Source organism: Chiloscyllium plagiosum, unplaced genomic scaffold (genome assembly GCF_037043375.1).
Source record: "Chiloscyllium plagiosum isolate Xiang-an unplaced genomic scaffold, Cpla_swu_hap1 HiC_scaffold_2, whole genome shotgun sequence".
NCBI lineage: Eukaryota > Metazoa > Chordata > Chondrichthyes > Orectolobiformes > Hemiscylliidae > Chiloscyllium > Chiloscyllium plagiosum.
Genome location: NW_028270140.1, coordinates 65,176,323 through 65,248,411, shown reverse-complemented (window position 1 = coordinate 65,248,411; position 72,089 = coordinate 65,176,323).

Below are 72,089 nucleotides of genomic sequence, written 5' to 3'. Positions count from 1 at the left end.
AGAGGGTGGGGGCGGAGAGGTCGGGAAGAAGATTGCAGGTCAAGAAGGCAGTGCTGAGTCCGAGGGTTGGGACTGAGATAAGGTGGGGGGAGTGGAAATGAGGAAGCTGGAGAAATCTGCATTCATCCCTTGTGGTTGGAGGGTTCCTAGGCTGAAGATGAGGCGCTCTTCCTCCAGGCGTCGTATTGCCATGGTCTGGTGATGGAGGAGGCCAAGGACCTGCATGTCCTTGGTGGAGTGGGAGGGGGAGTTGAAGTGTTCAGCCACGGGGCGGTTGGGTTGGTTGGTGCGGGTGTCCCAGAGGTGTTCTCTGAAATGTTCCGCAAGTAAGCGGCCTGTCTCCCCAATATAGAGGAGGCCACATCGAGTGCAGCGGATGCAGTAAATGATGTGTATGGAGGTGCAGGTAAATTTGTGACGGATATGGAAGGATCCCTTGGGGCCTTGGAGGGAAGTGAGGGGGGGGGGTGTGGGCGCAGGTTTTGCATTTCTTGCGGTTGCAGGGGAAGGTGCCGGGAGTGGAGGTTGGGTTGGTGGAGGGTGTAGACCTGACAGTGGCGTCGCGGAGGGAGTGGTCTTTCCGGAACGCTGATAGGGGAGGGGAGGGAAATATATCCTTGGTGGTGGGGTCTGTTTGGAGGTGGCGGAAATGACGAAGGATGATATGATGTGTCTGGAGGTTGGTGGGGTGGTAGGTGAGGACCAGTGGGGTTCTGTCCTGGTGGCGATTGGAGGAGTGGGGTTCAAGGGCAGAGGAGCGGAAAGTGGAGGAGATGCGGTGGAGAGCATCGTCAACCACCTCTGAGGGGAAATTATGGTCTTTGAAGAAGGAGGCCATCTGGGTTGTTCGGTTTTGGAATTGGTCCTCCTGGGAGCAGATACGGCGGAGGCGAAGGAATTGGGAATATGGGATGGCGTTTTTACAGGGGGCAGGGTGGGAGGAGGTGTAATCTAGGTAGCTGTGGGAGTCAGTCGGTTTATAGTAAATATCCGCGTTGAGTCTGTCGCCCGAGATAGAAATGGAGAGGTCTAGGAAGGGGAGGGGGGAGTCTGAGACGGTCCAGGTAAATTTGAGGTCAGGGTGAAAGGTGTTAGTAAAGTGGATGAACTGTTCAACCTCCTCGTGGGAGCCAAGGTAGCGCCGATACAGTCATCGATGTAATGGAGGAAAAGGTGGGGTGTGGTGCCAGTGTAGCTGCGGAAGAAAGACTGTTCCACATATCCGACGAAGAGGCAGGCATAGCTGGGGCCCACGCGGGTGCTCATGGCTACTCCTTTGGTTTGGAGGAAGTGGGAGGATTGGAAAGAGAAGTTGTTCAGAGTGAGGACCAGTTCAGTCAGTCGAAAGGAGCCAGGTGAGATTCTCCACCAGGTGTCCGCCAAGAAATGTGGTGCTCTTCACGATCTCCATGGGGGAGCTATCGATATCCAGCAGAGAGTGGTTGCTCCGTGCACTCCTGAAGTCAACAGCTATCTCTCTCGTCTTGTCCGCGTTCAGAGACAGGTTGTTGGCTCTGCACCAGTCTGTTAGCCGCTGCACCTCCTCTGTGTATGCTGATTCATTGTTTATGCTGATGAGACCCACTACAGTCATATCATCAGCGAATTTGATGATGTGATTCGATCATTGCATCGCTGTGTGTCAACAGGGTGAACAGGAGTGGACTGAGAATGCAGCCCTGGGGGGGCCTGTACTCAGTGTGATAACATTGGAGATGCTGTTCCCAATCCGAACTGATAGGGGTCTCCCAGTCAGGAAATCCAGAATCCAGTTACAAAGAGATGCCCAGGGAAAAGACCTTGTCTATTTATCCTATTCGTGCCCCTTAGGAGTTTATAAACCTCTAAGGGAAAATAGCCCCAGCCTATTCAGCCTCTCCCTATAGCTCAAACTGTCCAACCCTGGCAACATCCCTGTAAATCTTCTCTGAACTCTTTCAAGTTTCACAACATCCTTCTGATAGGAACGAGACCAGAATTGCACACAATATCCCAAAAGTGGCCTAACCAATATCCTGTATAGCCGCAACATTGACCTCCAAACTCAGTGCTCTGAACAATAAAGGAAAGCATACCAAACGCCTTCTTCATTATCCTATCTACCTGCGACTCTACTTTCATGGAACTATGAACTTTTTCTAATCATAGGCTGGCCAATTAGCAATGCCACTACTGTAGGCATAAGACTACTCTGTTATAATCTCTTCAAAAGGAATTTTTGCAGCCCGTGGCTGGCAGAGGAATGGCAAGAAATTTGCAAAAAGAACATATGACATTAAGAACCAGGAGCCATTCAGTCTCCATTCAACAATTTCATGGCTGATCTGCCCTAGATTTCAACTCCTCTTTCTTGACAGCTTATAGTAGCCTTGTGGTTATATCTCTGATTTTTGAAAAACATAAGCTACCTCCTCTTTAAATACCTTCAATGATCTAGCCTCCACAACTTTCTGGAGTAGAGGCATTCCAGAAATTCACTATTTCCTGCAAAAAGAAATTCATTCTCACCTAAGTTTTAAGAGTGTTGGTTCATTTTGTAAATTTGTCCCTTGTTTGGAATTCAAACGTATTTGAAGAATGATTGGGATTGGCATTCTCCATTTTAACTTTTCTCAGAAAAAATGGCAAGATTGAAAAAAAAAATCTGAATCTTGACCGAGAGATAAAAATACCAATTTTCCCTTTCAGACTTTAACCATAAATTCTGAATCTTGCCAATAAGTGGCTGATATCCTATTTCCATGCATTTGCTTTTAACTCATAATTAGATAAGTCATTTTTATGCATCTTACAATTCACCCCTGCTCTCCAAAGAAACAAGATGGCTTCAATTCTCGAATTGACAGTCAGAACATTAACCTGGAGGATGCAGTTCGCTGCTTATATCTCCAAATCTCCATTTTAATGTCCCTTTCACCAATGTGACCTTGAATAATTCTCTCCTTGATCCTTCATTCACTGAAGTTGGCATCAACAACCCATCAGCCTCACCACATTATCAAAGCTGATTTCATATCAACTCAGAATCTACTTCACTCCTTCAGAATTCACGCTGGAAATTCGGGATATTTTTGACTTGCATGTTCCTGTCAGTTCACTTTCACCACAGCAAGATACAGCTAGCTCATACATCAGCACAGGGTGCATCTTATGGGTTTTAGCTTCAGTTGTTAGCTTATTCTGTGCTTGCTTGAAGGTTGTCAGTCTGTGTTGACTGTGCAGGTTTTTAGGCAGGGGTCAATAAGTGTTAGTAGTGCTAGTAGAAGATGGGGTGGGTTGAGAGCCTTTGAGTGGAGATGTTCCATGCAGTATTGAGATGGTAGTCCATGAGCTCAGGTGATGTGTCTGTGCAGTGAAAGATTTAAAGTGAGTGTGAGGTAACAGAGAGAAAATGATGGGACTTACCCTTGAAGAGTGTAGACGATTGCCGAGTATTTTCTTGCTCTGCTGTGCATTCAGTCAGACTGTGGAGACAGCAATGATTATCTGTGTTCAGGCCAGTTGTGTTTGTGCCTTGGCCTTCCAATGGTGATTTGCTGGGTAGAGGATTATTCTCCTCTTGACCTTCATTCAGCAGGACTGCCGGATCTCTTTTTGGAAAGCAGATGCCCACTTCCATTTCTGAGACGTGATGCTTTTCTAAGAGGACACTGTGTGAGGTAGTTCTTGGTTTGCAGCACCTGAAGTGGTGTGCAGCTTTAACAATGGCACCAGCAGTTTGAATGCTGGAAGGGCTTGGCAACCACACTTTCCTGCTGTATAATTGTATGAGAAAAATGCGAATAGCATGATTGAATAATGAATGAGGTGAGACATATTGCTATGAATCATGACAGAACGCATGTCATGAAACTCCCCAAAAGTAATGCCAAACATAAAAAAATGTCAAACCTCAGCCCTTTGTGTTACAGATTAATTTGAGTCAATTCTTATGTGAAAATTCAGAGACCTTTACGAATTGTAAAATCTTTGCGAGATTTTTTGTCTGTTAAATAAATAATATTTACACTTTACATTGCTTACTTAATGAGAAAATGTATTGTTTTGCAGGGTAAGACTACTGAGTTTCAAATGGTTTCTCTGAAGCTATATATCATTAAGCCAATTTGCCTTGGGTCAGAGCTTCTATCCATCAATTTAATGACAAAAAGTAGACATTCGCTATCTGTTCTGCAATTTTCTGGTTTTGTCCATCACCTTTAGCCAAACAATAAAGGCTTTCAGTTCCATGCATTTTTATTTTCAATTGATTCTCCTTCTTCTGTATGGTGGAGAGCTGCTTTTCACAGGAATCTGAATGGCCAATAAGTAGTTGTAGGTAATTCAACTGTGAAGAAGCTTACAGTCAGCTTGGTCCTGTTCTCACCTAATGTCTGCAAACAAACCATTTCCAGCAGGGGTCACTGAACAGTAGCCTGTACCAGGAAGCCAGGTTCATTTTCTGAGATCATTGAACAGGATTATTGTATTCCAGTTGGTTGCAATCAACTGACTTAATCCAGACCAGCAACAAACTTGGAACTTATTAGTAGATGTAGTTTAGCACTACACTCAAAGCAAGTAGTGATTTGAGACATACTAGGGAACTGGAGAAGCTCAATACAAATTGGATAAGAGCACATTCTATCTTTGACATTATACTGGAGAATCATTGGTAACATTTTAATCTGATTCCTACAGATGATCGTTTGGGCATGTGTGAGAATAAGATTTATCTTTTTTTAAACGGGAAGCTTTTATTTCTTTCAGAGGGCCAGGAGTTTGTGGAATTTTCTTTCCCAAAAAGCAGTGGGGGTCAAGTCATAGAATCACAGAGATATCCAGCACAGAAACAAGCCCTTCGGTTCAACTAGTCCATGCCGACCAGATATCCTAACCCAATCTAGTCCTATTTGTCAGCACTTTGCCCATATCCCCCTAAATATCTTCCTACTCATATACCCAAAGATGCCTTTTAAATGTTATAATTGTACCAGCTTCCACCACTTCCTCTGGCAATTCGTTCCATACATGCACTACCCTCTACGTGAAAATGTTGCCCCTCAGCTCCTTTTTATATCTTTCCGCTCTCACCCTAAACCTATGCCCTCTAGTTCTGGACTCCCCCATCCCAGGTAAAATACCTTGTCTATCTACCCTATCCATGTCCCTCATGATTTTATAAACCTCTATGAGGTCACTCCTCAGCCTCCGACAATCCACAGAAAACAGCTAGCCTGCTCCACCGCTCCCTCTAGCTCAAATCCTTCAACCCTGGCAACATCCTTGTAAATCTTTTCTAAACCCTTTCAAGTTTCACAACATCCTTCTGATGGGAGGGAGACTAGAATTGCACACAATATTCCAAAAGTGGCCTTACTAATGTCTTGTATAGCTGCAACATGACCTCCCAACTCCTATACTCAATTCTCTGACTAAAAAAGGAAAGCATACCAAAGGCCTTCTTCACTATCTTATCTACCTTCGACTCTACTTTCAAGGAACTGTGAACCTTCACTTCAAGGTCTCTTTGGTCAGCAACATTCCCCAGGACCTTATCATTAACTGTACAAGTGCTGCCCTGATTTGTCTTTCCGAAATGCAGCACTTCACATTTATCTGAATTAAACTCCATCTGCCACTCCTCAGCCCATTGACCCATCTGATCAAGATCCCATTGTGCTCTGAGGTAACCTTTCTCGCTATCCTCGACTTTTGGTGTCATTTGCAAACTTACTAACTATACCTCCTATATTCACGTTCAAATCGTTTATATAAATGCCAAAAAGCAGTGGATCCAGCATTAGTGAAGTTATTCAAGTTAGAGTTAAATAGATTTTTTTGGACAAGGAAGTCAAAGATTTTAGGTAGTTTAGGTGGAGTTGAGGCCACCACCCAATCAGCCATACTCTGATTGAATGGCAGAGCTGATGTGAAGATCGCTATGGCCTCCTCCTGTTCCTAACTCCTATATTCCTCTGACAGGAATAATAAATAGCTAGAATTATTGGGAATGACTTCCTTTATGAGTTGCATTACATGGTCTAAAAATTTGAACTTTAACTTCAGATACAAACAAATTTCTGAAACAGAGTCTAACCTAAATGACTAATTTACTCAGTTTTTCATTCTTACCTGTAAATAAGCAAACATCTGTGGATGATAAATTACACATACTTTCAGACTGAGAACTCCCCCCATACAGATTAATCATTAATTATCTGATTAGAGGCATCGAGTCCTATAGCACAGAGATGGACCCTTTGGCTCAAACTAATTTGATTATGCCAATTATTCACTGACCTGTGTACTATATATGCAAAATATTTATTGATTTGGAGATGCCAGTGTTGGACTGGGGTGTACAAAGTTAAAAATCACACAACACCAGGTTATAGTCCAACAGGTTTAATTGGAAGCTGCCACAACCACTTGATGAAGGAGCAGCCCTCCAAAAGCTGGTACTTCCAAACAAACCTATTGATCTATAACCTGGGGTCGTGTGATTTTTGAAAACATTTCTTGGCTTATATTTGTAAAGAATGGCTGGTGTGGAGTAAGGCAATTGTGTAACTTGAAAGGCTGGAAGTCAATTCCATATGGGAGTTCCAGGAATTGCCAGAAGTATGTTGCCAGCATTACTGTGGAAGGACAAAATAATGTTATCCAGAGCCCTCATCTAAAATAGGTGACATATTCTTTATATATGCAATTATAAAGATCCAATATCTGTTCTAGTACTCCTTCTCAAAATTGTTCAATCTGAATGATGCTGGTGCAGAACTGGCTCAGTTTAAGATATCAGACCTGACACATGATTGAACCAGCAATCTGGAAAGGGACAATTGGTGGCTGCCACTAAAGTGATACAAAATCTTCATCCAAATGCAGAACCATGAAGATAATGGATGGTTTACTTGGACAAGAGTCAGGCTAAATTGGGAAACTCTAGGAAATAGGGTTTTTGGGAGGAAAACAAATCACAAGGTTGGGAGATGGATTTTGGATGAATAGGCAGGTGAGCGATTGGTGCAAGTGAAGCAAATTACCTACGCCTGCTCCTACTTCTTATGGTCTGATAATCCATCTCCTATCCACCCACTTGCAGTTTTAACAGGGACAGTGCAGGTAGGGAGCAAATAGCCAAGTAAAGCAGGAATCTGGATCCAGCAGGTAAGTGGCAAGACACTGACCTCCTGGAATCAGCATCCATCCTCTCTCCATAGCCACCTAGATTCCTGAGGCTGGCAGCACTCAGCTAGTTGGTAAAGCTTAACATCGTAGTTAAGTATGAGGCTTTTTTGCCTCATTATTTTATTTAAATTGCTGGCTCACCTCCTGAGCATGAGTTGGCTATTGTTCCCTGCCTGCGCTGTCTCCATTAAAACTGGAAGTGGGTAGGTAGGAGATGGATTGTCAGACTATAAGTAGTAGGAGCAGACGTAGGTAATTTGGCCCATCATGTTCAACCTGCTATTCAATAAGATCATGGCTGATCCTAATAATCTTCACTTTCCTGATTTATCCCATAAACCCTGATTCGTTTAGTGATTGAAATCTGCGTGTCTCAACCTTGAATATGCTTAACAACAGCATCGACAACCCTCTGCTGTAAAGAATTCTACAGGTTCACTAATCTATGAGTGAAAACGAAATCCTCCTTATCTCTGTCTTAAATAGGCAACTACTTACTCCGAGATTATATACGCTCATCCTAGGCTATCCCATGAAAGGAAACATATACCACATCAAGACACCTGATACACTTATATGTATCAATAAGGTCTCATTTTTCTAAATTCCAAAGAATACAATCCTAAAATATTTATTCTCTCCTCATAAGAAATTCCTGTGTATGTGAGATCAATCTCATTAATCTTCTCTGGACTGTCCAGTGCCAGTGTGTCTTTCTTCAGATAAAGGGATTAAAACTGTACACTGTTTTCCAGCTCTGGTCTGACTATTGCCTTGAATAGCTTCACCTAAACTTTTCTACTTTTATGCATAATTCCCTTTGAGACAAAGGCCACTATACCAAATGCCTTTCCTATTAATTGCTGCACTTGGCTGATAACCTTCTGTGAATCATACACTAGGACTCCCAGATCACTTTGTTCTGCATTCTGTCCATCTTTAAATAATATTCAGTTTTTCTCTTCTTCCTTACAGACCTCATATTTTTCCACATTATATTCCAAGTGTCGTCATTGCCCATTAAATTAACTTGTCTATATTCCTCTGTAGACTCTTCATGTCATCTTCATTACTTGCCATCCCACCTATTTTTGTGTTACCTGTAAACTTGGCAATGGTACATTTGGTTCTGTCATCTAAGTCATCAATTTATTTTGTAAATAGTAGATAACTGTGTCCTCCTTCCTCTCACTTTTGTCTGCTATAAATTAGTCAATTCTCTATTGATGCTAGTATTTTAGTCCCAACACTACATACTTTAATCTTATTCAGTAGGCTAAACTTGTATCCACTGCAGTTTAGAAGAATACAACATGCATAATTGAGGCAGATTGATTCAGCTGAGATGTTGAGATGCTGTTGTGCATTGTTAAGTGCGTATCGGGCATGGGAAACATGATCCATGATTACTCTTCGCCTACGAATGTGATTTGCATATTAGATTAGATTTGATTTACTACAGTCACATGCACCTAAGTACAGTGGAAAGCTTTGTTTTGCAAGCAATAACAGATCATAGCAAACAAGGACATACAGATCATAGGGTGCTAACCCAAAGCAAGGCATTCAAAGTTCCAACTGCATGGGAGGTGCACAAGGCAAGATCAGCTTTAGCAAGATCATATAACCATGCTTGTAGTATGCAGTTCAAAGATAGAACTCCTGTTGATTGGCTGCATATTCTATGGGAGGTCAAGGTATGTTTATGGATTCTAAAATGCATGACTGGCTCGCATTTCTCAAAGGTATATTCAGGACTTAGCAAGTCATGGATAGTTTGTTAATGTCTTTCAGGGAAGAATAAAACTATCCATGGAACTGCAGGGCAGATACTGAGCACCAAGTTCTCTGTCATGTAACATTGGAGACCTTAACCTCGGTCAAAAAGGTCCCCCAGGAAGCCAGAAGGCCCTCTTAGCACATATTACAAAGGGAATAGGAACAGGTATCATTACAGGTCAATTCATGTAATTTAGCTCCAAGGAATTGGCTGGTAGTTCCAGAAAAAAATTTAAAAAGTTAAGGTCAGTGAACATATTGTTAAATGTCATCACTCATTAATTGCACCAACAAACTCACCCACTGCTGAATTCACTACAGCACCTTCAATTACCAACTGGCAATTACTTTGTGTTAATATTCAGCCCCTTGAGCCTGCGCCACTAATTGAGAAGATTGCACTTGATTTGATTGTGGCTTCAACTTCACTTTGCTGCCTAACTTGTAAACCCTTTGACTTCCCCGTAATTCCAGAATCACCAAGGAGGAAGTAGGAACTGAATATTGAATTGAATGATGAGCCATGGTCATATTGAATGGCAAAGCATGTTTGAAGGGCCGAATGGCCAACTCCTATTCCTATTTTTTATGTTTCTGTTGACCTCTGCATTAAAAACATTCAATGATCCTGCTTCCACTGTTCTCTGGAGAAGAAAACTCCACAGACATAAAATCCTCTGGGAGAAAGGATTTCCCTCCATCGCCATCTTAGATGAAAGACTTTGTTTTTAAATTATGTCTCTTAGTTCTGGTTTCTTGCAACTGGAAAAATGTTTTTGAGTATCACGCTGTCAAGTCCCCTTAGGATCCTGTACATCTCAATAAGATCATCTCTCATTCTTCTCATTGCTACGAGACGCAGATCAAACCTATCCAACCTTTCCTCATAAAGCAATCCTTTTAGCTCAGGAATCAGTTGACTGAACTTTCTCTGAATTGTTTCCAATACAATTAAATCCCTTTGTAAATATGTAGTTGAAACTTTATTGCTGGAACAGCACAGCAGGTCAGGCAGCATCCAGGGAACAGGAGATTCGACGTTTCGGGCACAGGCCCTTCTTCAGGAATGAGCAGAGAGTGTTCAGCAGGAGAAGATAAAAGGTAGGGAGGAGGGACTTGGAGGAGGGGCGTTGGAAATGTGATAGGTGGAAAGAGGTCAAGGTGAGGGTGATAGGTCGGAGTAGGATGGAGGCGGAGAGGTCAAGAAGAAGACTGCAGGTCAGGAAGGCGGTGCCGGGCTGGAGGGATTCGGCTGAGATAAGGTGGGGGGAGGGGGGATGAAGAGACTGGTGAAGTCCAAGTTCATCCCCTGTGGTTGGAGGGTTCCCAGTCGGAAGATAAGACGCTCCTCCTCCGACCGTCGCGTTGTTGTGGTTTGGCGGTGGATGAGTCCAATGACCTGCATATCCTCGGTGGAGTGGGAGGGGGAGTTGAAATGCTGTGCTACAGGTTGGTTGGGTTGGTTCGTCCGGGTGGCCCAGAGGTGCTCTCTGAATCGCTCCGCAAGTAGGCGGCCTGTCTCCCCAATATAGAGGAGGCCACACCGGCTGCAGCGGATGCAATAGATGATGTGGGTGGAGGTGCAGGTGAATCTGTGGCGGATATGGAAGTTTCCTTTGGGGCCTTGGAGAGAAGTGAGGGGGGAGGTGTGGGCGCAAGTGTTGCACCTCCTGCGGTTGCAAGGGAAGGTGCCGGGAAATATGTAGACCTCAACTATACAACTGTAGCAAAACTTTCGCACTTCTTCATTTCATTTCCTTTGCAATAAATGGCAATGCCAGAGGCTCAGGCAAACACTTCAGGGCCATGTGTTCAACTCCCAACTGGTGGAACTTAAATTCAATTAACAAGCTTTAAATATATAATGGTGTTGTCACAAGTCATGGTGACTATGACAACTACTGGCAATCACTGTGAGAAAAAACCTAACTGATTCACTAATGTCCTTTAAGGAAGGAAATCTGCTATCATTCTTGGGGCTGGTCTACGTGTGAGTCTGGATGTATATCAATAGGATTGCCTTATAAATGACCTCTGAATAACCAAACAAATCACTCAGGTTAAGTGCAGATAGCGATGGCGAACAAATGCCCGCCTTGCCAGTAACAGTCTTATCCGATGGATAACACTTCCATTTATCTTCCTAAACACTTGTTGTACCTGCTATCTTGTCATTTCTTCACAGGTGAAGATTTGAAAGGTTTATATTCATCAGTTGCAGGCCCATTGATGACTAGCAAGGCCCACCTGTATCTGGCAAATCTTCCAACATCAAGTGCAGGTGAAGGTTTCGGGTTAAATCGATCTAACCTTCTTTTCGCTTTCCTGTTGGTTTTTCACACAATCTCAAAGATGCCAGTAACAGTCCTGACGTAGCAGCTCCAGACATCATATTCTATGGCCATCGTCTCACTGCTAATGGTCAATGTGGTGTACACACAGGGACTTCCTCAGGAAATCCTTGAGGCATTTACAAGGGGTTCCCTGCTCTGTTTACTAGTGGTGAGCCCTCCATTTAACATGATCATTGGTGGGTGACTGTTTTCCATCTGCGCAACCTTACCCAACCAACACCATTGGCTTTGCAGGACGGTGGCCAAATGTGGAGTATTGAGTGCAGTTTTGGGCCCCAAATCTCATAAGGAATGTACTGGCCCTGGAATGTGTCCAGAGGAGATTCACAAGAATGGTCCCAAGAATGAACAGTTTAACATATGAAGAATGTTTGAGGACTCTGGGTTATACTCTATAGAGTCGAGGGGGATGAGGGGGGAGCTAATTGAAACCGACTGTGTTAGGGACCTGGGTTCGATTCCACCCTCGGGTGACTGTTTATGTGGAGTTTGCACATTCTCCCCTTCTCTGCGTGGGTTTCCTCCAGGTATTCTGATTTCTTCCCACAGTCCAAAGATATGCAGGTTAGCTGGATTGGCCATGCTAAATTGCCCATTGTGTTCAGGAATCCTTGAGGCATTTGCACGGGGTTCCCTGCTCTGTTTACTAGTGGTCAGCCCTCCATTCAACATGATCATTGGTAGGTGTCTGTTTTCCATCTGTGCAACCTTACCCAACCAATGCCATTGGCTTTGCAGGACGGTGGCCAAATGTGGAGTATTGAGTGCAGTTTTGGGCCCTAAATCTCAGGAAGAAAGATATGCAGGTTAGCTGGATTGGCCATGCTAAATTGCCCATCATGTCCAGGAATATGCAGGTGAATTAGCCATGGGGAATGTAGGGATGGGGTGAGTCTAGGTGGGATGCTCTTCGGAGAGTTGGTGTAGACTCGATGGCTTGAATGGCCTGCTTCCACACTGTGGGGATTCTATGATATGATGAGGATGGCTTTGATGCTGGTGATGTTGGCTGTTTCAACATTTGTATTGTGATCCTGTCAGTGCAGCTTGAGGATGCTGCAGAGGCAATGTTGATAGAAACCTCTAAAAGACGTACATGTTGGAATGGGGCCTATGACTTAGTGCCAAACTAAACGGTGGTGCGGAGCATGGTTTTGTGCATGTTGAGTTTGGACTCTGCCCTAAGGCTGTGTTTGTTCCGCGCTCATCTGTAGAGTCTGCCAAATACATTGTTCACTGTTGATTTTCTGACTACGGTGGCATTAAAAAAGATAATGTTTCTCCAATTAGGTAAATTGTCTTATAGCATTCAGCTCAGTTTCCTTAATGTCCATGCTTGAGGGTTTATATTCTGGTTGGGATGCAGGCTGAAACAAGACTTCAATTTTCTTTAAACAGGTTTCTGCTCTTAAGAATAGTGAAGGTGGAGAGTAAGGACGATTGACGCCATTGGAGATTTAAGTTGAAACTTTATTGCTGGAACAGCACAGCAGGTCAGGCAGCATCCAGGGAACAGGAGATTCGACGTTTCGGGCACAGGCCCTTCTTCAGGAATGAGCAGAGAGTGTTCAGCAGGAGAAGATAAAAGGTAGGGAGGAGGGACTTGGAGGAGGGGCGTTGGAAATGTGATAGGTGGAAAGAGGTCAAGGTGAGGGTGATAGGTCGGAGTAGGATGGAGGCGGAGAGGTCAAGAAGAAGACTGCAGGTCAGGAAGGCGGTGCCGGGCTGGAGGGATCCGGCTGAGACAAGGTGGGGGGAGGGGGGATGAAGAGACTGGTGAAGTCCAAGTTCATCCCCTGCGGTTGGAGGGTTCCCAGTCGGAAGATAAGACGCTCCTCCTCCGACCGTCGGGTTGTTGTGGTTTGGCGGTGGATGAGTCCAATGACCTGCATATCCTCGGTGGAGTGGGAGGGGGAGTTGAAATGCTGTGCTACAGGTTGGTTGGGTTGGTTCGTCCGGGTGGCCCAGAGGTGCTCTCTGAATCGCTCTGCAAGTAGGCGGCCTGTCTCCCCAATATAGAGGAGGCCACACCGGCTGCAGCGGATGCAGTAGATGATGTGGGTGGAGGTGCAGGTGAATCTGTGGCGGATATGGAAGTTTCCCCTGGGGCCTTGGAGAGAAGTGAGGGGGGAGGTGTGGGCGCAAGTGTTGCACCTCCTGCGGTTGCAAGGGAAGGTGCCGGGAGTGGTGGTTGGGTCGGTGGGGGGTGTGGATCTGACAAGGGAGTCGCGGAGGGAGTGGTCTCTACGGAAAGCTGATAGGGGAGGGGAGGGAAATATATCCTTGGTGCTGGGGTCTGTTTGGAGGTGGCGGAAGTGACGGCGGATGATGCGCTGTACATGGAGATTGGTGGGGTGGTAGGTGAGGACCAGTGGGGTTCTGTCCTGGTGGCGGTTGGAGGGGCGGGGCTCAAGGGCGGAGGAGCGGGAAGTGCAGGAGATGCGGTGGAGGGCACCGTCGACCACGTCGGGGGGGAAATTGCGGTCCTTGAAGAAGGAGGCCATCTGTGTTGTACGTATTTTGAACTGGTCCTCCTGGGAGCAGATGCGGCGGAGACGAAGGAATTGGGAGAATGGGATGGCGTTTTTACAGGGGGCAGGATGGGAGGAGGTGTAGTCCAGGTAGCTGTGGGAGTCGGTTGGTTTGTAGTAGATGTCCGTGTTGATTCGGTCGCCTGAGATAGAAACAGAAAGGTCTAGGAAGGGGAGGGAGGAGTCCGAGACTGTCCAGGTGAATTTGAGGTCGGGGTGGAAGGTGTTAGTGTAGTGGATGAACTGTTCAACCTCCTCATGGGAGCACGAGGTCGCGCCGATACAGTCATCAATGTAGCGAAGGAAAAGATGGGGGGTGGGGCCAGTGTAGTTGCGGAAGATGGATTGTTCCACATACCCTACGAAGAGGCAGGCATAGCTGGGGCCCATGCGGGTGCCCATGGCTACTCCTTTTGTTTGGAGAAAGTGGGAGGATTGGAAAGAAAAGTTGTTCAGGGTGAGGACCAGTTCGGTCAGTCGAAGGAGGGTGTCGGTGGAAGGGTACTGGGTGGTACGGCGGGAAAGGAAGAAGCGGAGTGCTTTGAGTCCTTCGTGATGGGGGATGGAGGTGTACAGGGACTGGATGTCCATGGTGAAGATGAGGCGTTGGGGACCGGGGAAGCGGAAATCCTGGAGGAGGTGGAGGGCGTGGGTGGTGTCACGAACGTAGGTGGGGAGTTCTTGGACTAATGGGGACAGGACCGTGTCGAGGTATGCCGAGATGAGTTCGGTTGGGCAGGAGCAGGCTGAGACAATGGGTCATCCGGGGCAGTCAGGTTTGTGGATTTTGGGCAGGAGGTAGAAACGGGCGGTGCGGGGTTGTGGGACTATGAGGTTGGAGGCGGTGGATGGGAGGTTCCCTGAGGTGATGAGGTTATGGATGGTCTGGGAGATGATGGTTTGGTGGTGGGGGGTGGGGTCATGGTCAAGGGGTCGGTAGGAGGAGGTATCTGCGAGCTGGCGTTTGGCCTCAGCGGTGTAAAGGTCAGTGTGCCAAACTACTACTGCGCCTCCCTTGTCAGCTGGTTTGATGGTGAGGTTGGGGTTGGAACGGAGGGAGTGGAGGGCTGCGCGTTCCGAGGGTGAGAGGTTGGAGTGGGTGGGAGGGGTGGGGGAGTTCAGGTAGCGGTTAATATCGCGGCGGCAGTTTGCTATGAAGAGGTCGAGGGCAGGTAGGAGGCCAGCACGGGGTGTCCAGGTGGACGGGGTGTGTTGGAGGTGGGAGAAGGGGTCGTCAGAGGGTGGGCGGGAGTCTTGATTGAAGAAGAAGGCACGGAGGAGAAGGCGGCGGAAGAATTGTTCGGTGTCACTCCGTGTATTGAATTCATTGACCCGAGAACGTGTGGGAACGAAGGTGAGACCTCTGCTGAGGACTGATCTTTCATCCTCAGAGAGGGGCAAGTCTGGAGGGATGGACTAGTTTAGTTTGGGATTATGGTCGGCATGGACTGGTTCGACTAAAAGGTCTGTTTCCATTCTGTATAACTCTGTAACTATCTTACATCATGGGCCCATATCCTTGGCCGTTTTCTTCAGTCTTCCACACTCACTGGTACTGTGAGGTGTTAGATGCGAAATCTACCTCAGCTATGATGGAAATTGAACTTGTACCAATGAGCTATTCCCAGCCACATACGAACTATAATGTCAACTGAAACAAATACCAAGACATCGCTTGGCTGGTGATGAGAAGGGCACTACTTGTGAAATCCTTCATATACACCCAGACTCTCTGTGCCACTGCATGCTGCCCTTGAAGCAGCTGTGGGCGGGTAGAAACTGTCACAAATCTTCTGTAGTTTGGCGCACTGACCTTTACACCGCTGAGGCCAAACGCCAGCTCGCAGATACCTCCTCCTACCGTCCCCTTGACCATGACCCCACCCCCCACCACCAAACCATCATCTCCCAGACCATCCATAACCTCATCACCTCAGGGGACCTCCCATCCACCGCCTCCAACCTCATAGTCCCACAACCCCGCACCGCCCGTTTCTACCTCCTGCCCAAAATCCACAAACCTGACTGCCCCGGAAGACCCATTGTCTCAGCCTGCTCCTGCCCAACCGAACTCATCTCGGCATACCTCGACACGGTCCTGTCCCCATTAGTCCAAGAACTCCCCACCTACGTTCGTGACACCACCCACGCCCTCCACCTCCTCCAGGATTTCCGCTTCCCCGGTCCCCAACGCCTCATCTTCACCATGGACATCCAGTCCCTGTACACCTCCATCCCCCATCACGAAGGACTCAAAGCACTCCGCTTCTTCCTTTCCCGCCGTACCACCCAGTACCCTTCCACCGACACCCTCCTTCGACTGACCGAACTGGTCCTCACCCTGAACAACTTTTCTTTCCAATCCTCCCACTTTCTCCAAACAAAAGGAGTAGCCATGGGCACCCGCATGGGCCCCAGCTATGCCTGCCTCTTCGTAGGGTATGTGGAACAATCCATCTTCCGCAACTACACTGGCCCCACCCCCCATCTTTTCCTTCGCTACATTGATGACTGTATCGGCGCGACCTCGTGCTCCCATGAGGAGGTTGAACAGTTCATCCACTACACTAACACCTTCCACCCCGACCTCAAATTCACCTGGACAGTCTCGGACTCCTCCCTCCCCTTCCTAGACCTTTCTGTTTCTATCTCAGGCGACCGAATCAACACGGACATCTACTACAAACCAACCGACTCCCACAGCTACCTGGACTACACCTCCTCCCATCCTGCCCCCTGTAAAAACGCCATCCCATTCTCCCAATTCCTTCGTCTCCGCCGCATCTGCTCCCAGGAGGACCAGTTCAAAATACGTACAACACAGATGGCCTCCTTCTTCAAGGACCGCAATTTCCCCCCCGACGTGGTCGACGGTGCCCTCCACCGCATCTCCTGCACTTCCCGCTCCTCCGCCCTTGAGCCCCGCCCCTCCAACCGCCACCAGGACAGAACCCCACTGGTCCTCACCTACCACCCCACCAATCTCCATGTACAGCGCATCATCCGCCGTCACTTCCGCCACCTCCAAACAGACCCCAGCACCAAGGATATATTTCCCTCCCCTCCCCTATCAGCTTTCCGTAGAGACCACTCCCTCCGCGACTCCCTTGTCAGATCCACACCCCCCACCGACCCAACCTCCACTCCCGGCACCTTCCCTTGCAACCGCAGGAGGTGCAACACTTGCGCCCACACCTCCCCCCTCACTTCTCTCCAAGGCCCCAAAGGAAACTTCCATATCCGCCGCAGATTCACCTGCACCTCCACCCACATCATCTACTGCATCCGCTGCAGCCGGTGTGGCCTCCTCTATATTGGGGAGACAGGCCGCCTACTTGCGGAGCGATTCAGAGAGCACCTCTGGGCCACCCGGACGAACCAACCCAACCAACCTGTAGCACAGCATTTCAACTCCCCCTCCCACTCCACCGAGGATATGCAGGTCATTGGACTCATCCACCGCCAAACCACAACAACCCGACGGTCGGAGGAGGAGCGTCTTATCTTCCGACTGGGAACCCTCCAACCGCAGGGGATGAACTTGGACTTCACCAGTTTCTTCATCCCCCCTCCCCCCACCTTGTCTCAGCCGGATCCCTCCAGCCCGGCACCGCCTTCCTGACCTGCAGTCTTCTTCTTGACCTCTCCGCCTCCATCCTACTCCGACCTATCACCCTCACCTTGACCTCTTTCCACCTATCACATTTCCAACGCCCCTCCTCCAAGTCCCTCCTCCCTACCTTTTATCTTCTCCTGCTGAACACTCTCTGCTCATTCCTGAAGAAGGGCCTGTGCCCGAAACGTCGAATCTCCTGTTCCCTGGATGCTGCCTGACCTGCTGTGCTGTTCCAGCAATAAAGTTTCAACTTTGATCTCCAGCATCTGCAGACCTCACTTTCGCCATTGGAGATTTGAAAGGGAATTGAGAGACTACAGTTGTGCTGGATTTGTCCAAACTGATTTTCATGAAACTGTTTCATTGTAGCTAGGAATCTTTGTGGGCACCCAAGTTTCTCAAGGATTTCCAAAATGTTTTTCTGTTCAGTTTCAAATGTTTTGGTCAGGTCTATGAAAGCTATGTATGAGCCTTTGTGTGGCTCACAACACTTGCATTTTTTCCGAGAGCACCATGTGCATCTGTTTGCCCTAAGTTTGCACTGTATGTGGGAGGTTTCCTTCTCCAATGGGTGACATGGCTAGCAAGGGCCTGCCCAGCAATAGAAAATGGTTGACACCAGGGTTGTTGGAGCAAGCCAAAGTTTCTCTTTTGAACAAGGTGATGATTATGGCATCACAAAGATCCTGTTGAACTGTTCCATATTCCCAGCAGACCAGAGAAAACTAATGGAGCTTACACCATTTTCCTAGCCCTACTCTCAGCCTTGGAACATCTCGATAACAAGGACATCTACACCAGACTCTGCTCATTGACTATAGCTCCACCTTCAACACCATAGTCCCCTCCAGACTAATCTCAAAACTTTGAGACCTAGGTATGGGCTCCACCTTCTGCAACTGGATCCTCAACTTCCTGATCCAAGGATCCACTGTAATCGGTGAAGATAGACAGCAGCACCTCCTCCACAATAACCCTCAACACTGGAGCCCCCCAAGGATGCATTCTCAGCCTCCACTTCACTCCCTGTACACCTACGTCTATGTAGCCAAATTCCAAATGAACAGCATCTGCACGTGTGCTGATGACATCACCGTGGTAGGACGGATATCAAACAACGAAATCGACGTTTCGGGCAAAAGCCCTTCATCAGGAATAAAGGCAGAGAGCCTGAAGCATGGAGAGATAAGCTAGAGGAGGGTGGGGGTGGGGAGAAAGTAGCATAGAGTACAATAGGTGATTGTGGGAGGAGATAAAGGTGATAGGTCAGGGAGGAGAGGGTGGAGTGGATAGGTGGAAAAGGAGCTAGGCAGGTTGGACAAGTCCGGACAGGTCAAGGGGACAGTGTGGAGCTGGAAGTTTGAAACTAGGATGAGGTGGGTGAAGGGGAAATGAGGAAACTGTTGAAGTCCACATTGATGCCCTGGGGTTGAAGTGTTCCAAGGCGGAAGATGAGGCGTTCTTCCTCCAGGCATCTGGTGGTGAGGGAGTGGTGGTGAAGGAGGCCCAGGACCTCCATGTCCTCGGCAGAGTGGGAGGGGGAGTTGAAATGTTGGGCCACGGGGCGGTTTGGTTGATTGGTCCGGGTGTCTCGGAAATGTTCCCTAAAGCGCTCTGCTAGGAGGCGTCCAGTCTCCCCAATGTAGAGGAGACCGCATCGGGAGCAACGGATACAATAAATGATATTAGTGGATGTGCAGGTAAAACTTTGATGGATGTGGAAGGCTCCTTTAGGGCCTTGGATAGAGGTGAGAGAGGAGGTGTGGGCAAACTTCCAGCTCCACACTGTCCCCTTGACCTGTCCGGACTTGTCCGACCTGCCTAGCTCCTTTTCCACCTATCCACTCCACCCTCTCCTCCCTGACCTATCACCTTCATCTCCTCCCCCACTCACCCATTGTACTCTATGCTACTTTCTCCCTACCCCCACCCTCCCCTAGCTTATCTCTCCATGCTTCAGGCTCTCTGTCTTTATTCCTGATGAAGGGCTTTTGCCCGAAACGTCGATTTTGCTGCTCGTCGGATGCTGCCTTAATTGCTGTGCTCTTCCAGCACCACTGATCCAGAATCTGGTTTCCAGCATCTGCAGTCATTATTTTTACCTCGAATATCAAACAATGATAAATCAGAATACAGAAAGGAAATTTGGGGCTTGGTGTCATGGTGCAGTGATAGGAACCTCTCTCTTAATGTTGACAAAACAAAAGAACTGAACATTGACTTCAGGAAGAAAGAAGGAAGACACACCCTCACCTACATTAACGGAGCTGAGATGGAGATAGTTGAGAGCATCTGGTTCCTTGGAGTGATGATAACTGACAATCTGTCCTGGACTTCCAACGTACATGTGCCAGTCAAGAAGGCACAACAATGTCTCTTCATCATCAGGCGGCTCAGGGAATTCACGTGTCCATAAGGACCCTCACCAAATTTTACAGATGCCCGATTGAAAGCATATTATCTGGATGCATGATGGCCTGGCATGGCAACTGCTCTGCCCAGGAATGTAAGAAACTACAGAAGGTTGTGTGCACAGCCCAGACCACCACAAAAGCCAACCTTCCATCCATCAATTCCATTTACCCTTCTCATTGCAGTGGAAAGGGTGCCAACATCATCAAATACCCCTCCCACTCCACTAATGCTCTTCTCCAATCTTTTCCATCAGGCAGACGATACAGAAGCTTAAACTCATGCACCAATAGGTTCAAGAACAGCTTCTTCCAGGTTGTTATTAGACGGATGAATGGGCTCTCTAAGTTCAAATAATGTTGATCTTATTAATGTTGATCTTTCTTTGCACATGTCCTATCCAGTTGTAACCTGTATGTCTTGCTCTGTCTTAATACCCTATGATCTGTTTGTTATTATTTGCTACGATCTGCCTGTACTGCTTGCAAAACAAAGCTTTTCACTGTACTTAGGTCCATGTGATTACGATAAATCAAATCAAATCAAATGTTGGACAACGCTACCATGCTTCAAGGCGTCAGGTGAAATTCCATCCAATCAGGGAGAGTGTCGCTCTTCATCTGGTTGATGGTGGTTATAGGTCCCTCCAGAATTGGGTTCTCATCCACTTCTTTGTTAACAGGTCACGGTCAGATGCAGTTGATGGCAATATCCAGCACTGTACCTGATGCTGAACAGTGTTTTAAAATGATCCATGACTGAGTCGTTGTTGGTGTATAATGTCTTGCTATCAGTGTCCCTGTGGAGATTTTTGTTTGATATGCTTGTATATAGACAGATTTTAGTGCTTTCTAGAAGTTTCTTACGTCACCAGCACCATCTTCCAGTTGAGTTTGTTCCACACGTGTGATTTGCCAGTCATTTTGGATGTTCCTCAGTTTACAGTGAAGGGCACTGCATGTTTGACAGGACGCTGTCTTCTTCTCTTGGCTGGCTAGTGGCGCTGAGTGTGCCTGATGTGCTTTTAATCACCGCTATATCTTCAATTTCCTTTTCATGTTCATCACACCAGTCCCTGTCCTCCTTGGCACTGAATCCGATGACTCAATTGGAACTATCCTTACTTCAGCTTTGTTGTGTTCTCAAAATTCACGTATGGTGGAATCAATAGTGAGATCAGTTGGTCTGTAAGGTTTCATAATATCAAGGTGAAGTTTGCAGGTTGCTGACTTAAAATTTCTTTGATTGGTTGTCCCTAGGTGTATTCTTAAGCTTGGACTTGAATTAGAATTTCATCTTTGAGAGAACAAGCCAGCGTTCTGTATAACAGTTGGCAATGGGCATGACTCTAGCATGTAGGACATCTCTTAAGTCACATGGTGCATCAAGGTGCAGTCTGTCAGGAGGTAGAATTTATAATAGGAATGATACCATATGACCTTGAATGATCTTTTTGTTGAAAGAAGGTACAGGCTATGGACTGCTGCTTTTCTGCACGATATTGCAAAAGTAGACATTCATTTTTATTGCAGCTGTCAACTCGATGATTCCTGAGTTTTCACCTCCATGCCAGTCTATCACAGCTAACTCATGCTTTGAAATTGCCAAGGATTACAATTTTGTCCTTGGGAGGGGTTTTGTGGATGAGTTCATGGACATATGGGTAGATTTTGTCATTTTCAGTTGGATTAGTCATTGGAATTGGAACATAAATACTGTTGAGAGTTACAAAGGGGTAATCAAAGGAACATGATTCATTTGGAATGGCAACTGGTAGGCTTGTAACTTTAGAAGCAATTGTTTACTTCACCATGAAACTGACAGTGAGGGCATCATCTACCTTAAAGTCTACTTGACCAATAAGGGCATAGTCATTGTTATGTTTTGTCAAGGCCTTATCATGGTAGCGGACCTCACTTAAGGCCATTACATCAATGTCTAGCCTGGCTAGTTCATGGGTCACCACTCTTGAACATTGTTGGCCATGACTGTTACCTCCAGCATTAAGAATTGTTCTTGTGTTCCAGCTGGCAATTTTCAGATAATTTCTTCTTTTCCGTCATTTTGAATGAGGTTAAGAACTTATGCTTTCTTCTCTGTCACAGTTTGACTGTGCTAAGGTGAATAGTGGAGCAGGCTAAAAGGGCTGAATAGCCTACTCCTATTTTGTACGTTTCTGTTATGTCACAATCTGCCATCTCTGCGGGTGCCCAGTGTATGTCTGGAATGCCTGGCCTAGCACAAACATGATGCAGTTGACAACCGCTTGATGAAGGAGCAGCGCTCCGAAAGCTAGTGCTTCCAAATAAACCTGTTGGACTATAACCTGGTGTTGTGTGATTTTTAACTTTGTACACCCCAGTCCAACACCGGCACCTCCATATCATGATGCAGATTGTACCAGAGTTAGCTAGAAATGGATCAGTCTCTAGTTTCCAAACTCTAGGTTGATAGCACTGATACCATTGATACTATGGAACTAAATTATGTGATGTAACAACTCTGTTCTTTCCACTTGTTCCTACTGTCTCTCAATGAGTTGACTTCAGAATAGTTCTCCATTTTTTCACATTCCTTTAATGCCTCAACGCACCCTACCTTAGTATCTCTTATATCTTACATCTCTTCACACTATTCACATTTGCTTTCTCTGTTTTTTCACCCTCTCTGCTGTACACTGATGATCAATCATTCCATCTCAATGCTTTTACCCTCTGTTGCTAACTTCTCCATTCCCTTTATCTCATCTCCTTTGAAAGATTGTCAGCCAAAAGCTTTTCAAACAAGTGTTCAGATTTCTCTCCCCGAATTTCTCCATTATTCTCCTTTTCTCGGATTTCAATCATTGCTTTCTTCTTTCCCCCTTCCACAATGTTAAATACCTTCCTGGATTTGAAAAATTCTAAAAAAATACATTATTGTGAAGAGAGGTTTGGGACAATTTATGTCAGTACTTTCTACACTAGGTACTTCTTCCATTTGTTACTTCAAAAATCCTGTAAACATTAAGATTTCTCCCACAAATTACAAGGTACCTATTTTTGTTTAGCTTGCAAGACCTATCAATGCAGATTTCTGATCTCTCGCACCACAGGTTATGTGAGTAAATAGGTTCTACAGCTTCGGACAGGAAAAGGAATAATATAAAGTACTACTGAGCACTGTACAGTATGTTCCCTGCCTTATATTACCTTTCTTTTTTGGTATTAGTTTATTACATGCTCTTGAAACAAAGCATCATTGGCTGAATATATGGCCCACTCCATTGAATAACAGTGACAGTTGTCAAGGAGAATATTTCATAAGACATTTGCTTTAAAATGAATCCAAATCCATTGTATTAACTGACAAAACGAATAGTGCAGCATTAGAAAAATTGGTACTTTTTTACTGAAAGATGTATGAAATCAATACAACAAATTATTTTTGTAGCCTTTTCTTATAAGCCATGATTCCACAAGCAAACACTGTTCTGTCCATGTGAAGTATTTTTTATAGAAATGCTATGGAACATTCCATACTAAAAACATTTGTGCTCTCCTGATCGTGCATAATTTTGCATTGTTTCAGGTCAAGGCCGTGCTTAGCATTTTTGAAAATGATAAATGCTTTGGCGGTCAAATGTTTTCTCTGTGGTCAGTGCCATGAAATGATTGGTCATATGAGGAAAGCTAACTTCAGGACTTTAGGTAATAATTTAGTCTGGCACTTCGACAGTGGAAAGAGGGAGGGCTATGCTGCTGGATATGCTCAGGTGAACACACAGTTTTAGCGTGGGATGTTTCACAATTCTGAGCACAATATCTATATAGAAAGAGTTAAACAGTACACAAAAGTATATTCTCGTGAAATAGGATTGTGACTTACAAAAGAACACAGCCAGAACAGCTTGCAGTCCTGATTTCATATTCTTCTGGAACAGGCATTAAGCTGAAATCCATGCAGCTTATCCTAACAGCTCTAAAACTTCTTCATCTGGATTTTCCACAGTTGTAAAAAGCCTTCATCTGGAATTTCTGCAGGTGTTCTTCTGTTCTAATTTCAGTTGATTTTCCAGGAAATGGCACAAACAGATAAAAACTATTTCCTCAATTATGCCATAGTTTCTGGTGATTTTCTGCCTTTATGGTAGTGATAGATCAGGAAAACCCAAGGCAAGGTCTCCCCAACAATGGGTGCTCCATGAAAAGAAATAATGGATTTCTCCTCTTGTCCAGCCAAAATGCACACCATACATCATCCCACAAGAGGTCATTAATTTTATTTGCTTTTGGTGATCCCCACAAAGAACAAATACGAGAAACCTATTGCGGAAGTCCCAACTCGTCATTTCTGGTAAGAATAAAATGGAAGGGCATATACAACAACTTGTATATCTATGGTCAAGATTTTCCTTTTGGAAGATAGCCATTGCTGCAGTGTAGACGAAGCTGTAAGTCAATAGTGTGTATGTTTTATGATACGGTATGTTGAGCAAGACCGTTAGACTAACAGCAATGAGGAGAAGAGGTGATATGTTGGACACTCATTTTCCATGCATGACTTGGAAAGGAGGGGATTGATAGTCCAGGACCTTGATAGTTGAAGTAAGCCCACAAATGGGGGAGCAATTAAAACCAAGATGCTCAAGAGGCTAGAATTAGAGGATCATAGACATTTCAAAGATTATGAGCTGGAGGAAGTTGCAGAGATAAGGGAGGGTTGTGGTTATGAAAGGATTGAGAAACAAGGATGAACATATTAATTTTGTTGGTTTGCTGAATCAATGTACTATAGCAAGCACAAAGATTATGGGTGAACAGGCCTTAGTACAAATAAGTTCTTGGGCAACCTATGCTGTTAGGGGGTAGAGTGTGTGAGGAATGGCCAGGAGTGCATTGAATTGTCAAGTCGTAAGTTAGCAGGCATGAATGAAGGTTTCAACAGCAGATAAACAAAGGCAGGGAACAAGTTGGACAATGACATGGTAGTGAAAAAGAAAGCCTTAGTGATTTCATGTGAGTGTAGCTGATATTTCTTACTTTGCCCATTCAGCACTCTTCTGAGTTCTAGCTTCTCTTCTCCTCATTGTTATTCTGACTCTTCTGTTTCTGATGCTCTAATTTATTGATTATGCTGGAATTTATGACCAAGTGAGAACCCCTCCACCCAGAACATGTAGAGCTGCCTAGTCTCTTATGGTAGCAACAATACGATGAGGAGGCAGGGAGAAACCAGGGACCAGTGTCAGGAACCATGATGGTTTGTATCTGAAAACTCAGGCACTGCCCTGGAAATGCTGGCTGTATGCACAATACATGGATAGTTAATATATATTCAAATAAAACTTTATATGTATATTGTCAGTATTTTGTCGGACTATGTTGTGCGTGAAACTGGGAGGAAGATGAATGGACTCATGGCCAAAAGAGGTAATTTGACTCTGCTTATAATCTAATAGGTTGATTTGAACTGCATCATTTTTCTGAGTGATGATAACACAGATTTGTAACTTTATAAAGGGAGTGCTGGATGGAGAATTATAATTCCATTCCAAAAGTTCACACGAAAAGACCTGCGTATATTTATTCTTACAAAAGCACAATGTGACACTTTGTGGGACTGACCTATCAAGCACTACCAAACATAGTTAGACTAAGAATCCCCTTTCTCTTATTCAAAACTAAATTTGAATGTGGGGGTGGGGAGAGGAGGGAGAAGTATCGATATAAAGTCATTGGTAGAAAGATTAAAGAGGAGTTAGAGGAATATATTTTTTTATCCAATTACCGCTGGGGGTCTGGAACTCATTGCCTAGGGAGTTGATTGATGCAGAAACCCTCATTGGATTTTAAAAAAACTTTGATATGTACTTGAAGTGCTGTAACCTATAGGGCTAAGGACCAAGTTCTGGGTGTGGGATTAGGTTGGATAGCTCTTTCTCAGCTGCTGCAGACACAGCAGGCCCAGTGGCTGCAGGGTGGCACAGTGGATCAGTGGTTAGCACTGCTCCCTCACAGCGCCAGGGACCAAAGTTTGATTCCACCCTCGGGTGACTGTGTGAGTTTGCACAGCCTCGCCATGTCTGAGTGGGTTTCCTCTGGGTCCTCTGGTTTCCTCCCACAATCCAAAGATGTGCAGGTTCGGTGAATTGGCCATGCTAAATTGGCTAGAGTGTTCAGGGACGTGTAGCTTGGATGCATTAGTCAGGGGTAAATATAGGGTAAGGGAATGGGGCTGGGTAGGTTACTCTTTGGAGGGTCAGTTTGGGCCGAAGGGCCTCTTTTAACACTGTAGGAATTCTAATTTTAATTCTAACCTTATGCTGTGCCTTAAGTCTTCCATCCTTCTATGGAGCAACAAACATTAGTGCATTTTGAAGGACTCTGGTTCCCTGCAATAAAGCATTGTTTTCCTTCTGTGATCCAGCTACAACTTTCACAAGATCAGCTTAAACCAACAAGTCAGGAAATAAGCACTGTATTTATCTTTCTTTTTTAAAAAAAGAATCAAATCAAGTTTCTCCTACAAAATGCCCTGCAAAGTGACTGTGAGTAGGTTGGTAGGAAGGCTAATGAAGAGTCTGACCTGGAGCAAATAGCAGCACTGTTGGGAAAATCCCAATGACTTTACAGTGATAGTTTATGTCAGTGAATACATCTACAAATGAAATCTCTTCCCCACTGTGTTGCTAATCCTTTGTGTTGGTCAATACACCACATCCCATCACTTACCCAAACCCAGTCCTCGCCATCGGAATATATAATTAACATATGCATGCCTCAATTAATTTTCACACAGTTTCCAATGATGACAGCCTCCAGACTCCTGCAGATGTTCGGTTATCAGAGGCACATCATTCAGTCACAGTGCAACAAAATTATGGAAACTCTTCCCTCTCTCTCGCAGGACAAGGTGGCATACAATTAAAGGAAATAGAGCAGAACCGGCCAGGGATAGGCAAACATGTTTCATGCAATGCCAAGACAAGAGGTGATTCTCTGCATTGTGATGCCATCTATGTCAGAGGCCATTGCAATCAGTGTCACTGATAACTTTGAGAAGAATGGTAACGTCCTGTCTGCTCTTTTCTAAATTCTACAGCACCCTTTTCCCTCTATCTGGCATGTAGTCCATGATGTGACCAAAAGCAGTAAATCAGACTCGACTGAGCAATAACATTTGCTATTTGATGTCTCAGCTTCCATTGCAGCACAGGTAGAAATTGACCAAAGTCCAGTTCTGCTTTCTCTATCAGGGTAACAGATACTGTGCTCCCACCACTGATATTCCACCCTTGCAATTTGTTTTGAATCAGCCCAGGCAACTACTGCTCCCCATGCTCATTCAGTGTGATGTATATCCCATCCCTCATGGCCCAGAGCAATTTGGGAATGTCCTTCTAAGCCATCTGCATTTTCCATGCCACTAGGGTGGTACTATATTGATAAGGCAAAGCACCAATCGCTCCAGGCACCATGGGGATTTCTTAGGGTGCATGGTTTATTTTTGTGTGTTGAATAGAAATGTTGTTCGACAAATATGTTATGGAAAGGGTTTTGTTGGAATATTACAAGATCCTGATAGTCTTCTCTTTTTCTCCTTCTCCTCTTCTGAGGATGCCTTACAGCAATTGCCTCATTCTCATGGTAATGAAATTGTGGAGGACACAGCAGGCCACAATGAAATTTGACATACACTCAGAAAGTACTGGTGGGCTTTCCTCAAGTACTCCAGAAATTGGAAGCACTGCTTAATATTTGGTGGCTTGTTCCACAATGTGCCTGGGGGCTATATAGCTTACATTGTATGTCGTTGCCTTTGCTTTGTTGGCAGCACTGTGTAATGCCTCCAACTGCCACTCCCATGTTCTTCCCAGTGGTTCAACGATGAAGGAAACAGCAGACATTTTGTAACTGTTCCTGGTGTGTAGACTTCGCTGGCTAGGCCAGCATTTATTGCCCATTTTTAATTATCTTGAAGGAGGTGACAATGAATTCCTTTCTTGAATTGTTGCAATAGTTGGGATGTAGAGGCACCCATGAGGAAGTTCCATGATTCTGACCTAATGACAGTGAGGGAAAAGTGATATAGTTACTAGGCAGCATGGCTTTGGAGGGTAACTTGCAACATAGATTTTCTCATGTGTCTGATGCCCTGTTATTGCAGGCACTGGAGGGCATTGATCATCAGAATGAAGACAACGTGGCTGCTGCCAGGAAAGAGACCATTCAATGACACGCATGGTTATTACCATCCATGGCAATACCAATTGTACATTAATGGAATGGTAAACCAGATGGATTTTTATATGTATCTCTGTTGACAATATGAACTACAAAGCCAAAATAATGAATCCTGTGATGCTGGCAAAGCCATATCCCAGAGAAAAAGCAAAGATATGAGGTATAGGATACAGTGAAATGTGGCTGTCTGGATACAGAGTTGGCTGGCCGATAGAGGACAGCGAATAGTAGTAGATGGAAAGTATGCTGCCTGGAGGTCGGTGGCCAGTGGTGTCTCACACTGATCTGTTCTTGGGCCTCTGCTTTTTGTAGGATTTATAAATGATTTGAATGAAGAAGTGGAAGGGTGGGTTAGCAGGTTTGCTGATGACACAAAGGTTGATGGTGTTGTAGATAGTGTCGAGGGCTGTTGCAGGCTACAACAAGACACTGACAGGATGCAGAACTGGGCTGAGAATTGGCAGATGGAGGTCAACCTGGATAAATGTGAAGTGATTCATTTTGGAAGGTCGAATTTGAATGCTGAATACTGGATTAAAGACAGGATGGAGGAACAGTGGGATCTTGGGGTCCACGTACATTGATTCCCCAAAGTTGCCACCCAAGTTAATGGGGTTGTTAAGAAGGCCTGCGGTGTTTTGGTTTTCATTAACAGGGAGATTGAGTTTTAAGAGCTGTGAGATTTTGCTGCAGATTTATAAAATCCTGGTTAGACCACACTTGGAATATTGTGTCCAGTTCTGGTCACCTCATTATAGGAAGGATGTAGATGCTTTGGAGAAGGTGCAGAGGAGATTTACCAGGATGCTGCCTGGATTGGAGGGCTTGTCTTTGAAGAGAGGTTAAGTGAGCTGGGGTTTTTCACACTGCAGAGAAGAAGGAAGAGAGGTGATTTGATAGAGATGTACAAGGTAATGAGAGGCATAGATAGAGTAGTTAGCCAGAGACTTTTCCCCAAGGCAGAAATGGCTGTCATGAATTTTAAGGTGGTTGGAGTAAGGTATCGGGAAGATGTCAGAGGTAGGTTATATGCGCAGACAGTGGTGAGTGTGTGGAATGCATTGCCAGCGGAGGTAGTAGAGTCAGAGACATTAGGGATATTTAAGCAACTGCTGGACAAGCACATGGACTGCAGTAAATTGAGGAGTGTGTAAGTTAGGTTGATCTTAGATTAAAATAAATGTTCTTCACCACATCATGGGCCGAAGGGTCTGTACTATGCTGTACTCCTCGGTGTCCTATGTTCCATATTCTGTATTCCGTGTTCTAGCATTTCCATCAGAGTTCCTTTGAAGCACAATGCCAGTTGGAGGAACAGCACCTAATGTTCCATTTAGATACTTTATAACCCCTAGAATTAAATATTGAGTTAAAGGGTCATAGAGACATGCAACATTAGAAACAGACCCTCTGTCCAATTCATCCATGCTGACCGGACATCCCTATCTAACCTTGTCCCATTTACCAGCATTTGGCTCATATCCTTCTAAACCTTTACCATTCATACACCCATTCAGTAGCCTTTCAAATGTTGTAATTGGACCTGCCTCCACTAATTCCTCTGGCAGATTGCTCCACACATGTGGCACCCACTGCGTGAAAAATTAGGTCCTCAGGTCCTTTTTAAGTCTTTCCCCTCTCGTCTTAAACCAATGCCCTCTAATGTTGGACTCCTCCACCTGATGAAAAAGACCATGGCTATTCACCCTATTCATTCCCCTCATGCTTTTATAAACTTCTATAAGGTTCTGCAGCCTTAGACTCTTCACTTCAGGGAAAAAAAACCCAGCCTATTCAGCCTCTCCCTATAGCTTAAATCCTCCAAACCTGGCAATATCCTTGTAACTTTTTTCTGCACCCTTTCAAGTTTCATACCATCTTTCATATAGAAGTGCAACTAAAATTTTATGCAATATACTAAAAATGGCCTCACCATGGTCCTTTACAGCCACAACACACCTATATTCTGATCAATGAAGGTAAGCATACCCTGTGACTTCACATTTAAGGAATTATGCAACTACACTCCTAGGTCTATTTGTTCAGCAAACTCCACAGCACAACTTCAGAGCATAATCCTGTCCATCATTTTTCTTACATCCCACTCTCCCTTAATGTATAGGGTCTTCTATGGACAGTCCTCCTCTGTTATCTTGCTGTCTTAATTAATTTCTCCAATATGTTGCAGGCTGACGGATAATGAAACTGCCACTTACATACCTCTTCCAGACCTGTGGACAAGCGACCAAGTACTCTGCCTTCTTTGCGAAGATGCACCAACTTACCACGACATTTCCTGAACCATCGGACAGTACTTTGTAAATATTGCAGTAGCAAAAATGCTAGTGGGATGTCCCTCATGTATATGTTCCAGCTAAGAATGTGCACATGTATAAATTGGATTCACACACTCCAGGATACTAGCATGTGTATCAATGCAAGATGTGGCAGTGGAGTAGAACACTCCAGCTGGAGCACATCCGCTCTGCCTGTTTCTCTTTTCTTCTTTTTCTTCACTTTTACTTCTTGTCTCACAGCCTTTTGATGACTCCTGGCCTCTGGTGATGATTCCTGGGCTCCAGCAACAATCCCTGACCACCTGTGATGACTCCTGTCTTCCGGTGACAAATCCCGGCCTCTGGCAATGATTCCAGGCCTATGGTAAGCAATGATTCCAGCCTCCGGTGACAATCCCCAGTTGTCTATGATGACTCTTGTCTTCCAGCAACAAGTCCCGGCCTCCAGTGATGATTCCTGGCCTCCGGTGACAATCCCCGGTCATCAATGACAACTCCTGTCTTCCAGCAATGGCTTATTAAGATTAGATTACTTACAGTGTGGAAACAGGCCCTTCGGCCCAACAAGTCCACACCGACCCGCCGAGGCGCAACCCACCCAGACCCATTTCCCTACATTTACCCCTTTACCCAACACTACGGGCAATTTAGCATGGCCAATTCACCTAACCTGCACATTTTTGGATTGTGGGAGGAAACCAGAGCACCCAGAGGAAACCCACGCAGACACAGGGAGAATGTGCAAACTCCACACAGAGAGTCACCTGAGGCAGGAATTGAACCCGGGTCTCTGGCGCTGTGAAGCAACAGTGCTAACCACTGTGCCACCGTACCACTCACAGACTCCTGACCTCTAGTGACCATTCCCAGCCACTGGTGATGATTCCCAGCCTCGGCAAGTGACAAATCCAGGCCTCTGAAAACAAATCCCAGCTGCCGGCAGCAACTCTAGGTCTCTAATGACGATTGTCAGCCTCCTGCGAATACTTTCTGCCTTGTGTACTAGCCACCCACACCAGCCTCCTGGCATGGTGACATCCTGGCCTCCCACAATGGTCTCCTGGCGTGGCGTGGCAACCTCCAGGGCATGTGCAGCGGCCTCCTTGATGTACTGTAGTGATCTCCTGGCCTGGCGCAGTGGCCTCCTCATCCCAGCCTGCTGACTTTCCAGCCTCCGACAGTGGTATGGCAGTGTGGAGCCAGGGCCCCATGTGAACTGAAAGCTAGTTGCCAATATGGTCTGTTCTACTGAACTTTTACTTTTGTAATGCTGAACATTTTATTTCTCTATTGTCCAAAATCTTGTAACTAAAGAAGCTATGCCTAGGTACTTTTGCATCTAAGTTGGCGCTGTAATCGGCGACATATAAACTTTCCACTATACTCATTGAGTATTTGTGACAATAAATACTCAATGAGTATTATAAACACTGTTCTAAATCACCTGTAGGATGAGAACTAAGAAGTCCTGATGCTTTAATGTAAATACCCTGCCTATGTTAGTGCCCTTTCCAAGATAGGAGATGTGTAGATGGACAAAATGCAGCTGAAGCATATTGTATGCCAATCTCTTACCTCATGTGTATGGAAGTCAACTTTGGGCCCCTCATGCAGTACCATAAATGTTCAAACTGTTTAAACACATGGTGTCCTTCAACTAAATGACAGTTTAATAATTCACCACTGACTATTGTTTATTGATAAAATTTTGTTTTTGTGTCTTCATCCTTCCCCCTTTAATCACAGCAGTAACACCGCAAAGTGATATGACTTTTATTTTAGAAATACATGTTTTGTTGTAAAATAATTATATTCATTTTGTTTATATTTATTTATTCATATACACAAGTGGAGACGTAAAAATAAACATTGCCAAATATATTTTGAAAGAATATAGAGTGACTGACAGATTTGTTCTTTCATACCCATTTTACTCTTTTCTGTTGCCAGTGCTACATTTAAAGTGACCATTCCACAAACCTGTGTTAAGAATTAAGAATTATTGCATACAACGTGATCTTGCAGTGCTACAATTTGAGTTGCTCTTCATATTAATTACTTTATTTTCGAGTTTCCAGTATTCTGATTAGTATTCAGTTATAGCTTTTTTACTGTTTTGCATTATCTTTCCTACTTATACATATGTTTACACATAAGTCCCTTTACTTTCATATTTTTTTCAATCCTTTGGTAGTTTTATTCTCATTATTTTCCTTTTTACATTGATTTATGATCATTACCTGATTATTTGCCATGTGATTTTGCTCACTTTCTTTTTCTGCAATTCCTTATTTTAAAGCACATTTAATAATTCTGCCCAAAATTAGTTTTGATTTTATCACTTAATGGATGCTTTAGTAGATTTCACCAAGCTCTCTGCACGTTTCTGATAGACTTTCTGGTATCTTGCACTCTTTCTTTTCATTTTACAGTTCATTCCTTATCCTCCTTTTACTGCTTCTGAAATACCTACTCATCTGGTTTGCAGCAGTTGGAATGTTGAGTGTTGTTTGTCTCTTCGCCAGAATACATAAACAGTGCTGGAACTGCCCACCCACATCTTCTGTAAACACAGGTTTTACCCATTCTCTCACATTCTTACTCTCTCAATGTCTTTTTTGTCACTGCTGTTTCATTTCTTGAAGTCTCAATGTGACCCTATTTTTCAATAATGTATCCTACTAACACTGTTCAGCACTAAAAGTTAAACATATTTTCGAAATTAATGTTTTTTTGATCAAAGTTTCCTCAATTCCTTATTATTATTTGCTTTTGCTTAAAATAATCTGTAATTAGGCAAGCTAGTGCTTAAGTAGTGGCCTCATACAGTTTTAACTAATTTTTAATAATCAACATGAAATTGAGATCTGCTTTGAATATATCAAAACGCAACTGGCACATGTTGACTGGCAAGCGATTAAAATCTCTGATTATTATGTTACAACATATTTCAAAAATTAATTTACTTCCTGTTATCTCTGTTTAACTGTATTGTTATTGGTTCAGAACCACACTGAAAGTGAAGATTGTTCGTGCTGGTTAAGTAAGGTATGTACTTTCCTGGTTAAAGACACATGTTCAATACTTTTCTGGCAAGGCACAGCTGACTGAATGTCATAAATGTAATCAAACTGTCATCCAGCAGTTTGTGTTAACAAATACACAGGGCATGACAGAGACTCCTTTACACTAGAGATTATAGGGGACCGTTTAGTCTGAGAGGCCATTTATGTAAACCTCAGCTCTAAAGTTGGACATGTGTTAAACTTGTTTATAGATTTCTCAGTCTATTCTGAGTAGCTCATTTCAGAAAAAAAAAGGAAAATGGATACCAAACAAGAGACGTATTAGGATGAGACACAGGCTGCCCCAGGAAAGTAATTTTTCCTTCCTTTCTAAAGATTTGCAAAAATGTTTTAGAATGGAGAATTTTTGTATGAAACAAACATTTGGCTGGGTAAATTGTACATTAGCATCTTCAATGAAGTCTGCATAATTTTGAATAAACACTGAAAGAACTGCAGATGCTGTAATTCAGAAACAAAAACAGAAATTGTTGGAAAAGCTCAGCAGATCTGGTAGCATCTGCAGAGAGAAATCAGAGTTAATGTTCTGAATATTCCTCAGAACTGTGGATATCACATCGATAGTGCTGCGATTTGCAGCTCTTTTCCAAATGTATTATATCCACATGCATCAGTGGTCTCTCAGTGTTCTGGAAGAGTGCTGTGAACCCAGCATTTATCACTGCTTGATAAATTCACTACCCGCTATCCAATGATCATTTAACATCATTTTGCACTCATGGTTTTTACAAATGATGTCTCATACTTTTGCAGGCATTAGAGGAGAGTAGATTATCTTTTATTTGTCATTTCTCCACATACAACTGACACAGTAAGAACAAGACAGCATTCCTCCAGGACTAAGGGACAGCACAAACTACACAATCATAGACAGGGTGGCATAAAGTGTATACAAAGTGCAAAACACGCAAGTTATAGTGTAATAGAGGAATGATAAATAATAGACATTTTTCTAACAGCAATTCAAAGTCATGCAAAGAATTTCTGATTATACTGCATTAAGACTTGGGGGAAGAAACTGTTGCACAGTCTGGCCATGAGAGACCGGATGCTCTGCTATCTTCTGCCAGATGGCAGGAGGAAGAAGAGCTTGAGTGAGGGATGTGGGCTCTTCCACAATGCTCTTAGCCTTTCGGATGCAGCGAATGGTGTAATGGAGGGGAGAGAGACCTCGATGACCTTCTCAGCTCTCCCCACTATCCATTGTAGAGTCTTACAATCCGAGATGGTGCAATTCCCGAACCAGGCAGTGATGCAGCAGCTCAGGTTACTCTCAATGAAGCCCCTGCAGAAGGTGGTGAGGATGGGTGAGTGGGAGGTGGGCTTTCCTCAACCTGCGCAGAATGTGGAGACACTGCTGGGCTTTCTTCACTATGGAGCTGGTGTTGAGGGTCCAGGTGAAATTCTCTACCAGGTGGATGTCGAGAAATTTGGTGCTCTTCATGATCACCATGGGGGAGCCTTCAATGTCCAGCAGAGAGTGGTCCCTCCGTACCTTACTGAAGCCAAAAACTAATGGCTGGCACGGTGGCTTAGCAACTTCACGCTGCAGAGAATCTGATCTAATCTACATCACCTTTCGAATAGGCAGCATGGTGGCTCAGTGATTAGCACTGCTGCCTCACAGCACCAGGGTCCCAGGTTCGATTCCAGCCTCAGGTGATTGTCTGTCTGGAGTTTGCACATTCTCCTCGTGTCTGCGTGCGTTTTCTCCGTGTGATCTAGCTTCTTTCCACAGTCCAAAGGTGTGCAGGTCAGGTGAATTGGCCATGCTAAACTGCCCACAGTATTAGGTGCATTAATCAGAGGGAAATTGGTCTGGGTGGGTTACTGTTTGGAGGGTCTGTGTGGCTTATAGAGTCATAGAGATGTACAGCATGGAAACAGACTTTTCAGTCCAACCCGTCCATGCCAACCAGATATTTCAACCCAATCTAGTCCCACCTGCCAGCACCCGGCCCATATCCATCCAAGCCCTTCCTATTCATATACTCATCCAAATGCCTCTTAAATGTTGCAATTGTACCAGCCTCCACCACTTCCTCTGGGCAGCTCATTCCATACACATACCACCCTCTGTATGAAAACGTTGCCCTCTTTTATATCTTTCCTCTCTGACTCTAAACCTATGCCTTCTCGTTCTGGACTCCCCGACCCCAGGGAAAAGACTTTGCCTATTTATCCTATCCATGCCCCTCATAATTTTGCAAATCTCTTTAAAGTCACCTCTCAGCCTCCGACGCTCCAGGGAAAACAGCCCCAGCCTGTTCAGCCACTCCCTATAGCTCAAATCCTCCAATCCTGGCAACATCCTTGTAAATCTTTTCTGAACCCTTTCAAGTTTCACAACATCTTTCTGATAGGAAGGAGACCAAAATTGCACGCAATAGTCCAACAGTGGCCTAACCAATGTCCTGTACAGCCACAACATGACCTCCCAACTCCTGTACTCAATACTCTGACCAATAAAGGAAAGCATACCAAACGCCTTCTTCACTATCCTAGCTACCTGCAACTCCACTTTCAAGGAGCTATGAACCTGCACTCCAAGGTCTCTTTGTTCAGCAACACTCCCTAGGACCTTACCATTAAGTGTATAAGTCCTACTAAGATTTGCTTTCCCAAAATGCAGCACCTTGCATTTATCTGAATTAAACTCCATCTGTCACTTCTCAGCCCATTGGCCCATTTGATCAAGATCATGTTCTAATCTGAGGTAGCCCTCTTTGCTGTCCACTACACCTTTGGTGTCATCTGCAAACTTACTAACTGTACCCCTTATGCTTGCATCCAAATCATTTATGTAAATGACAAAAGGTAGAGGACCCAGCACCGATCCTTGTGGCACTCCACTGGTCACAGGCCTCCAGTCTGAAAAACAACCCTCCACCACCACCCTCTGACTTCTACCTTTGAGCTAGTTCTATATCCAAATGGCTAGTTCTCCCTGTATTCCGTGAGATCTAACCTTGCTAATCAGTCTCCCATGGAGAACCTTGTCGAACTGAAGTCCATATAGATCACATCTACCACTCTTCCCTCATTAATCCTCTTTGTTACTTCCTCAAAAAACACAATCAAGTTTGTGAGACATGATTTCCCACGCACAAAGCCATGTTGACTACCACTAATCAGTCCATGCCTTTCCAAATACATGTACATCCTGTCCCTCAGGATCCCCTCCAACAACTTGCACACCACCGAGGTCAGGCTCACTGGTCTATAGTTCTCCGGCTTGTCCTTACCACCCTTCTTAAACAGTGGCACCATGTTTGCCAACCTCCAGTCTTCCGGCACCTCACCTGTGACTATTGATGATACAAATATCTCAGCAATAGGCCCAGCAATCACTTCTCTAACTTCCCACAGAGTTCTAGAGTACATCTGATCAGGTCCTGAGGATTTATCCACCTTTACCAGTTTCAAGACATCCAGCACTTCCTCCTCTGCAATATGGACATTTTACAAGATGTCACCATCTATTTCCCTACAGTCTGTATCTTCCATATCCTTTTCTACAGTAAACACTGATGCAAAATACTCATTTAGTATCTCCCCATTTTCTGCAGCTCCACACAAAGGCCGCCTTGCTGATCTTTGAGGAGCCCTATTCTCTCCCTAGTTATCCTTTTGTCCTTAATCATTTGTAAAAAACTCTTTGGATTCTCCTTAATTCTATTTGCCAAAACTATCTCATGTCCCCTTTTTGCCCTCCTGATTTCCCTCTTAAGTATACTCCTACTTCCTTTATACTCTTCTAAGGATCCACTTGATCTATCCTGTCTCTACCTTACATACCTTCTTTTTCTTAACAAAACCCTCAATTTCTTTAGTCATCCAGCATTCCCTATACGTATCAGCCTTCCCTTTCACCCTCACAGGAATATACTTTTTCTGGATTCTCGTTATCTAATTTCTGAAGGCTTCCCATTTTCCAGCCGTCCCTTTACCTGCGAATATCTGCCCCCAATCAGTTTTCAAAAGTTCTTGCCTAATACCATCAAAATTGGCCTTTCTCCAATTTAGAACTTCAACTTTTAGATCTGGTCTATCCTTTTCTATCATTATTTTAAATCTAATAGAATTATGGTCGCTGGCCCCAAAGTGCTCCCCAACTGACACCTCAGTCACCTGCCCTGCCCTATGTCCCAAGTGTAAGGTTTTGCACTTCTCTGCTTCCTTGGGCTGAAGGGCCTGTTTCCACACTGTAGCGAATCTAAAAAAAAGATAGATTGTTGGTTCTGCACCAGTCCATTAGCTGCTGCACCTCCTCGGTGTATGCTGACTCGTCGTTCGTGCCGATGGGACCCTCAGCAGTTGTATCATCAGCGAACTTGATGATGTGATTTAAGCTTTGCATCGCTGCATAGTGGTGTGTCAGCAGGGCGAACAGCAGTGGATTGAGCACACAGCCCTGGGGGGCCTTCGTGTTCAGTGTGATGGTATTGGAGATGCTGTTCCTGATCCGGACTGACAGAGGTCTCCCAGTCAGGAAATCCAGAATCCAGTTACAAAGGGAGGTATTTAGGCCCGGCAGACTCAGCTTCCCAAACAGGAGCTGATGAATGATAGTGTTAAATGCAGAACTGAAGGAAATGAACAGTAGACTGACATCGGTGTCCTTCTTCTCCAGGTGAGTGAGGGCCAGATGGAGGGTGGTGGAAATGGCATTATCTGTTGAGCGATTGGGTCGATATGTGAAGTGTAAGGTGTCCAGTGAGGGGGGTGGCAGCAGGGCTTTAATATGCCACATTACAAGCCTCTCGAAGCACTTCATGATGATGGATGTTAGTGCAAAAGAACGGTAGTTGTTGAGGCAGGACGCTGGAAACTTCTTCGGCACGGGGATGATGGTAGCAGCCTTGAAGCATGTTGGAACTATGGTGCGGCTCAGGGGGATTTAAAGATGTCTGTGAGAACATCCACCAATACATCAGAGCATCCTCTGAGCACTCTGCCAGGGATGTTATCTGGTCCAGTAGCCTTCCGTGGGTTTGGTCAGCATAGAGTTTTCTTCATATCGGCCGTGGTAAGACACAGCACCCAGTCATTGTGAGGAGGGTGGACCTCCTCACTGCCATATCATTTCGTCCCTCAAACCGTGCATAAAGGATGTTCAATTCATTCGGGAGGGAGGCATCACCAGCACAAGCAGGCGATGCTGTTCTGTGGTTGGTGATGGCCTGGATGCCCTTCCACATGCTTCGCGTATTGCCATTGTCTTGAAAGTGGCTGTGTACTCTCTACGCATGTGCACATTTTACCTCTTTAATGGTCTGGGTCAGGTTGGCCCTCGCTATTGTTAGGCCCACCTCGTCATCTGCTTTGAAAGTGGAATCATGAGTCCTCAGCAGCGGACACACCTTTGCGGTCATCCATGGCTTCTGGTTGGGGCGAGAAGTGATAGTCCTGGACGCAGTGACGTCACCAATGCACTTGTTAATGCAGCAAGTCACCGACTTCGTGTGCTCCTCTAAGTTGATGGAATCACCATTGGTTGCAGCCTCCCTGAACACGTGCCAGTCAGTGCGCCCAAAACAGTCTTGCACAGCAGAAATGGCTCAGGCCAGCCAGGTTCTCATCTGCTTCAGAATTGGTTTGACAAGTGGGCTGTTTGCTGGGATTAGCACAACAGAGATGTGGTCTGAGGAGCCGAGGTGGGGCCAGGGCCCTGCCCTGTAAGCATTGGGGATGTTTGTGTAAACCAGATCCAGCGGGTTTTCCCCTCTCGCCACAAAGCCTACATGTTGATGGAATTTAGGGAGCACAGTCCTGAGATTCGCGTGGTTGAAATCTCCAGCAACAGTAAACAGCCCTTCAGGATGTGCATTCTGCAGTCCACTAATAGCCCCATACAGTTCACAGAATCCTTCCTTATCATTAGCATTGGGAGGAATATAAACCCCGACTATAAGGACAGCGGTGAATTCCCGTGGCAAATAAAATTGTCTGTATCTAACAGTCAAAGACTCCACCGGTGATGAGCAGTAACTGGAGACTAGCACAGTCTTTGCAGTTAATGTTAATGTAGACACACAGACCTCCACCCCGAGCCTTACCTCACAGAGCTGCAGTTCTGTTGGCGCGAAACAAGGCGAGCCCGTCTAGCTGAATGGCGGTGTCTGGAACTCTGTCACTAAGCCATGCTTCTATGAAAACAAGGACACAGCAGTCTCTGAACTCAAGCTGATATACCTGCTACAGTTGGATGCAGCCACTTTATTGTCTAGGGAGCAGACATTGGAGAGCAGAATGGATGGGAGAGCTGGCCAGCTAGGGTTTGTTTTTAGCCTAGCACAAAGTCCTGCATGCTTACCACGCTTCCACCCTCTCACACACTGCTTCCAACATCCGGCTACCGGCATCAGGCGAGGCCGAGGACTGGAGGCCTGGTATCTGCAGCTAGTTGAGAACTCCTCCATACTGACCGCACTTCCGCCTCCTCGTAGTTCTAATATATGAGCTGATAGTTATAAGTGTCAGCACAAGTGAAGGTGCTTTTTTTAGCCGTATGGTGTTAAACCCTTCATGGGTTACCTCCAGTTTTGAAGACTGTCATAATAGTGAAAGACAATTCTAAATTCTTCCTGGTCTTGAATAACATAGACCTTTTTTTTTTATTTTCTCTCTTCCATGAGGAGAAACGCCTTGTCATTATAGATTCGGAAACCACAGGGGTCAAAGAAATGAAAAGAGAGGAGGACAGGTATGAGTTGCAGCTTCATCATGACATTGTGCTTTTTCTCTTGTGCTATCTATCAGCATTTCAGCTGCCAACTTAACTTCTTCATGATTACTGATCACATGTTTGCTATATATATTCAAATGCTTTGTTCCCTTTAGAGAATAGCAGAAAAGTGTTGAAAAGATTAACAGACTGATCCACCAACCTGTTAAACTATGTCACAGACATGCCTTCCATGGCTAACAATCCAGGAATGATAAAATCAAGGATGCTGACAGAATAGCAATGATGGAATTTGCAAATGCTGTCATCCTGAGAGCATTCTGGGGAGATGGTGGGATGGGGACAGTTCATCAGCAATCCTACTTACCTGCTTGATATCACACTGGGACGTATGTTCAAATCCTACAGTGGCAACTGGTGTAGTGTGCATGTACATTCAAAAGTAATTTGATAAATTGCCACATATCTAGCTTATCAGCAAAGTTAGAACTCAAAAGAAAAGGGACAGCAGGAGTACAGAGATGGAATTGGCTGAGTGTCAGGAAACAAAGTAATGGTGAGTGATGATTTTCGGACTGTTGGAAGTTAGGTTTCCTCAGGGATCAGTGTTAAGACCCCTGCTTTTCTTGATATATATTAATGACCTAGACTTGGGTGTGCAGTGGCAAATTTCAAAATTTACAGGTGACTTAAAATTTGAAAGTATCATGAACTATAAATAGAATAGTGATAAACTTCAAGAGGACATTGACAAGATGGTGGAATAGGATAACAAATAAAAGATTAAATTTAATGCAGCCAAGTATACAATGATTTATTGAAGATAGCAGAGTATCTTGAGAAAGCGTCAATAATCTTGAGGGTTTTATAGATAGGGACATGGTGCATGTTAAACTATATAAGACATTGGTTTGACCTTAACTGGAACTTGTTAATTTCTTTGCTTTGTAAGCACTTTTGGGGAAAAGTGAGAAAGTGTAGAGGGGTTAGTAGTCAGATTATGAACTTGTTGCATCATATCATGAATGCGCTTTCCATATTGAATGCTCCTTCTGGCAAAGGGAACAGTTTCTGTCTTTGTATTCTGTTCAGACTTCTCATGATTTTGAGCATCTCTCTCAAATCTGCACTTAATCTTCTCTGCTGCAAGGAGAACAATCTGAGTTTCTCTGATTAGATTCCCCACGGTGTGGAAACAGGCCCTTCGGCCCAACAAGTCCACACCGACCTGCCGAAGTGCAACCCATCCAGACTCATTCCCCTACATTTACCCCTTAACCTAACACGACGGGCAATTTAGCATGGCCAATTCACCTAACCTGCACATCTTTGGACTGTGGGAGGAAACCAGAGCACCCGGAGGAAACCCACGCAGACACTGGGAGAATGTGCAAACTCCACACAGACAGTCGGCTGAGGTGGGAATTGAACCGAGGTCTCTGGTGCTGTGAGGCAGCAGTGCTAACCACTGTGACATCATGCCGCCCTAATATATCTACACAACAGAAGATTTGCATCCCTGGAACCAGATTTGTGAATCTCTTACTGTCCCATCTTTAATGCTTTCACATTCTGCCTAAAGACTGTTGCTCAGTACTCAGCACACAACTCCAGAGAAAAAGAATGGAATTTTCCATTGCATTGTGAATTATGGACAATGACAAGAAATAGGAAAGATAAGCTAAAAATGAAAGATCAGATTTGTCATGTTGAGAAAAAGAATCTAATTTTCCCTCTGTTGTTTAAATAGCATGTTCAATGTATTTATATTTCATTATTAGCTAATTCTGCTTCATTTCTACACAACTCACAATTCTTGCCTCCATTTCCAAGAAATTAGATGGTGCCTATCATCAACATGAACATCAGAGCACTTACCTGGCATCACAACTCAGTGCTTGCTTCTCAAGGCCTCCATGCCATTCCACAACCACCACATTTCCTTGCATGGATACCATCCTCTTTGTCCATGCAAGAGGGTATTCCAAGCCAATAACCTTACTATATCATCATGGCTGCTTTGAGAATAACTTACATACTACTTCAGCTCTTTGACACTTCACTTTGGAACTCAGGGATACTTATGCCTTTGCCAGATGTTTTGAATACAAATGTGAAATACACATCTCGTGCATTTACATAGCATGCATCCTATGCCTTTTAGTTTGTTTTATTATTACTTACCTATTTTGTGCTGATTTGGAGAATACCAGCCTCTCTGGCTTGCATTCCTTTTCAGTGCATAGGCTCTTCAGTCTGAATGTATCGGCTGACTGCCTCTGTGTCTCTTTATTATAGAGGAAAAGACAGGTACTTTGTTGCTGACAGTCAAAGAGCTAGATTGCACTGTGTTACAAAAATGACACACCTCCACCATGTGCCAAGATAAAAATACTGCATGTACTTCAACCAAATGGTCATGTCTGCACTCAAAGGGGATCAGTCCCTCGAAGAATGAAGGGAACTAAGGTTAGTCAAAGGGTACTGCCACACTCACTCAAGAGGTTTGTCCAGATTCAGTCCAGAGGTTTGACCATGGTCAATCAGTTGCTTGGCCCGACCAGAACCTAGGGATCAATGTGCTGGCAGTTTGAAGATTGGGCCACAATCAGCCCTGCCTGTCAAGTAAAACCAGAATGGGGATTACAGGTATTGCAATCAGGATGCTGCAGACACAGTCATCTGGAGGCTGTCCTGTCAATTTGGATTGTAGGCTATGGTCTGATCTGGGGACTTGAGTTGGTCACAGGACTTATTGGGGGATTCCAAGGAATCCTGAGGATGGGGTTCCTTGGACTGGACCATTGAGAGAATGATGTACTGAAAGGGGGCATTTCAAGGCAGAAGGATGGATTTCATAGAGCACTGGAATGGACGGGAATCTGCGGAAGGCATTTTTCTCACAAGTCACAATCAGTCTGGCTTCAGCATGAAGAAGGTGCACGGCAATTTGCAAAGCCATAGGGTCTGCAGATAAATTTGGAACAGTAACTCCATATCTTTAGAATCTCTGCAGTGTGGAAGCAGGCCATTCACCCCAGCAGTCCACACTGACACTCCGAAGACTCACCCAGACCCAACTCCCAACCTAATCCCTGTAGCCCTGCATTTCCCATGTCTAATGCACCTAACCTGCACATCTTTGGACTGTGGAAAGAAACTGGAGCACCTTGAGGAAACCCACGCAGACAGGAGGAGAATGTGAAAACTCCACACAGACAGTCACCCAAGGCTAAAATTCAATCCATGTCCCTGACCCTGTGAGATAGCAGTGCTAACCACTGAGCCACTGTGCAGGATGCATGGAAATATGCCAAGACAGAGGGATCATCAGGGATACAGGGAAAGCAATGCAAAAAGGAACATGAAGATTTAGTTGGGGGAGGGGAAAACCATCATTCATCTCAATGGTTCAACAAATCATCCACAAAGATGCAAAGTTGAACACTTGCCATCTTTAATCCAAACTCAACTGCACAATGATGGTACAAAGTGGCTACCAACACATACAGTTTGAGTACAGTAAGTTATTTTTTTTCTTGAGAAGGAGATGGCGGAGTATAATTCTTTCAATGTGAAGTGCTACAAGGGGGCAATCCATTAATTATGCATTCACTGATTCAGCAATGTCACCCACCTGGAATTAGAGAGTCAAAAAGTCATTGAGTCCTACAACACGGAGACAGACCCCTTGGCCAAACTGTTCCAACCCGATCAAAATGTCCACCCATGCTAACCCCATTTCCCTGCACTTAGCCTATATCCTTCTAATCCTTTCCTATACATGTGTTTGTCTAAATACCTTTTAAATGTTGCTAGTGTACCTGCCTCAACCACTTCCGCTGGCAGCTTATTCCATATGCATACCACCCTCTATGCAAAAAAACTTCCCCCACAGGCTCACTTTTATTCTTTCTCCTCTAACCTTAAATTGATGCCCTATAGTCCTTGATTCCCCAACCGTGGGAAAAGACTGAGTGCATTCACCCTATCCAAGCCTCTCATGATCTTATATACTTGTATACTCAGTCTCCTATGCTCTAAAGAAAAAGGTCGTAGCTTGTGAAAACTCTCCCCATAACTTAGTCTGTTGTGTCCTGGCAACATCCTTGTAAATTTCTTCTCTGCACTTTCCAGTTTAATAACATCCTTCCTATAACAAGATGACCAAAACTGAACACAATACTCCAACTGCAGCCTCACCAACATGTTGTATAACTGCAACATAACTTCCCAACTTCTATTACTCAGTGCCCTGACTGATAAGGGCCAGTGTGCCAAAAGCCTTCTTCATTATCTGTGACTCCACTTTGAGAGGACAATGCTCTGAACTCCAAGGTCCTTCTGTTCTCCTACCTTGATTTGACCTTCCAAAATGCAAGATGTCATACTTATCTATACTAAACTCCATTTGCCATTTCTCAGCCATTTCCCTAGCTGATCAAAACTCTGCTGCAATTTCTGATAACCTTCCTCACTATCCATGACATTCCTTATTTTAGTGTCATCAGTAAACTTACCAATCATGCCTTGTACATTCTCATCCAAATTATTGGTATAGATAACAAACAGTAATGGTTCCATCACTGACCTCTGAGGCACTCCATTAGTTACAGGCCTCTAGTCTGACAAGCATTCTTCCACATTTACCCTCTGCCTCCTATTATCAAGCCAATGGTCGCCCTGGATTCCATTCAATCTAACCTTCCAGAGCAGTTGACCATGTGGAACCTTATCAAAGGCCTTACTGAAATCTACGTAGATTACGTCTACCACCCTGCCCATCTCAACCTTCCTGATCACTTCATTAAAGAACTCTAACAAATTTGTGGTGTATGATCTCCCACTCACAAAACCATGCTGACTACTCCTAATCAAACCCTGTATTTCCAAATGCGTGTACGACTTATCGCTGAGAATCTTCTCAAGTAACTTACCTATCATAGTTGTCAGGCTTACTGGTCTATAGTCTCCAGGTTTCCTTTGCAGCCCTTCTTGAATAATGGCACGTTTGCTATCTTCCAGTCTCAGGATCTCACCTGTGGCTAACGGTGATGCAAAAATGTCAGCCAGAGCCCCCGCAATTTCTCTTCTAGCCTCTTGCAGTGTTCTTGGATATATCTGGTCAGGACCAGGAGATTTATCCACCTTCATACATTCTAATACATTCAACACCTCCTCATTATGATATGGACTATCCCCAAGATATTGCAACTAACTTCCCCAAGTTCCCAAGTCTTCATATCTTTCTTCATGGTAAACATAGAGGAGAAATATTCATTGAGAACCTCGCCCATCTCCTGCACTTCTACACATATATCCACTTTGGTCCTTGAGGGGCTTTATTCTCTCTCTATTTATTCTTTTTCCTTTAATATACTTAAAGAACCCCTCTGGATTCACCCTAATCTTCTCAGCCAAGGTTATCTCATGTCCCCTTTTTGCCCTCTTGATTTCCTTCTTCGGTAAACTCCTGTATTGCCCAAGAAGAGCCAGGAGGGGACATGAGAAATCTTTAGCAGTTAGGATCATGGAAAACCCTAAAGCTTTCTCTAGGTATGTCAGGAATAAAAAAAAGACTAGAGTAAGATTAGGGTCAGTCAAGGACAGTAGTGGGAAGTTCTGCGTGGAGTCTGAAGAGATAGGAGAGGCGCTAAATGAATATTTTTTGACAGAAAAAAGTCAATGTTGTCGAGGAGAATATTGTGATGCAGGCTATTAGACTGGACAGGTTTGCGGTTCATAAGGAGGAGGTGTCAGCAATTCTGGAAAGTGTAAAAATAGATATGTCCCTCGGCCGGATGGGATTTATCCTAGGATTCTTTGGGAAGCTAGGGAGGAGACTGCAAAGCCTTTATATCGTCATTGTCTACAGGAATAGTACCAGAAGACTGGAAGATAGCAAATGTTGCCCCCTTGTTCAAGAACGGGAGTAGAGACAACCCTGGTAATTATAGATCAGTGAGACTTACTTCCGTTATGGGTAAAGTGTTGGAAAAGATTATCAGAGATAAGATTTATAATCATCTAGAAAGAAATAAGTTGATTAGGGATAGTCTACATGGTTTTGTGAAGGGTAGATCGTGCCTCGCAAACCTTATTGAGTTCTTTGAGAAGGTGACCAAACAGGTGGATGAGGATAACACAGTTGATGTGGTGTGTATAGATTTCAGTAAAGCAATTGATAAGGTTCCTCATGGTAGGCCATTGCAGAAAATGCAGAGGCATGGGATTGAGGGTAATTTAGTGGTTTGGATCAGAAAGTGGCTAGCTGTAAGAAGATAGTGGGTGGTGGTTGATGGGAAGTGTTCATCCTAGAGTTCAGTTACTAGTGGTGTGCCACAAGGATCTTTTTTGGGGCCACTGCTGTTTGTCATTTTTATAGATGACCTGGATTAGGGCGTAGAAGGATGGGTTAGTAAATCTGAAGATAACACTAAAGTTGTGGACAGTGCGGAAGGATGTTGCAGGTTACAGAGGGGCAAAGATAAGCTGCAGAGGTGGGTTGGGAGGTGGAGTTTAGTGTGGAAAAGTGGGAGGTGATTCACTTTGGAAGGAATGACAGGAATACAGAGTACTGGGCGAATGGTAAAATCTTTGGTAGTGTGGATGAGCGCAGAGATTTCGTTGTCTATGTGGATAGATCCCTGAAAGTTGTCACCCAGGTTGATAGCATTGTTAAGAAGCCGTAAGCTGTGCTAGCTTTTATTGGAAGAGGGATTGAGTTTCAGAGCCATGAGGTCATGTTGCAGCTGTACAAAACTCTGGTGCATTTGGAGTTTTGCATACAGTTCTGGTCGCTGCATTATAGGCAGAATGTGGAAGCATTAGAGAGGGTGCAGAGGAGACTTACCAGGATGTTGCCTGGTGTGGAGGGAAGGTCTTATGAGGAAAGTCTGAGGGACTTGGGGCTGTTTTCATTTGAGAGAAGAAGGTTAAGAGGTGATTTAATAGAGGCGTACATGATGCTCAGAGGATTAGAGAGAGTGGACAGTGAAAGCCCTTTTCCGAGAATCGTGATGGCTAGAACACCTAATTTCCACAATTTAAAGAAAAAAAACAATTTATTTTCCTAATAGAATACCAAACAAAAACTATTAACAAATCCAAGCCTCCCCTTTTCTTAACAAATCACTATCTGATCTCAACTCTATAAAAATGTTGCTCCAATAGCATGTTTACTAAACATTACAGTAACTTAATCTCAAGTCCACACAGTCTCTCTCATTTCCATTGTCTTCAATCTTCCATCTGCTGATCTCCCTGGGTCATTTTCTTACTGGTTATTGCTTTTACAGGAAAAGGTACCCTTTGATAGAGAGTGCCTTCTTATTTCTTCAAGACCAAGTTGTTAGATGGGCAGTTAGCCCTCTGGCTCTACTGCAGCTGCTCTATTGTTTGGTGGCAGTTACTCTGACCAACTTTCAAAATGCCCTGGTTTTACACTCCCCAACATCGTACCTTATCATTGGTCCGATGTTGTCAATGCAATAAATTCAAACTCAGTTTTAGTATCCTGGGCATAATCTTAATTCATTGGCTAAATTTGAATTGTTGTCAAAACAGCAACCAAAACTCAGGTACCAATTTAACAGCCAATTGTTGCATGTATTGATTTTGGAACAGCCCGTCTCTTTGCTGTTCTGTACTACAGCTGTGACTCTACTTTAAATTTACTTTATCTTAAAGTGAACATGTATTCTTTTGAATTTGTAACACCTCCCCTCTTAAGAAAAATGAACCATCATAATGAAAAGGTGGCTTCATTTTTTTTTTCTCTAGTTCTTAATGCCATTATTATGAAATACATACGGCTGACCAGGGAAACAAAAAGCAAAAGAGAAAGCATATAATGTGGCAAAGGCTGTGGGAAGTCAGTAGATTGGGAAGTCCACAAAGACCAGCAGAGGACAACGAAGAAAGAAATAGGGAGGGAGAAGATTAAATATGAGGGTAAGCTAGTCGGTAATATGAGGAAAGTTCGCAAGAATTTCTTTCGATATACAAAGGGCAAAAGAGACACAAAAGTGGACATTGGGCCACTGGAAAATGATGCTGGAGAAGTAAAAATGGGGAACAAAGAAATGGCTGAGGAACTGAATAAGTACTTTGCTTCAGTCTTCATGGTGGAACCTGTATAATAGCCCAAAAATTCAAGAGTGTCTGGGGAAAAGATGAGTACAGTGGCCATCACCAAGGAGAAGCTGCTAGAAAAAAATGAAAGGTCTGAAAGTGGATTAATCTCCTGGACCATTTGGGCTACACCCTCGAGTTCTGAAGGACATAGCTAATGAGATAGTGGATGCTTTAGTAGTGATCTTTCAGGTATTCAGGATAAGCCCCAGAGGAATGGAAAATTGTTAATATAGCCCCCCCCCCCATCTAAGAAGGGAGCAAGGCAATAAATGGGAAATTATAGGCCAATTAGCCTGACATCAGTTGTAGGTAAGGTTTTGGAGTCCATTGTGAAAGATGAGATATTTGAATATTTGAAAGTGCATAGTAAAATAGGGCAAAGTCAGCATGGTTTCATCAAGGGGAGGTCATGCCTGACAAATCTGTTAGAGTTCTTTGAGGAAATAATGAGCAGGTTAGATGAAGGAGAGCCAATGGATGTTATCTATCTGGATTTCCAGAAGGCTTTTGATAAGGCACCACACAGGAGGCTGCCGAGTAAGATAAGGGCCCATGGTGTTTGAGGCAAGGTGCTAGCTGATTGGGTGTCTGTAAGAAGGCAGAGAGTGGAAATAAAAAGGCCCTTCTCAGGATGCTAACTGGTGACAAGTGCTGTTCCACAAGGGTCAATGTTGAGACCATAACTTTTCACTTTATACGTTAATGATTTGCATGAAAAAACTGAGGGCATTCTGGCTAAGTTTGCAGATAATATAGATATGGGTGGAGGTGGAGGGGCAGGTAGCATTGAGGAGGTGGGGAGGTGCAGGAAGATTTAGACAGGTTAGGAAAATGGGCAAAGAAATGGCAGATGAAATACAATGTGGGAAAGTGTGAGGTCATGCACTTTGGTAGGGTTAATAGAGACATGGACTATTTCCTAAATGGGGAGACCATTCAGAAGTCTGAAATGTAAAGGGACTTGAGAGTCCTAATCTAGGTTTCTCTTAAGGTAAGCTTGCAGGTTGAGTTGGTAGTTAGGAAGGCAAATACAATATTGTCATTCATTTCGAGAGGACTAGAACATAAAAGCAGCCTGTGCATGGTGCATATCCATCAATCTCCTGCCTGTTCAGTGGCCTGCCTAAATGCCTCTTAAACATTTCTGCCATATCTGCTTCTACCAACTCAGCAGTGTTCCAATTACTTAGCATCCTCTGTGTAAAAAACTTGTCTCATACATCTCCTTTAAACTTATGCTCCCTAATATTTGAAATTTCCACCCTAGGAAAAAGACTCCAACTATCCACACTATCCATGCCTCTCACAGCTTTTTAAATTTCAATCATGTGGCCCCTCAGTCTCCGATGCTTTAGTGAACAGTTTGTCCAACCTCTCCTTATAGCTATTACTCTCTAATCCAGGCAATAATTTCATAAACTTCTTTTGTACCCTCTCCAAAGCATCCACATCCTTCCTGTAGTGTGCACAGAACTCCAAAGGTAGCCTGACTAAACCTGTATGCAGCTATAACATGACTTGCTAACTTTTACATCAATCCCCTGACAAATGAAAGCAAGCATGCCATGTGCCTTCTTTACCACTTGTGTTGTCACTTTCTAGGGAGCTATTGACTTGCACCCCAAGGCCCCTTAGAGGTCCGGCCATTTACTGTATACTTTGATTTTGCATTTGACCTCCCAAACTGCATTACCTCACACTTATCCAGATTAAACTCCTATTGCAATTTTCCCGCCCAACTTTTTAACTAACCTATATCCTGCTGTATTCCACCAATTTTAGTGTAGTCTGCAAACTTATGAATCGAACCACTGCCATTTTCATCCAAATCAGAGGGCTCAGCACAGATCATTATGGAACACCACAGGTCACAGAGTTCCAGTCAGAAAAGCACCCCTCCACAATTACCCTGTCTTCTATGACCAAGCCAATTTTGTACCCAACTTACCGACTCACTATGGATTCCATTTGACTTTATCTTTTGGACCAGCCTATGATAAAAGATCTTATCAAATGTTTTTGTAATGTCCATGCAGACAACATCCATTGCCCAACCCTCATCAATCATCTTTGTCACTTAATCAACTCAGGTTTGTGAACAAGATCTCCTCTACACAAGGTTGTGCTGATTGTCCCTAATTAGTCCATCATTTTCCAAATGCAAGTGAAGCCGGTCCCTAAGAATCGGCTCCAATAATTTCCCCGTCACAGATGCATGGCTCACCGATTTATAAATTCTGAGATATCTCTGGTGCCCTTCTTAAACAAAGGAACAGCACTGGCTATTCTCCAGTGTTCTGGGACCTCACCTATGGCTAAAGAGGATACAAAGTTCCCTGTCAAAGCTTCAGCAATTTCCTCCATTGCCTCCCTCAACATCCTGGGACAAATCCCATTAGGCTCTGGGGACATATCTTTCTTAATATTGATATGCCTTTGAATAGCAACAACACCCCTACCCCTGCTAATCCTACTGTCATCCATGTCCTTCTTCTTGGTGAATATTGATGCAAAGTACTCATAAGGCTGTTCAGCATGGAAACACAGACCATTTGCTCCAACATGCTGGTCAGATATCCTAAATTAATGTAGTCCCATTTACCAGCATTTGGTCCATATCCCTCTAAATCTTTCTTATTCATATACTCATTCAGATACCTTTTAAATGCTGTAATTGTACCAGCCTCCACTACTTCCTCTGGCAGCTCATTCCATATATGCACTAACCTCTGTGTGAAAAGGTTGCCCTTTTGGTCCCTTTTATATCTTTCCCCTCTCAACTTAAACCAATGCCTTCTGGTTCTGGATTCCCCCAACTAAGGGAAAAGACCTTGTCTAATCACCCTATTCATGCACCTCATAACTTTATATACCTCTAAAAAGTCATCCCCCCGCCTCTGATGCTTCAGGGAAAATATCCCCAGACTATACAGTCTCTCCCGATAACTCAAGCCCTCCAACCCTGGCAATATCCATGTAAATCTTTCCTGAATCTTTTCAAATTTTACAGCATCTTTCTAAATGCAGTATTCCAAAATTGTCGTGAGTGTGGTGCTGGAAAAGCATGGCAGGTCAAGTTATCATATGAAGGGCTTTTGCCCAAAACATCGAATCTCCTGCTCTCAGATGCTGCCTGACCTGCTGTGCTTTTCCAGCACTATACTCTCGACTCTGATCTCCAGCATCTGCAGTCCTCACTTTCGCCTAGTATTCCAAAAGTAGCCTAATCATTCCAGTACAGCTGCAACATGACCTTTCAACTCCTATACTTAACGCACTGACCAATAAAGGCAAGCATACCAAATGCTTTCTTCACTATCCTGTCTACCTGCGACTCTACTTTCAAGCAACTATGAACCTACACTCCAAGGTATCTTTGTTTAGCAGCACTCCCCAAGACCTTACTATTAAGTGTATAGGTCCTGCCCTCATTTGTCTTTCCAAAATGCAACATCTCACATTTATCTTAATTAAACTCCATCTGCCATTCCTCTGCCTAATGGCCCATCTGATCAGAGACACATTCTATTCTGAGGTAACCACTACACCAGCAATTTTGGTGTTATCTGCAAACTTACTAACCATATCTCTTATGTTCATATCCAAATCATTTATACAAATGATGAAAAGCAGTGAATCCAGCACCAATCCTTGTGGCATGCTGCTGGTCACAGGTGCCGCCTCAGGTGACTCTCTGTGTGGAGTTTGCACATTCTCCCCCTGTCTGCGTGGGTTTCCTCCGGGTGCTCCGGTTTCCTCCCACAATCCAAAAATGTGCAGGTTAGGTGAATTGGCCATGCTAAATTGCCCGTAGTGTTAGGTGAAGGGGTAAATGTAGGAGAATGGGTCTGGGTGGGTTATGCTTTGGCGGGTCGGTGTGGACTTGTTGGGCCGAAGGGCCTGTTTCCACACTGTAGAGAATCTAATCTAATCTGCAGTCTGAAAAGCAAGCTTCTACCATCACCCTGTGTCTCCTTCCTTCGAGCCAGTTCTGTATCCAAATGGCTTGTTCACCATATATTCCATGAGATATATCCTTGCTAACTACTCTACCATGAGGAACCTTGTCAAATGTCTTAAAGAAGTCCATATAGATCACGTCTACCATTCTGCCTTCATCAATCCTCTTTGTTATTTCTTCAAAAAAACTCAGTCAAGTTAGTGAGGCACGACTTCCAAAGCGCAAAGCCAATTTGCCTATCCTTTTTCCATACCTTGCCTTTCCAAGTACATGTAAATTTTGTCCCTCAGGAACCCCTCCAACAACTTGCTCACCACTAAAGTTAACCTCACCAGTCTATAGTTCTCTGACTTTTCCTTAACACCTTTCTTAAATAGATCCACCACATTAGCCAACCTCCAGACTTCCGGCATCTCACCTGTGGCTATCAATGATATAAATATCTCTTCAAGCGGTCCAGCAATCACTTCCCACCCTCCTACAGAGTTTTAGGGTACCCCTGATCATGTACTGGCGATTAAGCCAACCTTCTGTGTTTATTCTCATTAAGGATCTAATTCATTTCCTCTGGCTCCACACATAAATTCCCTTGATCCTTAGATGGATCTACCCTTTCCCTCGCTACCTTCTTGCAGCTAATATACACGTTAAGTGCCTTGGGATTCTCCTTAATCCTACTGGCTAAAGGCACTTCATGGGACCTGCTTCCATTATTTCCTTCAACGGTCTTGATTGATTACAATTTCCTAAACCTGACATACGTTTCCTTTTCCTTTTTGACTAATGAGTCAATAACTCTTATCATCCAGGGGTTCCCAAATCTTTCCTCTTTATCTGTCACACTCACAGGAACATGCTAGTCTTGAACTCTGATCAACTGGCCTTCAAAGACTCCCACATTTCAGATGTAATTTTTCTCTCAAATAGTTGTCCACAATCTAATTTCGCCAGTTCCTGTCTAATATTGTTGAAATTAATCTTCCCTGAGTTTAACACTTTTACAAGAGGCCTTATCTTATCTTTATCAATAACTATTTTAAACTTACAGAATTATGATAATTGTTCTCAAAATTCTCCATTGAAACTTCAATCACCTGGCCAGGCTCATTCTCCAATTCAAGATCTAGTATAGCCTTTTCCGAGTTGGCTATCTACATATTATTTCAAGACACTCTCCTGGATGCATTGACAAATTTTGTGCCATCTAAGGCCCTGCCAATAAGGGAGTCCAGTCAGTATTGGGGAAGTTAAAATCAACCATTACAACAAAGCTGTTGTATTTACATCTTTCCATGACCTGCCCTCATTTTTCCTTCTCCATCTCCTGCTGGCTATTGGGAGACCTCTAGTATAACCCCATCACTGTAATTGCTCCTTTCATATTCCTGAGTTCTACACGTGCTTTAGAATGAGCCCTCCAAGATGGCCTGTCTTAGTACAGCTGAGTAATCAGTTTTACCTCTTTTACATCCCTCTCTATCACGCCTGAAATGTCAAAACCCTGGAATGATAAGCTTTCAGTCCTGGCCTTCTCTGTAATTACATCATAGTTACATGTACCAATCCAGGCTTCAGGCTCATCTACTTTACCTGTTACAGTCCATGCATTAAAATAGGTACACTTTAGACTTCATTTCAGTGAGTGGAATTTTAATGTATCTGTGGATTATAGTGACCTCAGGCATCAATGTTTAATCCCAGTTTGTACCAATCATACATAAGGCTAAATAAATCATGTAGCAGCCTGTACAGAAAATAGAGTTTGGGTAAAGGTGTGTTGCTCACTTTAGGAGAAAACTGGGAAGAAGTGCACCCCAATAATGTCAGTACAATTTACACTTTTGTTCTTGGTATATAGAGATGACATCCTATTGTCCCATGGGTGCCCAAATCTCAAAGTTTACAGACAATATGAGAATGAGGGAGTTGGAGGACTCCCTAAGGATGACTATGAATGAGTTTGGGATGTGGAGAGATTGACAAAATGGGCAGAGTTAGAAGGTGTATTTAAATGTGCAATGATGAAGGAGCAATTTAAGAGGAAAAACAAGGAAAAATTATCAATGAATTGAAGCTGAAGGATGTCATGAATAGAACAATTTCAAATGTTTATGTGCATGATTCCCAAAAGTGAAGGTTGTAGGTAAATTCTTAAAACCAGTAGTAACATTATATATATATATATATATATATATATATATAGGGGTTGCAGGAAAAGAATAAAGGAGTACGTGTATGAAACATTGATTAAACACCAGATAGTCCAACATGTGCATTATTGATTTCCCATTATAGAAAGCCATGGAAGGCATACAACACAAATTCATCAGGTGATGCTAGTTGTGGAGAACTAAAGTTACATAAACAACTTGAGATACTGCGACTCGTGCTGTTGGAGCAGAACAAAATTCAGAGATTTGGGTAGCATGGTGGCTCAGTGCTTTAGCACTGCTGCTTCACAGCACCAGGCACCCAGGTTCAATTCCACCCTCAGGCGACTGTCTGGGTTGAATTTGCACATTCTCCTTGTGCCTGCGTGAGTTTGCTCTGGTTTCCTCCCACAGTCTAAAGATATGCAGGTTAGGTGGATTGGCTATGCTAAATTGCCCATAGTGTTCAGGGGTGTGCAGGCTAGCTGGATTTGGAAAATGTGGGGTTATGGGATGGGGTAGGGTGGTGGGTCTGAGTGGGAGACTCTTTGGAGGGTTTTGGTGTGGACTTGATGGTCTCACTGGCTGGCTTCCATACTGTCGGCATTCTAGAAGATTTATAAAATAATGAAGAGTTTTAATAGAGTTAATTAATAAATGATAAAATAAAATTGTTCGTGATTGCCAAATCTGGAACAATGATGTCATTAAACTAAAATCGTCACAGAGTTAGGAGAGAAGTGGGAGGTAACATTAGCTTGGTGAATACTTCATCATAAGGAATGTTGAAGCTCTGTCTTTTGCATCTTTTAAAGGAGGTTTTAATATTTGAATTAGACAATGCAGGGATGGGGAGCACTTGGGGCAATAGTTCCCATTAGCAGCTATTCATTTTCCCAGACTGACCTTTACCCAGTGCTTTGTCTACCCAACTGTTTTTCTCTCTCTCTATGGCTCTAGCTACACCTACATTTATTCCCCCCACCCTAGTTTCTGCATAAATACCAACCTTTTCCTAGCTACCATCAGTTCTGAAGAAGGGTCACTGGACCCGCAATGTTATCTCTGTGTTCTTTCCACAGATGCTGCCAAACCTGCTGAGCTTTTCCAACAATTTCTGTTTTGTTTCTGAATTCCAGAATCTGCAGTTCTTTCATTTTTTTTGTCCAGGTATGAAGTGACTGTCTTATGAGAAGAGGTTGAGTAGGTTGGGCCTGTACTCATTGGAATATAGAAGAATGAGAGGGGACCTTACTGAAACATACAAGATTCTTATGGGGTTTGACAAGATAGATGCAGAAAAATTGTTTCCACTTGTGGACAGGCCTAGGGGTGACAGTCTTACACTAAGGGGTCGCAAATTTAAGACAAAGATGAGGATGAATTTCTTCTCTCAGCAGGTAGAGAGTCTGTCGGATTCTTTACAACAGTGGGCTATTGAGGCTGGGTCATTAACTAATTCAACATAGAAACATAGAAAATAGGTGCAGGAGAAGGCCATTTGGCCCTTTGAGCCTGCACCCACTACTCAATATGATCATGGCTGATCAAGCAATCTCAGTATTCCATTCCTGCTTTCTCTCTGTACCCCTTGTTCCCTTTAGCTGCAAGAGCTACATTCATCTCACATTCAAGAGTGAGATAAACAGATTTTTAATCAGTGAAGGAATCAAAGGTTATAGGTAAAACATAGGATAGTGGAGTTGAGGACTCCCAGGACAATCATGACCTCATTGAATGATGGAGCAGATACATTGGGCTAAATGGCCTTTGGCTGTGATGGTTAATGATCTTATGGATTATGAAAATTGAGGTAAGAAAATATTCTGCTTTGCAATTTTACATTAATTTGTGTTTAACATACTAATTTTATATTTAAATGTGGAATATTATACAAATTTCTATTGTCATTTGAAAGTAGTACTTTTGAATTAAAATTTTGTATAGTAAATTCCTATGTGATAATTTGTTATGAGATTGGCCAATGTCAACTTATCAGATTGTATTTATGGGCTGAATGTTATTTTTTTTTGGCTAAGTCCAAGTTGTGTCGAGTGTTTCGGAGCGATGCTTTCTGTGAGTGTTCTCACTGTATCTTACCAAAATTACCTCCTTAGTTACAAAGTTGAAAATCACACAACACCAGGTTATAGTCCAACAGGTTTAATTGGAAGCACACTAGCTTTCGGTGCGTCGATCCTTCATCAGGTGGTAGTGGAGGGCTCAATCCTAACACACAGAAATTACAGCAAAAATTTACAGTGTGATGTAACTGAAATTATACATTGAAAAATACCTTGATTGTCTGTTGAGTCTTTCATCTGTTTGAATACCATGATAGTTTCTGACGTTTATGACTTTTATACACATTGTACATGTTCAAATTTCTAATTAAACAACAATTTCACATGTCAGAAGGTCTCAAGCGATCCTAAAGTGCAATCATCTTCATACCACACTACCCAACATCAAATTCCATCAGAGTCCTTATAACAACACAGAAGGCAGTCATCTGATCCATGCCAGCTATACTTATGTGTGCTCTCCAGTTTGCTTATTCTAGTCGGTGATACAATAAACCTGTTGGACTATAACCTGGTATTGTGTGATTTTTAACTTTGTATACCCCAGTCCAACACCGGCATCTCCAAATCATGACTCCTTAATTACCTACTCCTATGACATCTGTTATGTCCAATACCAACCTCACCTTACCACATGCCATTTCCAGAACAACTTGCCATTCAGATATCTGCCCAAAGGCCAGGAATTCTCTGAGGTTGCGCGGTTTTTAAGAAGTTGCTGTATACCAGATGATGACTGATATTCTGAAACTGCCCAGCTCGGTTAAGGACATTTCCAGAAGATGTCAGAGGAAGGAAGATGGCTCTGTGAGTCTCTGACAGGAATGTGGAGGTCCTGGTTGAGAAGATACTGCAAAGGAGGGAGTCCTCTACTTTGGGGATTGGCAGAGGGGGCCATGTCACCAGAGCTGCTCCAAGGTTGGACCCTGAATGTGCGACATTTCACAACCTGGAGGAGAGGCTATCAGTGGTAAATGAAGTTCAGTGACCTTGCCTACTCCACCAGGAGTAGTCTTTTCTCTTTTCTCTGCTACCTTACATACCACTCTGTCTCTGCTACACTGGCTGCTCACACTCTGCCACTCTCACTATTGTCTGCAACATCTTCCCTCACCAACCCTCCAACCTTCCGCAGCACTAGCCCTATCTACTAATTCGCCCCAGACACTTCACCACTTTTCGATCAACTGCACTTTCACTAACAGCCATTCTACCCACTTTCATCTAATTCAATTCCTTCCTTTCTCTCATTAGTGAAGACAGCCCAGAACAGGGCACGACAAGTCTGGACAGCTAGAGGGGTGCTTGACACTAGGACCCTCACCGCATAGGATGAGAGGATCCAGCACCTCGCAGGAGGGATCTGAACGGTATCTTACCAACGGTATCCTATCATTCTTCATTCCACTGTAACTCTAACAGTGACCCTGCTGTTAGTTTCATTCATTGCATGCCACCATTAACCACTGACTGCAAATGCCATCTCTTTTGTCTTGCAGGTATCACCAACATGTTAATCATGTCTGCAGTGAAATACCCAGCTCCTCTGGAAATCACCTCTTTGACATCTGAGACAAGAGTATCAAGGCTGAAGAAATAATGGTTGATTCTCCATTCCATCACCCCCCTCCAGCCTAGTTTCTATGGATGAGCCACTGATGATAACCATTCCCCTGAGTGACCTACCCACACAGCCTTGGACCAGGTGTTACTGATGACTATATATTTCCCCAACTGCATTAGCCCCCCCCCCCCCCCCACCAGACTGGCTGCTATGGGGCCACAGAATTGACCATGACCCACTTCCTGGAGGAGATGATGACAGAATCACCTGATCAAAAACACTCCAGCTGACCATGGCTAATCCTCTGAACTACTATTGGATGCTGCCCTTACTTACTCTACCAGAAGCCCTGACTGCCAGGTGTCTCCATGGATTTCAGTGAGAACTGTTCCTATAAGACTTAGGGAGATATCTACTTGCTGGCTGCACATATAGTTGCAGTGTCATATAACACAAGAACAGACCTTTTCGTCCAATGAGTCCATGCCGAAGATTATCACAAACTAAACTAGTCTCATTTGCCTGCTCCTGGCCCATATCCTTCCAAACCTTTCCTATTCATGTATCCATTCAAATGTCTTTTAAATGTTGTAATTGTACTTGCATCCACCACTTCCTCAGGAAGTTTGTTCCACACGCAAACCACCTTTCGTGTAAAGAAAATTGCCTCATGTCTTTTTTAAATCTCTCCCACCTCTCACCTTAAAAATGTACCCCCTAGTCTTGAAATTCCCCATCCTAGAGAAAAGACAATGATCATTAACTCTATATAATCCTCTTATTATTTTATTTACTTCTTTCAGGTCACCTCTCAACCTCCTATGTGCCAGTGAAAAATATCCCAGCTGATCAGCCTTTCTTTATAACACAAACATGTTGTGTGTTTGCTGCATAAAGTCCTGGTGTGAGATTAACATTTCACAATGCCGCACTTGCTGAGGCCTGCTAACCAGCAAGGTAAGTTGCCTCTTTGTGTGACTTCACAGGTCTGGGCAAAGCAGGGAAGCTGTGAGCATGCAGTGAATGGAGAATTTGGGGAATTTGGAGGCAAAATGGGAATTCTTTGCAGAGGGCAAGGAGTGCTTTTTGTTTGCCTTTTTTGGCTCAAAGTTTGTAATTTTTTCTCTTAACCTAATAAATTGAAGGATCGGGGCATAGCACAAAAGAGTGACATCGCAGGTAATACTAATTTGACTATCTATTATAGGTTACTATTATAGATAAGGTAAATTGGGAAAATATTTGCAGGCTATAAATGAAAAGATCAATACAAATAAAAATAAAATACAAAATAAAATACAATACAAAATAAAACATCAAATTAACAACTAAGTAATTAAATTCGAGATGCTGGGCCAAGTGTTGCAACTGTGTGATATGGGAGCTTGTCGTCTTCATTGTGGTTCATAGTGACTACGTCGAAGCAAATGTTGGTTGTTTGAGGAACTCCAGCTCAGAGTTGATGAACTGGAGGCTAGGCTTCAAGCACTACGAGGGGGGGAGAGTTATCTGGACGTTGTGTTTCAGGAGGCAGTCACACATCTTCAATTAATGACCTTGAATTCTGTCAATGGTCAAGGAGAGGAGGGTGTGATGATGAGTCTGGCAAGTGGACAGATCCAGGAGGTAGTGCTGAAGGAGCCTTAGCCTTTGAGCTTGTCTAATAGGCTTGAGATTCTTGCACTCCATGTGGATGAGAGTGGGGGCTGTAGGGAGGTTGAGCAAATTGACTATAGTATCGTGGTACAGGGAGCCATTCAAAGGAAGAAGAAAATAATTTGTTCAATATATCTAGGAGAGTATTTTTGAAGCAATACGTAGACAGTCCAACTAGGGAAGTGGCTCTATTAGATCTTATATTGAGGAATAAGACTGGCTAGGTGATTGGAGTTTCAATGGGACAGCATTTTGGGAACAGTGATCATAATCCTGTTAGTTTTAAGGCTGTTATGGATAAAGATAAAACTGGTCCTTCGGTGAAAGTGCTAAACTGGGTTAAGGTTAATTACAACAGTAAAAGGCAGGAACAGGAGAAATTAGATTGGAGTGGCTGTTTGAGGATAAATCCACATCTGACATGCAGGCATTTTTTGAAGGCCAGTTGATCAGAGATGAGGACTAGTATGTTCCTTTGAGGATGAAAGATAAGGATGGCAAGAGTCAGGAATCTTGGTTGACAAGATGTTTGAAATTTTAGTCAAAAATAAAAAAGAAGGATATGTAAGGTTAGGAAACTGAAATCAGACAAATCCCTTGAAAAATATATATAGGAAGTAGAACAGAACCTAAACCAGGAATTAATAGGGTTAAAAGGAGCAATGACATGTCCTTAGCAAATGGGATTAAGGAGAATCCCAGGCATTTTATAAATATATTTAGCCCATTGGGATAGTAATGGGGTTGTCCACTCAAGGAGGGAATTTATGCATCAAGCCAGAGAAAGTAGGTGAGGTCCTAACTGATTCTTTCACATTGTTATTTCCGAAGGAGAAGGATGGGAATGATGGTAAAATTAGAGAGGGGTATGCTGATACACTGTGATTGTCAAAATTAAGAAGGAAGAGGTGTTGGGTGTTTTGAAAAATATTAAGTAGATGAGTCACTACAGCCTGATGAGATCTATCCCAGGATATTGAGGGAGGCAAGGGAGAAGATTTCTGGGGCCTTGACAGAGTTCTTTGTATCCTCTTTTGTCACATACTATAAAATAACCAGTGCTGTTCTTTTGTTCAAGAAGGATAAAAGGGACAATCCTGGAATTTATAGGTTGGTGAGCCTTGCATCAGTGGTAAGGAAATCATTGGAGCACAGGATTTACTCAAGTTTGGAGAAGAATGGACTTGTTAAGAAACATCAGCATAGTTTTGTGCAGGGGATGTCTTGTCTCATGAACTTGATGGACTTTTAAAGTAAGTGACGAAGATGATTGATGAGGGTAAGGCGGTGGATGTTGTCTATATAACTTTACTAAAGCAATAGTCAACATTCCTCATGGTAGGCTGACCCAGAAGGTTAAGTCACATGGAATCCATGGTGAATTGGTCAGTTTGATACAAAATTGGCTTGTTCATAGAAGACCGAGGGTAAATTTGGAAAGGTGTTATTGACTAGACCTCTGTGACCAGTGGTGTTCCATAGGGATCAATCTTGGGACTTCCGTTGGTTGTAGCGTATACAAATGATTGAGATGAAAGTGTAGATGGTCTGATTAATAAATCTGCAAAGTTCATGAATTTTTGGATAGCAAGGAAGATTATCAAAGGATACTGCAGGATATAGATTAGCTGGAAAATTGGGCAGATGGAGTTTAATCCAGGCAAGTGTGATGTGTGAGGTGATGTGTTTAGGAGGTCAAATGCAAGAGGAAAATATGCAGTAAATGACAGGACCTGTAGAGGTAGAAAGTGAGGACTGCAGATGCTGGAGATCAATGTCGAGAGTGTGATGCTGGAAAAGCACAGCAGGTCAGGCAGCATCTGAGGAGCAGGAGAATTGATGTTTCGAGCATAAGCTCTTCATCAAAAAGTCAAAGGTTGACATTATTTGAAGCAGATATGTTAGAAAAGTTTAAGTGACATGAACAGGCAGGGAATTGAGTGATATGGACCAGGTGCAGGCAGATAGGACAGGTTTAGATTGGCATCATGGTATGTAAGGCCATGGAAGGGCCTATTCCTGAACTGTATTGTTCTATGTTCTATCAAGCTCTCTCACCTGATGCTGCCCTAAATCTTGACATAGCCCAAGTCACACAGAAATCTTTCTAAAATTCCATCCCACATGTTTCATCTACTCATGTTGCTGTGCCATTATCTTGTTTTGTTTTCACTCCTGGGCCTCATCTAAATCCTGACAATCAAGTTCAATTTTGAGCAACAGTGGTTAGTGGAAAGCAAAGCAAGATCATATGAACCAAAGGCCATTTGCTGACACCAGGTAGGTGTAAAATCACTGTTTTGTATAATAATTGGTGAATGTTAAGTTGAAAGTTGAGTCACATGACACTGCTGAGTCTTCAGTCAGTGTTCATGGGCTTATTTAGACTTGCTTTTGAGATTTTTTTTACAGAGGGCATAGCGTCAGAATAAAAAAAAACCTTCCCATTGGGTTGCAGCAAAAACGAAATGCATATGATCTTTCATTCTGACTGGAGCTTAATACCTGCCCAGTACAGAGTAATGCTTAGAGCTAGTGGAGAGATTATGGAAGGATATGCATGGCAGGGGATGTCTATGTTTTTTAAAAATATAGTAGCCAGTACCCCATTTATCCAGATCTCCCAAAAAATCCTAAAGTGAAGGACTATTTGAGTCTCGTTTGGCTCTGATGACTCTGTAACTGCATTGATTTTTTTAATGTATGTTTGTATATCCAGAATGCCCATGTCAAGTCAAGTAGCAATATATCATTTTGAACTATATGGTGATAATTGAGAACTACAATGGATGAAAACTCCAGTATCTGTATAAAATAGTGTGGTTATTACAGATTTCTTGGAGCCAAGTGAGGAGACAATAGTTTTGCAGTATTATTAATCCAAAAACCAAGGAAATGATCTGGGAACCCAGCTTTGAATCCCACCATGGCAGATGGTAGAACTTGATTTCAATAAAAAAATTGGAATGAAGAATTTAATGACAGCCATGAAAAACCTATCTGGTTCATTAATGTCGTCTAGGGGAGGTAACTGCTGCTTACATGTGACTCCAGAGCCACAGCAATGTGGTTGACTCTTGACTGCCCTCCTGGCAACTATGGATGGGTGATAAATGTTGGCGTAGTCAGTGACAGTCACATCCTGTGAATTATTAAAAACAAAGTTCACAATGGCTCACAATCACAACGTTGGGATTCGGCATCTGCATGTAAAAAGATACGTGTGAATTTTAGTGGTTCTGTTTTCAGCAGCAGGAAGAGCAGGAGCTTGGACTAGGAGCCTGCTGGGAAAGGTGAGTCATTAATTAAAACTTTTACATCTGATATCGGAGAGCAGAGGTTTCTGGGGAAGGAGGCCCTTTTTTCCCTTCAGCTATGTAAATGCGTGTTTTCTAAATCTGAGACCCTACCCTTCTAGGGCCTCCCACCCATCCGCCTCCTCTAACCTTAAACACCAAGGATACATCAGGTGAGCTTCTCTTCTTTTTTACTTTCTGGTAAGGGGACTAGCAGGGATGGCAGTGCAGGGAGAGGAATGTTCCTCCTTCATGCTGTTTAAGGTGAGGAATGCAATTAGTGTCCCATCCAAGTACATCTGCAAGAAGTGCACCCAACTCTTGTTCCTCCAAGACTGCGTTTGGGAACTAGAGCAGGAGCTGGATGAACTTCAGATCATTCAGGAAGCAGAGTCTGTGATAGATAAGAGTTCCAGGGAAGTAGTTACTCCTAGGCATGAAGAAAAATGGGTAACTGTTTGAAGGGTGAAAAAATAGTCAGTGCAGGGATCCCCTCTGGTCTTACCCTTAAAAAAACAAGTATACCCATGAGTTTGACTGGGACAACACTACTATTATAGGACAGCCAGGGAACAGCCAGGGAATTCCTAGAGGCATGGCACTCATTCACAAATTCAATCAATAAGCACATCGACCTGGACCCAATATACCGATCACTGCAACGGACAGCTGGAGCTGACAACCGGAAGCGGCAGATTCAAACCACTACAAATGCCGGAGGAAAGATCACAGAAGCGCTTCACAGGAGGCTCCCAAGCACTGAGGATGTCACCTAGATAGGGGACGAAACGTCTGCAACACAAATTCCCAGCTCGGCGAACAGAACCACAACAACGAGCACCCAAGCTACAAATCTTCTCACAAACTTTGAACACCTACGGGTGAGAGACGCTAAGACAAGCCAGGAAATGGGAATCCTGTGCCAACCGCCTAAGCGCCACATACGAACAAATCCGGTTCCTGCATGAATGCCGAAAGAATCGAATCCTTCCACCATGTGTCAGATACAGACCACCAGTCAGCAACCCACAAGCCAGGGACACAGCCTGACAGAATGGATTCAGGGTGATCCAGGTAATGATTACAGACGCACACAACAGACTTTACAAATACAGACAAGAAATTGCGCGCCAAAAATCGTTAATTTCAAAAACCACCAATCAGGAATGGACCTGAACCATAGAACAGGCCGTCACCATAGGACAGAACAGGACCACACACCGCAAAAAAACGGCACACTCAAAGAATAAATGGCCAAACTAACACACAACAGAGAGGACACCACAACACACACCTGGGTTAGAAACCTCTCCCACAGACAGCTCACAGACACGGAAAGAACAATACTGGCCAAGGGACTCAACTACAACCACAGGGACGCCAAGACAGCAGACTTCCTAGCAGCACTAGAATGCACACTCAGGAACAATGGACTGACAGAAGAGACACAACAAACAGTGAGACAAAGTAACGTACCCCTGATAACAAGGAAAAGACAAATACATAACCTCAACACCAAGGAGAGGGAAGCACTAAAATCACTAAGAAATGATAAGAACATAATCATACTACCAGCAGACAAAGGCAGAATGACGGTCATCCTGGACAAAGCAGAGTCCATACAAAAAGCGCAACAACTACTTGCAGATACCAACACCTACCAAAAGAGGGAGTTTGACCCCACCCCACAGCTCACCAATAGGATAAACAACACACTGAGGAACCTACAAAAAAGCGGACAGATAACCAGGTTTGATCTACAGAGAATGAAACCTGAAAGCAACAACCACATTCCCAGATTCTATGGACTACCCAAAGTGCACAAACCAGACATCCCACTCAGACCCATCGTATCACTACCAGGGACACCATCACACAAACTGGCTAAAGAACTACAGCAGAAACTGAAACACCTGATCAGTGGATCCAGACACTCTATGCAATCAACACAGGAATTCTTGGACATCATCAGAAATATACACATAGACAAGGAAGAAACCATGGTCTCATTCGATGTAACAGCACTGTTCACCTCTATCGACAAAACCCTAGCCAGAGAAACAATAGCCAACCTGCTGGACATACAGAACAGACCACAAGACGGTGAACCTATCAACTAAGACAGCATAGGGCGGCACAGTGGCACAGTGGTTAGCACTGCTGCCTCACAGCGCCAGAGACCCGGGTTCAATTCCCACCTCAGGCGACTGACTGTGTGGAGTTTGCACGTTCTCCCCGTGTCTGCGTGGGTTTCCTCCAGGTGCTCCGGTTTCCTCCCACAGTCCAAAGATGTGCAGGGTCAGGTGAATTGGCCATACTAAATTGCCCGTAGTGTTAGGTAAGGGGTAAATGTAGGGGTATGGGTGGGTTTCGCTTCGGCGGGTCGGTGTGGACTTGTTGGGCCGAAGGGCCTGTTTCCACACTGTAATCTAATCTAATCTAATCATACTCAAACTACTGGACCTGTGCCTCACAACACACTTCACATTCAACAACCAAATATATGAACAAATCAACAGCACACCCATGGGATCACCCATCTCTGGACTCATAGCAGAAGCTGTAATGCAAAGATTAGAACAAACAGTCTTACCACAAATTCAACCCAAACTCTGGGTCAGATGTGTGGATGACACCTTTGTAATCATTAAAAACACAGAAATAGAGAACACGCACCGGATCAGCAACGCCACACTCACAGGAATCTGATTCACTAGAGAGGAAGGAAAGGACAACCAACTCCCATTCCTAGACGTGATGGTACAGAGAACACCTAACGGAGAATTCACCACAAAGGTATACAGGAAAGCCACACACACAGACCAAAGTCCTAAACTACGAAAGCAACCACCCCAACACACACAAACGAAGTTGCATCAAGACACTATTCAAAAGGGCCACAACGCACTGCAGTACACCAGAACTTCAAAAAGAGGAAGAAGAACACCTATATAATGTATTCGCCAAAAACGGATACCCGCGCAATTTCATCAACAGATGCCGAAGGGAAAGACAATGGAATGAGGACATGCTACAACCCAAAGGACTAGCCACACTACCATACATCAAGAGCATTTCCGAACTGACAGCCAGACTACTGCGACCACTAGGACTCATAACAGCACACAAACCAACAGCCACTCTCAGACAACAACTCACCAGAACGAAGGACCCAATACCCAGCATGAGCAAAACCAATGTAGTGTACAAAATCCCATGCAAGGACTGCACAAAATACTACATAGGACAAACAGGAAGACAGCTAACGATCAGCATCCATGAACACCAACTAGCCACAAAACGACACGACCAGCTATCCTTAGTAGCCACACATGCAGATGACAAGCAACATGAGTTCGACTGGGACAACACTACTATTATAGGACAAGCCAAACAGAGAACAGCCAGGGAATTCCTAGAGGCATGGCACTCATCCACAGATTCAATCAATAAGCACATCGACCTGGACCCAATATACCGACCACTACAGCGGACAGCTGGAACTGACAACCGGAAGTGGCAGAGACAAACCACTATAAATGCCGGAGGAAAGATCACAGAAGCGCTTCACAGGAGGCTCCCAAGCACTGAGGATGTCACCTAGACAGGGGATGAAACGTCTGCAACACAAATTCCCAGCTCGGCGAACACAACCACAACAAAAAACAAGTATACCGTTTTGGATACTGTTGGGGGTGGGGGGATGACTTACCAGGGTCATGCACTAGGGTGCAGATCTCTGGCACAGAGTCTGTCTCTGTTGCACAGAAGGGAAGGGGGGAAAGAAGAAGAGTCATTGGGGATTCAATAGTTAGAGAGGCAGATAGGAGGTTTGTTGGGAACGAACGAGACTCATGGTTGGCATGTTGCCTCCCAGTGCCAGGGTCCGTGATGTCTCGGATCATGTCTTTGGGGTCATGTAGGTAGAGAGTGACTAGCCCCAAGCCGTGGTCTACATAGGTACCAATAACATAGGTAGAAAGAGGGATAGGGCTGTAAGGCAGGATTTCAGGGAGTTAGGCTGGAAGCTAAGAGCTAGAACAAACAGAGTTGTTATCTCTGGTTTGTTACCTGTGCCACGTGATAACGAGGGAGGAACAGGGAGATATATCAGCTAAACACGTGGCTGCAGGGATGGTGCAGGAGGGAGGGTTTCAGGTACATGGATAATTCTGGGGAAGGTGGGACCTCTACAAACAGGAAGGTCTTCACTTGAACCAGAGGGGTACTAATATCCTGGGTGGGAAATTTGCTGGTGCCATTCGGGTGGGTTTAAACTAGCTCAGCAGGGAGATGGGGGCCTGAAGCGTAGTTCCAGTGCACAGGAGGATGAAAGTAGGGAGGATACGGACAGGAGCGTCACAGTCACAGGAGTGTACTGGCAGACAGCAAACTGGTTTTAATCGTGTCTACTTCAATGCCAGGAATATCTGGAATAAGGTAGGTGAGCTTGTAGCATGGATAGATACCTGAGACTTTGATGTTGTGGCCATTTCAGAGACATAGATAAAGCAGGGTCAGGAAGGGATGTTGCAGGCTCCATTAAATCAGGGAAGGTGGTTAAAAAAAAGGGGTAGGTGTGGCTTAGTTAATCAAGGACAGTATAATGGTAGAACTTTTGACAAGGATTGGTCTACTGAGGTGGTATAGGCTGAAGTTAGAAACAGGAGAGGAGAGGCCACACAGCTAGGAGATTTTATAGACCTCCACCAAGTTCCAAGGATGTGGAGGAGAGGATCAGCTAAATGATTCTGGGTAGGAGTGAAAGGAAGAGGGTGGTCATAATGGGGGACTTTAACTTCCTCAACATTGACTGGAAATGCTAAAACTCTAGTGCGGTGGATGGATCAGTTTTTGTCCAATGTGTACAGGACGGTTTCCTGACACAATATGTCGAAGGGCCGATAAGGGGGGAGGCCACACTGGATGTGGTACTTGGTAATGAACCAGGCCAGGTGTTTGATCTAGTGGTAGGTGAGCACTTTGGAGAAAGTGACCATAATTTGGTTAGTTTAGTTTAGCAATGGAAAGGGATAGGTGCATGCCACAGGGCAAGAGTTATAGATGGGGGAAGGGCAATTATAATGCGATTAGGCAAGACTTAGAAGACATAGAATGGCGTAGCAAAATGCAGGGGATGGGGACAATCGAAATGTGGAGCTGGGTTAAAGAACAGATATTGCGTGTCCATGATAGATATGTCCCTGTCAGGCAGGGAGGAAGTGATAAGGTAAGGGAACAATAGTTTACTGAAGACACTGTATCTCTTGTTAAACAGAAGAGGGAAGTTTATGTAATGTTGAGATGAGATGGTTCAGATGACGTGATGGAGAGTTACAGATTAGCTAGGAAGGATTTAAAGAGAAAGTTAAGAAGAGCAAGGAGGGGACATAAGCAATCTTTAGCAGGTAGAACAAAGAAGAACTCTAAAGCTTTCTATAGGTATGTGAGGAATAAAAGGATGACAAGGGTAGGAATAGGGCCAATCAAAGACAGAAGTGGGAAGTTGTGTGTAGACCCTGTGGAGATCGGACAGGTGCTAAATGAATATTTCTCATCGGTTTTCACTCAAGAAAAGGAAAATATTGCAGAGGAGAAGAATGAGATACGGGATATTAGACTAGAAAGGATCGAGATTAGTAAGGAGGAGGTGATATCAATTCTAGAAGGAGTGAAAGTAGACAAGTCCCCTGGGCCGGATGATCTACAGGAAGGATGTGGTAGCATTGGAAAAGGTGCAGAGGAGATTTACCAGGATGTTGCCTGGTCTGGAGGGAAGGTCTTATGAGGAAAGACTGAGAGACCTGGGTCAGTTCTCATTGGAGAGAAGAAGGCTAAGAGGAGATTTGATGGAGACATACAAGATGATCAGAGGATTAGACAGGGTAGACAGTGAGAGTCTTTTTCCTAGGACGATGATGCCAGCTTGTACGAGGGGGCATAGCTGCAAATTGAGGGGTGATTGATTTAAGACAGATTTCAGAGGCAGGTTCTTTACACAGAGAGTGGTAAGGGCTTGGAATACCCTGCCTGCCAATGTAGTTAACTCAGCCACATTAGGGGCATTTAAACAGTCTTTGGATAAGCATATGGATGATGATGGGATAGTGTAAGGGGATGGGCTTAGATTAGTTCACAGGTCGGTGCAACATCGAGGGCCGAAGAGCCAGTTCTGATTAGATTAGATTAGATTAGATTACTTACAATGTGGAAACAGATTCTTTGGCCCAACAAATCCACACCGACCCGCAGAAGCGCAACCCACCCAGACCCATTCCCCTACATTTAACCCTTCACCTAACACTACGGGCAATTTAGCATGGCTAATTCACCTAACCTGCACATTTTTGGACTGTGGGAGGAAACCGGAGCATCCGGAGGAAACCCACGCAGACACGGGGAAACTCCACACAGTCAGTCGCCTGAGATGGGAATTGAACCTGTGCTGTATTGTTCTATGTTTATCACCTGCTTGGGTTAACTGGCTATATAGGCAATTATTGGTTTCTGGCAACTATATACAGGGATACACCATTGGCAAATTTAAATCCTATTTTCAGATTCATGTCTGGTAAGTGAGATTGAAACGGCCATTTGAATCTAAATTCTAGGACACCCATGTAGAATAAGGTTGTACTGACCTATTTACATTGAAAATGCTAAGAAATATCATATTGTAAATTAGTATGTTTTGAAAATGGTTAAAATTATTAGTAATCCCTGGGTTATGTATAAAACTTTACATATAGTCCTCTTTATGTTTTGAATTGGCAAAAAGACAGAAAGATGGAAGTTAAGTAAGTGAAGTGGTTTCCATTCATTTTGGCAAGTGAGAGTCTCAACCAAGTTTTCTCTGGAGGACCTCACTGTGTACTGTACAGGTTCTGCAAAAAAAAAGCTCGTCACTTGGAAGGAATTCTCTGGAAAAAGTGTTTCGCTAAGTGTTCACAGGCAATGAACGATGATAACATTGTAGGATCACATTAAGGAGATTAACTGAAACCTCATTCCTTTCATCTCAACCACAACCAAGAATCTGTCCAAAATTTTGGTGCTTGACTTTTTGTCTGGCTGTAACCTTGATGGGAATTGATTATAATTCCACACTTACTTAATATCTTGAGTGTAATAGTTTCTCATGCAAGTCGCCTTAGCAGAATATATTTGTTGAACTAATTGTGCTGAAACAGACCAAGTATATTTGTGTTAGATTTCGAATCACTGCACTGACTCACGGTTGTGTTTCCATGTATTTTCTGTTTATTCAAATTTATTTAGCGATTTCAAACAGTTTGAAAAACAGTGATGTAAAAAGGGGCTTAACAATGCGTTAAGACTACACCATCTCAGAATAAACATGTTAATCTGTGCACAGAGAAAGAAAAAAGCTTAGAAATTGGATAATTCCCAAAATGGAGTGTGAATCTAACGCTATCATGAACTCTGCATCAAAACTGATGCCCAACAAGATTACAATGACTTATATTTAAACAATATCTTTAACATAATAGTTCCTTGAAAGTGGAGTCAAAGGCAGGCAGTGTAGTGAAGAAAGGGTTTCTACACTTGCCTTTATTGGTCAGTGCATTGAGTTTAGGAGTTGCGATGCTATGTTGCGGCTGTATAGGACATTGGCTAGGCTACTATTGGGATACTGCATTCATTTCTGGTCTCCCTGCTATAGGAAAGTTCAAATTGAAAGTGTTCAGAAAAGATTTATAAGGATGTTGCCTTGTTGGAGTGTTGGAGGGTTTGAGCTATAGGGAGAGGCTGAGTAGGCTGGGGCTATTTTCCCTGGAGTGTTGGAAGCTGAGGGTGACCTTATAAAACCATGAGCGGCATGGATAGGGTGAATAGCCAAGGTCTTTTTCCCAGGGTAGAGGAGTCCAAAACTAGACTGCCTAGGTTTAAGGTAAGAGGGGAAAGATTTAAAAGGGAACTAAGGAGCAACTCTTTCACGCAGAAGATGGTGTGTGTATGGAACAAACTGCCAAAAGAAGTGATGCACTTTTAAGAGGAGGCTGTTACAATTTAAAAGGTATCTGGATGAGTACATGAATGGGAAGGGTTTAGGGGGATATGGGCCAATGCTGGCAAATGGGATTAGATTAATTAGGATGTCTGGTCTGCATGGACAAGTTGGACCAGATAGTCTATTTCTGTACTGTACACCTCCATAACTCTTTGTCAAGTCACTACGTAGCATTACTATAAAACAAGATATGACACAAAGCCACCCAGGTCAGGTGACCAAATGCTTGGTCAAAGAAGTAGATTTTAATAAGTGTCTTAAAGAAGAGATTCAAGGTCAAGAAATCAAGAAGTTAGAGAAGGAATTCTAGAACTTAGCCCCAAAGATGCACAGCCACTAATGATGAAGTGATTACAATTGGAGATACCCAAGGTGCTAGAGCTAAAGGAATACAGGCATCTGGAAAGATTAAGGGGCTGAAGGAGAAAGCTGATTTAGTGAGGGAAGAGGTCATGGACGAATTTGAAAACAAGGGTGACAATTTAAACATCCACCAAATATTGGTCCTCTTGTGTCATCAGGATGAGGCCATTCTGCAAAGAATGTCAGTCATATTTGAACAGATCATATGCCAATGCTGATGACAGCGTAGATCAACCTTTATTGAATTCAGCAGGAGGGTGAGAAGATTGCAGAAGTTGGTTGTAGTGAGGGATGGTTGGCACGTATTTAAATTTCAAGTCAGATAAAACACCTCTATGTCTCTTTTCTCTCCATTTAGATATACAAATAATTTATACTTAATATTTTATTTCCAGCTTCTAATTGGTGCTCTGGTACAGACTGAATTGGTGCAAGGAAACATCAAGGTGACTGCCAGTCTGAGGAAAAGCACAAAGCAGTTTTCCCTTGAGGACATCTTCCCCCTGAACAGATTTTCTGTTTTGGATATTGCTGGAGGAGATGGTTTCTCAGGGGAATGCAACAAAAGCCATGCCTACAGAACCAGGAATGGCTCAGTGGCATAGGGGCTAGGGGGAGGTGAGGCTGGTGTGTAGAGAAAACAAAAGTGAAAAATATTGTGAAGGGAACAGGTGGATGTTGCAGAT